At 40.7% G+C, this 56,553-nt stretch overlaps 2 protein-coding genes across 2 annotated transcripts in view; one reads left to right on the top strand and one right to left on the bottom strand.

Annotated features, from left to right (window-relative positions):
• Positions 1-3,302, bottom strand: part of tex11 (testis expressed 11) — an 11,086-nt gene extending 7,784 nt beyond the window's left edge. The window contains exons 1-9 of the mRNA XM_085372693.1: positions 3,275-3,302; positions 2,030-2,142; positions 1,649-1,733; positions 1,086-1,165; positions 922-1,002; positions 693-812; positions 385-465; positions 176-261; positions 42-99 (exon numbers count right to left, since the gene is read on the bottom strand). Of these exons, the coding sequence (XP_085228819.1) occupies positions 42-99; positions 176-261; positions 385-465; positions 693-812; positions 922-1,002; positions 1,086-1,165; positions 1,649-1,733; positions 2,030-2,142; positions 3,275-3,302 (732 nt within the window). The remainder of the gene's footprint in view (positions 1-41; positions 100-175; positions 262-384; positions 466-692; positions 813-921; positions 1,003-1,085; positions 1,166-1,648; positions 1,734-2,029; positions 2,143-3,274) is intronic.
• Positions 3,303-9,197: 5,895 nt separating this feature from the next.
• kdrl (kinase insert domain receptor like) lies at positions 9,198-55,994 on the top strand. The gene is made up of 30 exons (XM_085363222.1): positions 9,198-9,706; positions 17,185-17,275; positions 18,169-18,380; positions 23,848-23,969; positions 25,229-25,388; positions 25,491-25,633; positions 25,724-25,895; positions 26,029-26,149; positions 26,260-26,429; positions 27,934-28,090; positions 30,155-30,260; positions 32,368-32,476; positions 33,543-33,827; positions 33,917-34,063; positions 34,326-34,454; positions 35,480-35,586; positions 35,959-36,088; positions 37,182-37,286; positions 38,826-38,939; positions 39,106-39,194; positions 39,392-39,545; positions 40,288-40,385; positions 40,739-40,861; positions 41,110-41,221; positions 45,621-45,720; positions 48,102-48,207; positions 50,262-50,380; positions 52,319-52,397; positions 52,776-52,876; positions 55,412-55,994. The coding sequence occupies exons 1-30, from the start codon at positions 9,643-9,645 to the stop codon at positions 55,593-55,595; spliced, it is 3,909 nt and encodes a 1,302-aa protein (XP_085219348.1). The 5' UTR covers positions 9,198-9,642; the 3' UTR covers positions 55,596-55,994.
• Positions 55,995-56,553: the final 559 nt, after the last annotated feature.

The raw sequence follows: 56,553 nt of genomic DNA, 5'->3' as shown, positions 1-56,553 counted from the left end.
ACAGTCATGTTTGTATGAAAGTTTATATTGTACTGTCTTACCAAAACTTCAGATCCAGGGCCATATTTCATATTCATTTTCCCGATATCATAGCTTTGACTGAAACGGAAACATTTCTCTTCGATTGCAACCTTTATCAACATTTTTCTTGGGAAAATGAACATTAGAATATTACCTCAACCAAAAAGCAGTGTCTTCATACTTCCTCACATTGTAAGCATCTATTCCAAAGTTGTAGCACATTAGGGAGAGGTACGCAGTCTGTATTGAGAAAGTATAATCACAGTTAACATCCCCCACACATCCCATAACAATATGTAGTGTAAAAGTGAAAAATCAATATATAGTGTTGTTATAATAGCAACAGATGGCCTTTTTTCTTACATCCTTTGGTAGTCGCAGCAACATGTCTTTACAACGCTGAATGTAGGCCACAGCCTCTTTGTTATTGCCTTGAGTTATGGCCTGTAAAGGAGAACAGATCTGAACTTATAATTAAATGTCAGCAAACAATATAATACTCCCTATTAGCTGTCAGAAATTTACCCCTCTCATTGTTTCTCAGTTCACATTTTAGCTGTCTCACACTTCACACTGCAAGTCTGTCAGAATGGCACTTCCTAAGCTGCCAAATATCACAAGAACAAATATTCACATCGAAGGTGTCGAACATCACATGCGCCACAGCTCACCGATTCTGCTTGGTATGAGAGAATTCGAAGTAGATCCTTCTCCACATCCTCCTTGGATGAACTGATGTCAGCTGTGCCATTGCCTCTGGACATCAGTTGGCTGTAGAGGATTTCAAGGCTCTGGAGATATTAGATTCTGAGTCATTTCTAAAAACATGGTATTTGTGTTTGCTTCAAAACCTACACAGAATTAAGAGACTATCAGTATGAGTGTTATTTTCTTCTTCACCTTGACAGCAAGGCTTAAGTATTTATCTGCCATCTGGGGATTTTTGCAGTCCAGCCAGGTTCTCCCTGTTTTGCTGGCCATCTGTAAAGATTAGACACTGACAAACATGCCTTGTCCTCCTGAAACATTGGGCACTCACAGAGGCTGCCTTCAGTACTGCTTACCAGAATCTGCTTGCGAATGGTGCCCTCTGTTGGGTTCTCAGGCTCACAGCAGTACAACAGACTGCATGCAACATGACGCACTGTAAGCATAGTGAGAGTATTTGAATGTGAGGAGAGAAGATCCCAAAATACTACCACTGTAATAAAGCATAGAAAAATGCACAGTGGAACACAATCAGTCTTGGACTGGCCTCCTCAGAGTCCAGACCTCAATATTATTAAAGTCAAAATGGGATCAAAGTGGGATCATCTTGACAGAGAACTGAAAAAAGGCAGCCAACTTCCAAAGAAGAGCTTTGAATCTCCTTCAACAAGCCTGGAGAACTATTCCTGAAGACTACTTAAAGAAATTACAAAAACCTTTAAAATTTAGGATGGGTTGAACAATAAAGGTGCTCATACCAAATATTAACTTTGAAACTTGTTAGAATAGTACAGACTGAGTTTTTGTCTTATATATTTCCATGCACATTTGTATGTTTAAATGCATTTCTGTATATATTTCCTATTTTCCTAGCAAAATACGAAAAATAAGGGGTGGAACAATACAAATACAAATTTACCTTGGGCTTTTTGAATTGTACTTATTGTGACACCCACATTCTTAGTAACTCCCCAGTTCCACAGCTTGATGGCACACTCCTCCAGCTGTAAACACGACAACAAAAAAAATTATGCCAGCTTCTTGTATATGAGTATTAACAATATTACATTAAATTAAAGTCTTTAAACTTCATGCAACTATTGCAACAGTCATATAACTTGTAGTAGGTTAGATTAATTCAGCAACAAGAATATTAGCGGTGTAAAAAAAATTATTCAATAAGTATTTGTTAATTCTTCATTTTATTTTATTTTTTGGGGGGTTTTATAATTATACTATAACTTTACATCACTACTGACTTGTGGCGTATAGTTAAACAAGTTGGCATGTTTTTGTCTACCTGCGGATCTGGTATTTTGGGCATAGCCTCAAGTCCAGGGACTTCAGAGAAGAGCTTCTCTATCACTTCATCATAATCTGTTAGCTGCTTTTGCAGCAGGAGCTCAGTAAGACCTGTGTATTAAAAAAAAGTCAACAAAAACAGACGTTGACAGGACACAAACAGGGTAACAGTGGACATGTTGTCTTCTGAAGTGAAAAGTGACATCTGATTTTTCATGCAATAAGAATATCCGAATTTTCTACACTATAAAGAAAACCAGATACTGTTTGTGCAAGACAATAAAGTGTGGGACATGGAGAGCACCCCACTTTCTTATTCTTTTGTTTAAGTTAAAAATCTGTCTTAAAATCCAGTTTGACTACATTAATGTCCTTTCTCATTTCAAAAATAATTCAGATATTCTCTTGTGTCTTAATGTTAGGCTATTAGCACTGAAATATTAAGACAATTATTAATGATTGTTCATCTTTTAAGGTAGAATATAATCTAAAATGAAGTATGAGTCATACATCCCAAATTAGGTTAATTAGTTGCCATTTTAAAAAAGTATTCATTTACATATTAGCAAGTTAGGGGGCTAGCTTGTTATAATAATGTAAAATATAACGATAATTCACTGTGGCTGGTGACCAAGATAACACGAGCAGTTTAGTGGATAACATGAACCCCAGTTTTATGCCTCTAATCATCTGTATTATCAGGCTGCACAAAATGTATAAAAAGTCTATAACAAAGCAGTTTCTTTAAAAATTCTAAGACCCTGTTTGAAATACACATAAGGTCTTCAAGTACCCTTTTTACCCATTGAATAAAGAGAATGTACTCTCCATTAAAAACTGCTTTAAAAGTTTCAAATTGTTACCCAGGTGTAGATTTGTACTTACAAATGTAGATGGCAGCCTGCTGGCTAACGTTTTCTTGCTATAGTCCCAACAGCAGTAAGTTTTAATAATACAACTTTTGGGATTTTCAGACTTTGCCTGTTTAGTTCCCTTTATCTTTTAGAAAAATAACTATTACTTCCATGGCCTGAGTAACATTTAGCTAATATACCAGAGGCACAAAACTGTTATTAGCTATTGGGCGTCCAGATAATAGATGCAACTTAACAATTTGTGAATTAGCTAGGTTGGAAGCTAAACTAAGCAACTAAGCTCCAGCTCCAGTTGGTACCCAATATGGTTTCGAAAAAACACTTTAATAAATAAATAGGTGGGTCAAGAGAAAGAGTCAGTTACTCACTTTTCACAGTTGAGGTAAGTTCCTCCATGTCTAACTTTTTGTGGAATAAAAATATCTGTCAGGCTAGGTGCTAGCAGCTAGCTCCTCACTGAAATGTTGGCATTTGATTGACAGCGATCACAAAAGCCCGCGAAAAAGAGAGCGAGGTTAGCAAAACAACTGAAAATAGCTATTACTCCAATAGAGGGAATTATTCTGCCTACCTTAAGCTGTTCCTAATACTAGCTTGATAATAATTGCAGGTGTGACAAATATCAAATACTATTAAACAAAGGGATAAAGACAGCTTCTGTTGGTTACTGTTTTATCCCCATCTTCTATAGAAAGTTATTTGCTAGAGGGGCAAGGTCCTACAAGACCTACAGTTCATCTCAAAACTTTGCAATGGGGAGATTGGGACTAACTTCTTTTAGAGATTATTGTTTTGCAGCACAGATGAGTGCTATTGTACTTATGTAGCCCATCATAAAATACACATGGAAAAACAATAAAAAGAAAATACCTCCCATTCCCATACAGCCAATTGTATCAGATAACAAGGTTATATAAATATTAGGTGAAATTGACTCTTAAGGTATATAAAACTGTTATAAAAGAACATAAACTAGAGGAGACATTTATATTATCAAATCCTTGAGTTGTGATTTTATTGTGTGCATTCGGATTTCTATACAATATAATGAAAGAAGGAAAACTGCACAGTTTTGACATGTTTAAAGAGAAATATTTATTATAAAAGCAAGATTTCTATATATTTGCAGATGCAACACTATGTTGATATGAAGGTCAAAGAAATGTAACTGTTGAAAATGATTTGTCTTTTTTTCCCTTCATTTCCATTATCTACCTTGGTCTATGTATGTGTTGTGTAGTGTTTTATGTATATGGCTTATGTTTATGTAGTATTTCAATTTAAAAATAATTAAAACAGAAATAAGAATCAGCAAGGACTTTTGAGAGAAGGGTCATCTACTGGAGCACAAGATGATCCAGGCTATGCAGGGCTTTAGCTTTCTGGGAACATAAAATAAGGCAGTAAAGTCATATTAAATTTGATTTTTCAGTCATTTTAAGGTCAGCTCAACTCACTGCAAAGTTGAATTGCTAGCAGTGTACAAATCAAAGTTTGCTTACAGATAATGGAGTTCTGTCAAAAACTAAATGTTTTGACAGGGAGTGCTCTAAGTTTTAACTTTGCCAACACTAACTGGTATTGATCGCATGTTGGCACCAGTAGCTCTTAAATAAAGTCTATGGTTGATATTATACTTACTGTTATAAAGGAAGGAAAAAAGGGGGGAAAAAAGTATAAGCCCTTATTTCTTGGTAAATCTAAGAAGCCTTATAAGACTGGCTTAGCGCACTTGTTTACATTTATTGCCAAATGACATTTTCCAGTCATCACATGCTTGGCAAGTAGATTAAATTACCTGTACTTATAGTAACTAGTGTGGGAAATTAAGGGTTTATTATTTGTTTTAGATATAGACATCAGGATAACACAGAAAAAGAGAGCTTGCCAGGCAACAAATAAAAAAATAGTCAATTGGTATTTGGACTGTAAGTTGTAATGTTACCACAAAAGCACATCCATCTTTTTTATTAGTAATTCTAAATGCATGAACAGAGACCTGTTCTGTTTTTCAGTGTACAGGTGTCTCTACTTGTGGTTGTTAATACAGGTATCATAGTCAGAATATCATAGGTATCATAGACGGACATGCGACTGTAATATTATCTCGCCAACTCCTTCTGATATTATGGTTACAAAACAATTTATCTTATGTGTAAAACCAAAAATCTAGTTGTAAGTCACAGTACATAAAACTTTCCGGTTTCTTTCTGGCAACAGGTATCAGGAAAAGAGGGGGCATCAGAGCTAAGCAGAAAGAGGAGATCAGGTAAGGCTTTTTCAATTTTCAACTTGAATTATGATTCTTTTTCAAATCACACAAAACATTAATAATAGTATTAAAAAGACTCCCATTTTACTGCCATTTACAGGTGTAAAGAACAAAGTGCCCTCTGACAGATTCATCACTTTCCCAAATCAAACTTCCACCCTTATTCATACCTTTTTGATACTCAAAGGTACCAAGGTAGGCAAAAGCACTATGACATAATGAAACACTGACATCTCACTTAGATATTTTAGTCTCCTCATTGAAGTGAATGTTTTCTCTCTAAAAGTTGAAATATTCCTATTTTTATATGTATGCACGCAATTCAAATCAAAGAAAAAGATGAAAGCCTAAGTTTCCATATGTCTCTGTTAGGGGAGTATATTGTATTTAGCTCAAGAAGTTACTACAGGAATACCAAGAAATCACAACATGGCTGTAAAACCATCTGCAAAATATTGTATAGGACCGCTGTTATGCTGCCTGAACACTTCTGACCCATTGGAGTGTGAACAAGGGAACTGTGGGGGCATCCTGTAGTGTCTGGCAATGGGAAATTGGATCCTGCGTGTTGCAGGGTGGGGTCTGTGTGGATCAGGGTTATTACGGCATATCCCAGGGATTCTTGATTATTAGCTGGGGAGTTTGGAGGCCAGGTGAACATATTTAGCTGCTGGAGGGGGTTGCTTTCTTTTTCACGGGGCTATGTGTTTAATGCAAGATTGTTTAGGTGTGCAAAGGTTGTTAAGTATGAAACAAGAGGACCACAAGGAAGATTCATGCATGCACTGAAGAAGGATATGCAGAGGGTGACATAAGAGCATGGTAGGGATAAGTTGAGATTGAGGGAGATTGTCAGCTGTGGTGACTTCTTAAAGGGAGCAGAAAACAGAGGAATAATAATACTTTCTATTAAAAGGAAAGCAGGTACCCACTTTTTAAACCAGTAGCATGGAATACTTGGAAGGGCAAATGTTCAGAATAAATAAAATAGTGTTCATTTGGTGTGTGAAGTCAACAAAACCCACTTAATCCATAAATTCTATCAATATATTTATTAAACCATTTTTGCTTCCCATTAAGAGAAAAAAAAATATGGCTATAGATGTAGCCTTTCCCAGTCCTGTCCTTTTTTTTCCAATCAACACTAGATGGAGCTAAACTAGATGGAAACTGTGTTACTGATCCTAATACAGTAACACAGTTTCCAAAAATCCTCTGACTTCTGCAAACTTCTGTCCAGGACTTAAAAATTACAAATTTATGCAAGTATTAGTTTTGCTAACATAGTATAACACACTACCTGGCCACTTCATTAGGTTCTGCTTCGGATTACACAAATATCTAATGGGCCATTTATATGGCAGTAACTTAAAGCATTTACGTAACCTGTGTAAATGAGAATCAGGTAACTATGATTATTAAATCAAGTAACTACTCGTTAGAATCAAGGTATACAGACAAGCATCTCTGAATTCACAACATATCCAGCCTTGAAGAAGATGTAACAAACAACCATGCTTGGCACTACTTGTGTCTGCTAAGAACAGGAGCTTGAGGATACTATTCGCAGAGGCTCACCAAAATTAGAGAGAAGACTGGAAAAAGTTGCCTGGTCTGATGAGTCCTGATTTCAGCTGAGCGATTCAGATGGTAGGGCCAGAATTTCATATAAACATTAACGCATAGATCCATCCTGGCTTGTATCAAAAACTGATGATGATAGTGGTGGTATACTGGTGTGGGCCATCTCTTTATTACTATCCATCCTGCGATGGCTACTTCCAGCTGACAACACACAATTTTACAATGTTCCTATTATCACAAACTGGTGTCTTGAACATAACAATTAGTTCACTCAGATGGCCTTCACAGTCACCAGATCGTAATCCAATAGAGCATCTTTGAAATGTGGTGTATTGGGAGATTTCCGTCTTGGATGTGCAACTTACAAATCTGCTATCATGTCAATATGGACCAGGATCTCTGAGGAATATTTCCAGCATCTTGCTGAATCTATGCCATAAAGAATTAAAACTGTTCTGAATGTAGGAGGAGGGGGGAGGGAGTCCGGTACAGTACTAGAAAAGTGTAACTAAGCAAGTTTTCATCAACTTGTACTTCTAATTTTGCCTTCACACCCTCAGTCTGAAGTCTGGAAATGCTGGCACTACTTGCATTCATGTCAGAGTACAGTCACTTGACGGAGCATGCAGTCAGACGCTGTCTACTACTCTCCTCAGAAAGGACATTTCTTCTGGTTCATTTACCCAAGACGAACAAAAGGAAGACTGCATGCGGTGTGTGTACAACCAGTTAGTCCCCCACAGTCTGTTTGAGCACCAGCTTCCAAAATAAATCATTTTAAATCCACCCCTCTCAGCTTGTAACTTCCAGCAATTGTTCATCAGGAGACTTATCTGTTGCACTGATAGCCCAAAGGGAATGTCTCCCTTTTTAAAAGCTTAAATATGGAAACAAACTAAGAAAATTAGAGTTGCAATTTTATACACTTTACAAGTTATTGCTCTCTTACAATGCATGAGCTAATAGTTTATCATCTAATAATAAAATGTTCAATTCTTGCTTCCCAAATTTCCCAAAGTGAAATTCCCACAGTCATAATCTAAAAATTGGTAGAAATAAATCAGTGCAGCCTTCAATATGATGTTTCCTTTTCGAAAGAAATCACGAGAGAGAGCAATAACTTGTCTGTAGCTTCTCTTTCTTTGGCTGTTTGTGACTTAAAGTACTGATAGTGGGCAGGAAATTGCTGAATTCTTTAGTTGTGACAGTGTGGTCTCAAACTCCCAGTTAGCATAAGGATTACCAGCATTGGAATGGCCAAGTTTCCCATGCTCTCATGTGCCACATCACAGTTCTCCTGCTATAGGTCGGAAAATTGGTTTACATTACATTTCAATTTGCCTCGTGTATCACCTTTAGCACACAACACTACTTCCGATCCAGAGCCAAAATGGTAGCTGTGGATTCCTGTTGTGGGCGGAAAGGTGAGGGCAGGATGTTCTTATTTACAATGCCTGCTAGTATGACCTGCAACAGCAAAGTGATTGTTGTTGTGATAAAAAGAAAACAGTCTGCAGCATATCCACACACTGCAGGGTACGGCCGGACAAAAGAAGATTATTTACATTGATATAAAAAGAAGTGCATCCTGTTTCTGACGTTAAAAATAAATCCAACAAATGTTTATTCTGCAAACCTGGGCAGATAGATTCAAGCTGATATCACAGTGATTGTTTGCACTGCATTGTTTTGTTTTTCTCTCCAGTCAAGATAAATGCAATTACCTTTAACCTCAGGTACACAGGTTGATTTTTATCAGTGTTGCACACAAAGGTCAGTTAAGTAAATAAATACATAGCGTGCTAATTTATTTTATAATTAAAAATTGCAAAAATATGTAATGAATCAATGTTAACAAGAGCTTTAACTAAAGCAGACTGCTTTTAATCAACAACATTTGGGCACAACAGCCTTTCAGTTATGGCAGTTGGGATGTGGAAAATTCCTTAACACTAAGAGAGTACAGTGTGATAGTGGATAAAAAGTCAAAGATAAGAGACTTCGTGCACCAGAAGATTTTATTTCAGAAAGAAATTGAGACGGTTTATGCTTCTGAAGAGCATCTGCTCCCTACTAATAGGTGATTGAAGAACTCCCTTTATAGGTTTGTGAATTGAATTTGAAAACATACTCATTAAGACTCTAAGGTAGCTCAGTATCTCTAGTGTCTAAGGGAGCTTCTGCCAGGTATGAAAAACTGAGTGGAGTTTCCTAAATGATAAGATACGTGCAATGACTGCGTTTCTGTTCCATCTTTTTTTCCCCCTGCACAGTTATAGTGGGAATAACTCAGAACAATGACTTACTGTTCCCCCTCAGTAGCTAAAATGAAGAAGTCGTCCCCTCCTCCCCCATCCTCCCCCTCCTCAACAAAAGTGACGTCGCGTCCTCCGTCTGTGTGTGGCTCCATTAAACGTGTCACGTCTGGACGGCACTGTAAGTGTTGCACAGAGGCGATAGGGAGGAGATACAGTGGGTACAAGGCGCAGGAGCTCATTCATCTCGTTCTTGAGTCCAAACACAGCACCAGAGCTGAAGTACTTTTCACTTCAACTTTTTTATTTTTTACCGCCGATTTAATTTCCTTTATTTAACTTTTTTTTCTCCTTTTACTACTTTTGCACCTGCCCAGAGGATAGTGCGCCGGTGCCGGGAGTTGGACTGCCGAGCAGCGCAGGAGAGCTCCCCCGCGAATCGCGTGCAGGCATATGGGGAAATTACTGCTGCTTTGTCCTTGCGCACCTGAACCTTTTGGGGATTCATGAAAGGCGTTTTATAGGCCAATTAAGACTCGCAGTCAGCCGGAATTTAAAGAGACAAACAGGGACTCGATTGCATTTATTTTTATCACAAGGTTTGCACTTTGGGGAAGTTCGCAGCATGGCACCACCTGACTGCTTCAACCGGGTCGCAGTCATCTTGTGTTTTTTATCTCTAACATTAGGTGAGTCATTCATGTTTACATACACTATATATTTACGAGTGAAAGAACAGACTTTCTGATTGATTGTTAATTCCCTTCAGTGAATGAAAGACTGATTGCATAATATTTAAAAACACGAGATATGGTAAATGGCCTGCATTTGTATAGCGCTTTTCTAGTCCCTAAGGACCCCAAAGCGCTACACTACATTCAGTCATTCACCCATTCACACACTGGCGATGGCAAGCTACGTTGTAGCCACAGCTGCCCTGGGGCGCACTGACAGAGGCGAGGCTGCCGGACACTGGCGCCACCGGGCCCTCTGACCACCACCAGTAGGCAAACATGGGGTTAGTATCTTGCCCAAGGATATTTGGCATGCAGCTAGGAGGCAGCCTGGGATCGAACCACCGACCTTCTGATTACTGGCTGACCTGCTCTGCCACCTGAGCTGCCAATTTTTACAATAATTTTTTTTTAGCATTATTTTTCTTTTTCTTTTTTATAGTAATTTAAATTTCTCCGGTGTTTAATTGACCTGCAACCAAGAGCTGATTTTGTTGGCGGGTTATTCTTTGATCCCAGCTGCGGTGTAAAATGATTTCTGTGTATGGATATGACCGCAGATTATTTGCACATTTTCGAAGATCATGCGCCAACAGAAAAAAATCATCATTCTGCTATTGAGTTTGCAATTTTCACACAAGCCCCTAGAGGTCGTCTGTCATTGGGAGATTGTTAGTACGGTAAAATGCGTTGATTCATAACAGGCGATTAGTCGGGCTCTATATTTTAATATGACTGGATTTACTGAGATGAGTAAATGGTCTGTCAGAATGGTCTATTTTTGTGTGCTTTCTTAGATACTTTGAATATTTTGCATGTCAGTACTTTGTTATAAATTATGAAAGGAAAGGTTCCTGCAATTGGTATGTGTGCGTGGACAGGATTAAACATTGTGTCATGTTTTATCTGACAGTCCTGTCAACTCCATTGTCTCAGTCTCACGCCACAAAACCTGAGTAAATCTGGCATGTTCCTTCACCTTGTGCCAGGTCCAGTCCAGTGTGTAACAGAGATACAAACTGAGGCTTCCTCACCACTTCAAAACAAACAGCCCATCCAAACAAAGGAAATAGTGTTCACATTCAACCTCTTTTACTGAACACACACACACACTGTTTTTTTGAGTAGGTTTCCTTCACTGTCCACTCACAAAGCGTGGGAAAGACGCAAAGAGGAGGAAGCGGATGTAGGGACAAGAGAGGCAGCCTGGAATTGTTCTGGCTAGTAAAGGTCACGGAAATGTGACACGCTACCTGAGCAAAGATTTCTTCCCGGAGCTCCTTGTGCTCACGTTCAACTATGTCAAACTTCATCCACAAGACAATAGCAAGGAGGAAAGGGGCTATTGTTTCAGTACAGGAGCCACTGACTGGTAGAGACATTAGTTACTGATGGTCGTCAAGGTGTCTCTGTTTATTCAGAGATGTGTAAGATGTTTTTTTCTGGTGAATAGTTGTGAGAATGTCACGGTGTCATCGTTAACTAAGCAAAGTTATAAGTCACTGAGTGATGCGCAAGCATTCGACTGGGTTATTGTTACACAACAGCCACCTATATCCCAGTAATTTTAAAGATGGCTTAGAGTGAAAAGGGAAAAAAAACTGTATTTGCTGATTTCTTAATTTTTGACTTGCAGCTGCTTCTTATTCAAAATGAGCACAGGTTACATATGTTCGTTCTGACCTTTTGACACCAATTTAACTGAAGCGCAACAGCTCACACAAATGTCAGCAAGATAATCTTTTTTCAGTGGACCCTTCTGGATGTCACTTGAGATATGATGCCTGTAGGAATACTCATACAATGGAGTTTTCCTTTAAATGTAATGATATATATATAATTGAAATGATCACTTGTGTTGGACTGATTCTTTTATTCTGGGTTCTGAGTTACATTTAGTCAGATGACACCCCTGAGTTTAGGAAAGAAAATTGCCATGAAAGTTATAACTGACACATCAGTGACTAAGGAGATGGGTGAAATGGAAAGTGGAAGCTGTCCTTTTATTGTTGCTTATCATATACAACACTCTCTTTGTCAGTTCTTTCTTTTTCCTGCAGTGTAGACAGTCTTGTGATGAGAGGGGTTGATGTTGTGTCCAGAGTATTTTTTTGTTTCCTGCGTGGACACTTGAAGACTGGAAAATGGGAGTGATGACGTGTCAGCCAAGTGCAGTGGGGGCTCATTGCTCACTGGCAGTACATCTGGCTCCATGCAGGCAGCACAAGAAAAACACATCCTAAACACACAAACACACTAACCTGGAGTGGGAGATTTACCAGCAGAGCAGAAAACGTCATTCCCCTACACTGGGAAATTCAGCTTTACAAATTGAACTGTGTTGCTTTTCTGGATTATTCCAGCATCTGTTCCATGCTAGACCTATCCACCTCGAACCAGCAATATATTTTCTTTGAATCCTGCATGGGATTTCGATTTCAAGGAGCTTCTGTCTGCCTCTTAGTCTTAATCATACATTATAAAACAGGAATCCTCTGGGTTTACTATTTAGGAGTCTCATGCAGGAGAACCCTCTTTGTTGGCTCTACACAGCTTCATATAACCTAGAGTGGCCGCCCATCACGGCCAGATGTTCCTTTATTTTGTTTTTTTTTGTTGTTTTTTTTAGAGGAGTCTGGGGCATTTTGCCTCCAAACCTCTAAAGGCTTATACACGGCTAATAAAAAAGGCTTTCTCTGTAACTGTTGTCTTAACCTTGCAGTTGGCAAAGTGTAGGGTTTTTGTAGGACTCTGCATGTGAGAATGTTCCAGGACACAAGTAGCACAGCCAGAGCACTGTTAGCTGGTTCTTATTATGGCAGGTGGTCAAGTCTTGTCAAAGGTTTGATAAAGTTTGTCTTGAATATTTTGTCAGTCTAACTTGCAGTGAACTGTCACGGACACTTTTGCAGCAGGACAGCAGCGTGACCCCGAGAAGGTGCGATGTTTAGACCGCCCAAACTCAGATTTGAAGGATACAGATCAAGCTTAGCTTTTAAGTCTAGCTTCTTAACAGATGACAGTAGGATCGTATCCCCCTGGAAGGTAATTTCAGTATATTGTTGAGAGAAAATGCAAAAACGGGTTATAGTGAGTGGTGTATTGCATTTGTTTTACAATAGCTACCATACCACTATCCATGACAGACTATTCACTACTGTTTCACTCTGTTTGCCAGGGTCACAGTATGGCAAAGCTGACTCATGTACTCTAGCGGTAAATCCGTCCTCGCCCCCTTCCACTTTTTGTTTGGATATTGATCAGGTTTAGCCTTTTAGTCTGGCTTCATAGCAGATGACAGAGTAGTATCATATACCATTTAAAGTACTTTTAACATATAATTGAGAGAAAATATAAAAATAAGTTAGTGTGTAGTACGTTTGTTTACATAAACTACCAGTGCGCTATCGTGAAATCTCATCGCAGAGACTGTTCACTATTGTTTCAGTCCATCGTCAAGGTCACAGTACAGCAAAGCTGGCTCATTTACTTCGTAATTCTCACTTCTCCCCCCATCTAATTTTGTGACAGCAGAAGAGCAAAGGATAAAGTGGCAATGATACGCAAAGGAATCGTTGGGCCCTATTCCCAAAAATGATTTTCTCCCTCGACTCTCAAGACATTCGTGCCGTCTGATGATGGGAGGGGAAGTACAGGGAGGTGAAGTGTGCCCTCTGCAAAAGAGAAGGGAATTCCGCACATTATTCCTTGCGCTTTAGGGGCCGTGACTTGGAGTTTCCTTTTCGGTTCAGTGACAGTACAGTCATCTGATACAGTAATTTTTTTTTTTTAATTATTACACAACATCACCAATGAGCTACTGGCAGCATGCTGGTGGCATTTATATCACTTTTCTATTTAGCTTTATGTATTTTTTTTTAATTTATAGTTATGTAGTGTTTTAAGGTGTTTGTAGTCACTGAATTTTTTAGGAGTTGTGCTCAAAGTATCTTCTTAAACACAAAGAGTATATGCTTTCTCTCAGGTCAGGAACATAACTAACAAGTATTATTCAAGATCCTTTGACAAAATATGGCTAAGCAGAGCATACATAGGCCATTATTTTCCATTGCAATGCTGAAAATCTGAATCATTTAGTCTCAGTCTCAGCCATTGTTTGGCCGTTCTTCCAGACTAAATATTTAATTATTTTCTTGACCACAGACATTTCTATTGAAAAAATCCTGAAATCCATGCTGTTCAAAATTTTTGTCTGTATTTCCTGACCATTTGTCTTTTCCAAACACAGTGTCCTGTGCCATTTCCTCTAATCAATGCCAACCGAGGACAAAGACACAAAAATGTGATTCTGGTCTAATCTTAGCTAACATGGCTCTGTGTCAGCAACCAGCTTGATGCTGTGTGAGTCAATTGAGATCATGCAAGTGAAAAAAGCAGAAGTCAGTCGGCCTCTCGCACCCTCCCTGACTCCCTCTCTGTTTGTTCCATGCCTGTCCTCTTTGTAATGCCTTTTAATGAGAACCAGCTTTGGGGCTCTTTGAACCAACTCAATATGAACAATTTCTGGCATTTTTCAGGCGATCTCCTGAAGGAACGCAGGGCACAGCTGTTGCAGGGGGTTAGGGTTGTCAGGATGCCAGCTAAGGTCAGTTCTGGGCAGATGGGAGTTTTGAGGATGGGTGTGTAGACAAGACAATGTTTTTTTCCTCTCTTCTCTTGTCTTTTTTTAATGGGCTGCTGGGGGCCCCTGCTGGTTCACCCATCTGTAGTGCATTACTGAAGAGAAGGACATAAAAAATGTGCTAGTTTTAAAAGATAAGCGTTTTGCCCGTGCAATTCAAGGTCAAGATGATGATTCTGGGTATGCTGTGGGACTTAAGCATTTATGCATGGGATGTATTTGTAACCGAGTCAAAGATTCAAGAAGTTGAAAATGCCATAATTAGTCTCAGTGGACTCTTTTAATCTGGACGAAGTGTTTTCATTGGGGTAAAACGTCTCATTACTCATCCAAGTCTTCAGTCTCTGCCCTGATTTAGACTTTTGCGGTGAACCTTTGCGGTGAGCCTTCGACACAACCGACGCAAGTGGCCGATGTTGCTGGCACTTATGCTTGTGGAGGTGCATATGTGTTCATTATTATGTGGTTGTGTCCTGCCTTTTTATATGCATGCCAGCTGATAGAAACAAAATGTTGACTCTTTGTTGTGGTCATTTTTGGGAGGTGGCAAGCATATTTGTCCCCCAGGTTTTTCCACTTCTTTGGAAATTCCCTCATTGGAATTTCCAATAGGTTTAGCAAGCTCTTTCCAGGAATTTTCAGCGATTTTAAGTCCTCATCTTAAGCCAATGATTGTTCTTCTCTCACTGATCTTTTTTTTTTTTTTTTAATAACTGCAAAGGCACAGGAGGACTTAACGGTAATGATCAGACCAATCACAATATTTGTAGCCTGCATTGATTCAATGTGCAGTTACATTTCTTGGCAGGTTATGCATAACAACAGTGCAGTATATGCAGTATAGTTGCATAATGACCGAAACTGGCACCATTGCCTAACAATAGCCCAGAAGCTCAGTTTCGTTATTGTTCATTGTCATGACCTCTGGACAATGGACATGCCCATATGGAAAAGAAATAGTAAAAACTTATATGTGATTACTCATGAAAGTGGCCACTTTCATGAAAGTGGCCACTTTCTCATTACTTTCATATATTGTTTTAGTAAGTATCCAAAACATACAAGTTTCATTATATAATTTTTCAAGGGATCTTGTATCTGTTTTCACTCTTATATGCTTTTCATACAAGTTTCACACAAGACAGATACAAATTTTATAAGATTTATATATATCTTTTCCATATGGGTGAGCACGTTTCACAGAAAGTTGCATTATAAGCATTATAAGTCTGTGAAAGATGGCAGTGGTTGTTCTTCTGTCCTGGATCACCTCTGACAAATGTCCAGGTGCAATAATTGCATTTACTCAGGGAATTCCCTGACTACAGTGGGGATAGTACTACCTCTGTGTTGCAGATTCCTGACAGCCATGAACTTGTCACATAGTGGTGCTAATTTTGGACATTTTGAAACTGGAAGAAACCTATTGTCAGCTGAGACTGAAGAAGTCAGTTGACTTAGTAATGAAGCATTTCTCCCACTGAAAACGCTGCATCTAGATGAACTGAGTCAACTTCATGGGATTTTCTTACCTGAATTCATGAGCATGTGTCAAGGCAGTAATAAGTATGGCTGAAAAAACATGATACATAGTGGGTTTGTTTATATTTGTTTTATTTGTCTTTGATTGATTACATTGCGATTGATGGTATTCTTGTTTCTTGTTATGTATCAAGGCATAAAAAATGCAAAGTAGAATGCCCTTAAGAAATTTGTCTGGCAGCTATAAATAAAAGCCATACAATTATGAACTGCAGCTTATGTGGTTGTTTATTGAGGCCAGGGCTCTTGATTTGTGTTCACATGCAGCCAAAAGTGTGTGGTTTTACGACATGAAAGAGTGCAAGCCACAACCCTTCCCCTCTGCTTAACCTTGGACAATAAAACAATGATGTTATAACATTTTGTGAGGAAGTGAATATTGAGTCCCCCTGCCAACACTGGCAGCGTCAGCTCATTCTTGCCACAACAGCTGTTCTGAATAATACACAAATGCTAGGAGAACGTGTGTGAGTGATTGTTTTTCTGTATTTCTGTGTGTAAATGCAGGTTTCCAGGTGTGTGGGTAACACATAAAATAGGCCATTATCGCCCCTTAAGCCAGTATATGCATCAAACACATAAACCAACATTATCCTTAACAACAGATCAAGGGTAAACTTAATATACTTGTTTTGTGTCCACAGTGACAGGCTGTTTAGGGATCTTAGTGAAAAGAAAGAAACAACATCTGGGACTGGGACTCTTTCTGGACAGCAGGCAGAACTACACTGTTTCCTATGTTAACTGTTGTTAGAGAGACCTCTCAACAGATTCTGCTGGCTCCACACGAGATATGTCCACCTCTGAATCAAACATCTCCACCCTCTTGATATTATAAGCACAGCATTCAGAGTAAAAAGTCACTAGTAAATGAACAAAAAAAAGTATTTGGTTCCTGCTAAATCGGACTGTGTTGACCTTTTTGGCATCGAGGCACAGCTGCTCCATGTATCATCCTCTTCCTCCCTTTATTCTATCTTTGATCACCTAGGACCCCGATCCATTCAACAACCTGCTCTCCAGCTCCCAAAAGTCCCCACAGTGTGCTCTCAGTGGACAATCACTTACACAAGAGGCAGGAGTAGAACTGGACAAAGTGAACCCACGCGCACAGCACTAAAGGCACATTACACAGCAGTTGTGCAATGGGGACTTCCCGCTGTGCTTTTCATTTTGTTTAGCATAACAATGATGAAAACATACCATTGAAGAGTTGGTGTAAATGTCTGTGTGTGTGTGTGTTTTGCAGGACATTTGGAGAGCGCAAACTCGCCTAGGATTCATCCCTCCGACAATCCAATCGTTCTTCATAAAGGCAATTTGTTAAACCTCACCTGCAGGTATGCAGTTGAAAGCACCTACTTTTGTTGGTTTCACTTGAAATGTAATCAAACATTTATGATGGTGGTGTATAACTCTTCTTAACCACTTTGCATTACAATACAACTTCATTTACTTTACCTTTGCTCTTCTAATTGCTGGACTTCAGACTCTGCGCTCACTATATGGCAGAAATTTTAAGGGAGAATTAGCAGGACGTCCCTGGTTCTGTGGACTCTTACTAGCTACAAAGAAGCTGGGACAGTCCCTGACCGGAACCAGCGATAGTGGTCAACGTTTATCAGTCTTCTGCCACTTCCTTTATGGAATTTAGAACCCAAGTACATTCACATTTCTTAGGAATTTAGGGTATTGCATCATTTTTTAGGCCTTCAAAGAATGCTTAGGAACTCATGTTGGTTTAATGTAATGCTTCCTTACAAGGGCACATTGTAAGAAGCCTGATGCGTAGAGCACTGTCTTGTTTTTTGGATGTGGATGAGAACTAGAGGTTCTGCTTGACCCAAAATTCTGCAGGCAAAGGGAAAGGAATGTGAGAAATGCTAGATGTTCCTCTGGGATCTCTTTAATGAGCATTTTAAACTGAATTCTGCGTGGAAAGAATGTGTTAGTTAAGCACATCATTGAAGAGAAACATGTTCCCATGTGAAAGTTCAAACTTTTGGATGACTCAAGATGAACTTGAAATAAACTTAAAATGGAAATGAAGCCCAAAAGCCCCCAGGGATAAGCTACTAAATTTAGTAGCTTTTGTGGTTACTGCCAGATGTGACACCTTCTCTAAAAATAGATCCACTTTTAATAGAATTAATGGTTTGCTTTTTCTAATACCATTTGCCTCGCCCAAGATCTAATCTCATTTAACATTCTCTCTCATTTTCAATAATGTCAGAGGTCACGGTGTCTTCAGCTGGACACTTGCCAAGCGGTCGATCTCATCGCAGGGAGTGAAGGTGGAGAAGTGTGATTCAAGACCTCACCGTCAGTCTCACTGCAGCAGACTGATAGTCACACACCTGATTGCCAATGACACTGGGACTTACACCTGTAAATACACCAAGGATGGTTCAGACCAAATCAAATCCACCTATGTGTATGTAAAAGGTGAGAGCTAGAAACCGTTTTGGATGTATAATGCTCAAATTATGAGGTTCATAATTTAAGAAATTACCCAATGGTAGAAAAACTGAACTCTAAAACTGAAAATTGTTCTTACATTTTGAACCAAATGTTTTTTTTTCATTCAGAAATTTAAAATGCACGGAAGATTTGTGTTTAAAAAAAGATTTCAAAGGATAATTGTTATCCCCTGATGGCAGCTGCAGGATTTAATATTGAACTGATCTCACAGACGGTGATATTGACAGTATTGAACTGACAAAGAACAGTGTGGTATTTGCAAGACAAGACACAAGACACATCCTTTATAGAAGGAAGAAAGAGTGAGTTAGGCAGAAGGATGTAAAGGACCATGGTGTTCAGGGTGTACCCTACCTTTTTCACTATGTCAGCTCCAAAAGGCAGGATTTTTTTAATGACATGGGAAGAATGTGCAAAAAAGAAAGCAAGCAAGACCTGCTTACTAAAATCTGTAGTTGTATGCATTAGATATAAATATAGAGGCAGTTATTGCTACCTTTTTTTCAACTGGAATCCTGACTGAGGTGCCACAGGTCTCCATCTGAGAGAAAAAAAATAGAGAAAGGAAGTGGTTTCTGTGGTGCCGCTTATCCTCTCACCTCCAGAAGAGGTGAGAGGATAAGCTAATTGCTCGGGAAACCCTGGTCATTGACCATTTCCTGCTTCTGCTACTGTTTTCCTTGTAACAACGCTTCCCTAAACCTCACATGGCACTACATACACTTATATGACTGGATATTGTACTGGGAAGCAGAGAGTAAATTCCAATATCAGCCAATGTGACCAAAGTGGTTTTATATTTTGAAAAATGTTGGTATAAAGTTGCTTAATATTGGTCTACAACTATTATAAATATAAAGCTAGCTTTAATTCTTATTGTGCTTTTTAAATGACTTCCACAGTTTACCTTCTGTGTCCTATTTCAAAAATCTTCAGCTGTTTGTTAATTTTTGTAACTTTTTCACACCACTAATGTTCGACCTTCCTTCAATCACAGACTATTTATGTAGCCACAGCGTTCCCACAGACTGACTGTCTGTCATGAATCGCTGTGTGGCAGGCAAGCAGGAGTGGTGGACCCAAAATGCAGAACTCAGACACGGAAGTGAAACTTAAGGCGCAGCTTTATTGCTGGGAAAAACCTCGTACAAACTAAACTCACCAAAAGAAAACCAAAAGTCAGAACAGAGGAACCAAGGACTGAAACACTGGAAAGAAACACTAAACTGGAGCAGGAGACCAAACACTAGGAACATAGAAGCAGAACACACAGCTAGTTGAGGGTACGACGCGACACTGACACAGAGAAACACAGGGCTTAAATACACAGACGGCAGAAATCAAGGGATGAGAGACAGGAGGGGAACACACCTGGGAGAAATCACAGCTGACGAGACAGGGGAAACGTAAACTGAGCACACTCACATATGACACAAACCTTCACAATAAAACAGGAAACTCAGACACATGGAACCAGACAAGACATTGAACTAACCAGACAGATTCACAAACAGATGGGGTGACACCATAGACAGAGACAGACTCAAAGGCAGACCAAATATAACACACAGAACTCAAACAATAATAATCATCATCATCATAAACTAGAAAATGATAACTAAAAGCGCTGGGTCACCGACCCAGGACCATGACAGTACCCCCCCCCCTCAAGGGCTGGCTCCAGACAGCCCAGCAAAAACACAAAAACGGACCAAAACCAAAAAAGAAAAGCACCCGACCAGGGTGGGCGGAGGGGGCCCAGGACGGAGGGACAGAGTCCAAAAAGGCCCAGACGGTCAAGTTCAGGAGGCCGACCATGCGAATGGCAGCGGGGCCGGTCCCGATGCCGGCCACGCAGTAGGCAGTGGCGTGGAAACAGTTCTGGGGGCCGACCGTGCGGACGGCAACAGCGGCGTGGAAACAGTTCTGGGGGCCGACCGTGTGGACGGCAACAGCGGCGTGGAAACAAGTCCGGGGGCCGACCGTGCGGACGGCAACAGCGGCGTGGAAACAAGTCCGGAGGCCGGCCACGTGGAAGGCAGTGGCGGCGTTCAGGAGGGCGTCCACGGTGGCGGAGATGCCCAACAGGCGGCCAGGCAGATGACCGACGATGTGGAGGTGGTAGTAGGGGACCTGAAGGCTGCGTGGCCCCTGCAGCCCCAGGTGAAGCGGAGGCTGGACCAGACGAGGCGGAAGCTGAAGCGGAAGCTGGACCAGACGAGGCGGACGCTGATGCGGAGGCTGGACCAGACGAGGCGGACGCTGATGCGGAGGCTGGACCAGGCGAGGCCGAAGCAGAAGCAGAGGCTGAAGCCGGGCCAGGCGACGCTGCTGATGAGGAGGCTGGACCAGACGAGGATGAAGACACAGAGGCTGGACCAGACGAGGATGAAGACACAGAGGCTGGACCAGACGAGGGTGAAGACACGGAGGCTGGACCAGACGAGGGTGAAGACACGGAGGCCGGACCAGACGAGGGTGAAGACACGGAGGCCGGACCAGGTGAAGCGGATGAAGCCGAAGCATGCGCTGGACCAGGCGACGCTGAGGATGCTGAATCCGGACCAGGCGACGGCGTGGAGGATGCAGCAGAGGCCGGGCCAGGCAACGGCGTGGAGGATGCAGACGGAGGCGCTGCAGCAGGTGGCGGCATGGATGAAACTGCTGCTGCAAGCGTGGATGAGGCTGCTGGTGGAGCAGCTGGTGGCTGGACGGGCTCCTCGGGCCCCCCAGCTGACGAGGAAGGAGGCTGGACGGGCTCCTCGGGCCCCCCAGCAAAAACAGTCTCAGAACCAGTGGGCACTGGAGCCCCTGGCACACACAGAACAGAACCAGCAGGTGCGGAGACCTCTGGCAGGAACACAACAGAACCAGCAGGCACACGGGCCTCTGGCAGGAACGCAACAGAACCAGCAGGCACACGGGCCTCTGGCAGGAACGCAACAGAACCAGCAGGCGCGGGGACCTCTGGCAGGCACAGATCGGAACCAGCAGGCGCGGGGACCTCTGGCAGGCACAGAACAGAACCAGGCACACGGGCCTCTGGCAGGGACAGAACAGAACCAGGCACACGGGCCTCTGGCAGGGACAGAACAGAACCAGGCACACGGGCCTCTGGCAAACACATGGCAGACTGCAGCTGCACAGAGCATTGAGTCTGCTCAGGCAGCAACGGCCGGGTGCGGTCCTCAGCTGGCTTCTTAACCGCCAGGGGTCCAGAGTCTGCTGGGGGCTGAAACCCAGCCTCTGGGGAGGCCCTGGAGTGAATCTCAGTCTCAGAACTGGCCAGCTTTTGAGGACTGATAACAATATTGTTTGGTTTGTCTCTCTGATTAGGATTCAAGGTTGTGGAACAGTTCTGTAAGGGTTGGATAGACATAGCTTGCTGTACCGGAGGTGTAGGGGAAAATGATGGTTGTGAAGTTGGAAACCGAGCTGACGATAAGGCTGATGATTCCTCTACCAACTGAGCTATTGACTGGGCTAAGGATTGAAATAAGGTTTGTAGTAAGTCAGGCTGTGGATGTGACTGTGCTATGGGAAGCGAGGCTGAATGTGGTGGAGGTGGCGACTGAGCTTCGGGCCGGGCGGCTAACAGAGCTTCGGGCCGGGCGGCTAACTGAGCTTCGGGCCGGGCGGCTAACTGAGCTGACATAGCCCCAGAATAAACAGTTCCAGATGAAACAGTCTTAACTCCTGGGTCCGAAGGAGCATCAGAAGCACAGTCTTTTGAACCAAAGTGGAAACGATCGCTCTCAAAATGAATACTGTCATTTTCTGGAACAGGAGGAACAGAAGATCTAGAGTTCATGAAGCTGACGTTAGCGGCCTTGGGGGAAACGGTACGTTTATCCCTCGACACAGAAGGCGAATGTAGGGGGACTTTGTCACTCACCCTAGGCGGTTGGTCGAGAAGAGTCCCAGGCTCCTGCCGGAGCCGTGAGGGCTGGCGGCACGTTCGCCGCTTCCAAGTAGAAGAGGAAGCAGCACTGGCAGAATGTGACAAGGAATGACTCGGCTGTGGCTGCTCCTGCTGTGAAGTGGAAACGCTGGGTGAGTCGGGTGGCACTATAATGATCCCTAACATCTTGTAGAACGCTTGAGCTGGTGTAAGCTGGTTGCTCGCGGTCTCATAGTAATCCTCCCGGGACCGGCGGGAGCGTTTTCTGTGAGACCGGGGCATCCGGGGGGAAGAAGCAGGTGAGTGGACCGAAGGGTAAGCAGCTAGTGAGGAACGGCAGCACGGAGGCCCTCCAAGCGCTAGCCGGGTCCCGTTAAAGGCTGAGCTGCGCTTCCTCAGTGAGTCTGCTGGATCCATACTGGTCGCGTCGTTCTGTCATGAATCGCTGTGTGGCAGGCAAGCAGGAGTGGTGGACCCAAAATGCAGAACTCAGACACGGAAGTGAAACTTAAGGCGCAGCTTTATTGCTGGGAAAAACCTCGTACAAACTAAACTCACCAAAAGAAAACCAAAAGTCAGAACAGAGGAACCAAGGACTGAAACACTGGAAAGAAACACTAAACTGGAGCAGGAGACCAAACACTAGGAACATAGAAGCAGAACACACAGCTAGTTGAGGGTACGACACGACACTGACACAGAGAAACACAGGGCTTAAATACACAGACGGCAGAAATCAAGGGATGAGAGACAGGAGGGGAACACACCTGGGAGAAATCACAGCTGACGAGACAGGGGAAACGTAAACTGAGCACACTCACATATGACACAAACCTTCACAATAAAACAGGAAACTCAGACACATGGAACCAGACAAGACATTGAACTAACCAGACAGATTCACAAACAGATGGGGTGACACCATAGACAGAGACAGACTCAAAGGCAGACCAAATATAACACACAGAACTCAAACAATAATAATCATCATCATCATAAACTAGAAAATGATAACTAAAAGCGCTGGGTCACCGACCCAGGACCATGACACTGTCCTTATATGGCCAGAATTAACCAATCTGAGATTTGATCTCTTTTCTGGATCTCTGTTGAATACCCTGACATGCTCTTTTTCACTTGGTAAACCTCCTTTTCCTAGTGGGTCAAAGGTTCTGGAGCCTGTCTCAGCAGACGTAAGGGGTGGGGTACACCCTGGTTATGTTGCAAGTGAATCACAGTGACAGAGAGCCAGAGACTGGGAGAAAACACATGCACTTCTAAAACAAAATATGCACAAACCACACTGGAGGATCACAGCCAGCTGGCAGCTATGAACCCATTATCCTCCTGCTGTGATGCAACAATGCTAACCACTGCACTTTTAAATTAAGTTGGCTTATTTTACCAGAATCTGAATAATTTTACTAGAAAACATGGTTTCCCCAAAAAACAACTTGTGATGGGCCACATTTAATTTGAAATGGTGTTTCTGCCTGACTTGTGTTTAAGATGTTGAATTCTTTTTTTCAGATCCCGACCAGCCATTTGTGGAGCCTGTTAAAAATTATGTTCTTGGCATCTACAGGCACGAGACCAGCCTTGTTGTCCCGTGTCGGACATCCTCACCTGATATTGATGTAACACTGACAGGGGTAGGGTCTTAAGCACCATCATGCTTTTATAAATGCCTTCATAGTACTGCATATTATAGTAATACACAGTATTCTATAGACACTGCTTAACATGAACTTCCAGGAAACTCACACAGCACGTCTCCTGAGAGAAGATTACTATTAATACCACAGCAGGGTATCCTTACCTGTTTTGAAAAAAATGTCCTTCCACTCCTTGCATAGGGCATCACAGTGGTTCTCACACCCTCTGTGTGTTAAATCATTCCAGCACACAGAAGCAGACCGGGGACAGTGGCTTAGCTATGGGAAGCTCAGGGGCGGCAAAGCGAGTCATCCTGTCTGCTTCCTCTAAGAGCAGGAAGGTGTTCCAAGAGTGCTTTTCTCAGAATAGCTCATCAGGCTAAATTTAGTCTCTCTGCTCTTACAAACATCAGGAAACAGCAGAAAAGTTGTGTCCAGTCTTAGAAAACAACAGGTAACAGCATAAGACTGTTTGATCTTAGTAGGCAGCGGTTGAGTACTCCCTTGTTTTCCAGTGCACTTATCTATACAACTTAAGACCCTGTTAGTACTTGATGATGTGCCTTTGTGGCCTTTTTGTGCTTTTTTGTGACATTTTGTTTCATTGTTTGCGATTAATATATGACTGTGTCATAGTGCCAACTGTGCATAATCACTTCTGACTCTAATGCCACAGATAGTACTGGTGTGACCTTCCTGTTATTAATAAATGCATGACACTCCTCCTTCCTCTTCACCTTCCTTCCTTCTCTTCCATTGCCTCCAATCCCAGTCCTTCTTCTGACATGAGAACAAACAGCAGCAGGCAAGGACATCCTTTCCAAATGTTATTTCCCTAATTGCATAAATTAATGCAGCAGTCACATTCACAGTGCTTGTTACTGGGAATACTGGTTAAAACGGCAGGATACATGACTGACAGTTCACTGCACTGTTACCTGTGCTATTAAGGTGCAAAACATCACACAGACTTTGTACCCTGGAGCTCTCATTAACACTGCTTAATGTCATATCTGATTGCACTGGACATTTACGTTCTTCTACATTCATCTCCTTCTGGTAATGTCTAGAAAAGTTCACGGCTGTCATGCATGTGTTATAAAACAGCTTAACAGATGTGTCCCCAGCTGAGCCCGGTGGAGCATGAGTTACGTGTTAAATGAAGTCATGCAGCTTCCTCTTTAGTCAGTCTGGCTCAGTGACCTATATTTGGCATCACAAGTGTCATCAAATTAGTTTTGCCTTTTTCATTACAGGCGCCAAGTTTAACTGAGAAGGTTACAAAGGAAATGGTGTGGGATCCAATGGTTGGGTTCAGGATCCCCTACGGTGCCTATGATTCATACAACATGCTGGCATGTCATGCCAAAGTCAACAGTCAAGTGTTCAAGTCAGAATACCTTCCAAGTAGACTGAGTGAGTCTGTTGCTTTCCTGGTGACATGACTTTTAATTGTTTTTAACTTTCTGATTGTTTAAGGTTTCATAACATTTCATTATGTTTGTTCCAATTTTACAGCTGATGTCCTTAAAAATGTGAGGATTACTCCAGATAACAACCGTGTTAAAATCTTGGCTGGAGACACCCTCATCCTCAACTGTAGTGGGGAGACCACCTATAATGGAAGAATCAATTTCACCTGGCATTTTCCAAAGGACAAAGTAAGTTAATGGTTTATCATTGACTTTACAATATTATGGAACAGCCTGCATAAGTAGGACTGGAATTTATGGTGCTTTCTTTGTCTTCAGGAAAAACGGCATAGTATAATCAAGTCCCTACTCAAACCTTCTAAGGTCCTTATAATGAGTAACACTTTAGTGTTGCCAAACATTACCATGGAGGATAAGGGAATCTATCATTGCAAAGCTGAGCTGAATCCCAGAGTAAATGATACTGTCACGGCAAAAGTTGTTGTCTATGGTGAGAATGCTTTTAATGCTTTATTATTACAAGTGAAATTAAAAGAATTTTAGGCTGTGAATTATTGTAATATTGGGGCGATCCTGTAAAGTAATAATGATAACCTTATTTAATCTATACTCTTTGGTTGCAGAGCATCCATTTCTTAACATTTCCTCTAAGAATGGACAGCATAGAACAGTCACTGAAGGTGTAAGGAAGATTGTGTTTGAACCCAGGGTCATCGCTTTGCCACCACCAGACGTGATAGCATGGTAGGCAATGGTTTCGAGCCACTATAAATAAACCTTTTGTTATGAGTGTTGGGCACCTCTATTATTGCATATGCACAACAAACAAACTTTTATGTGCCTCTAATATTCAGGTACAAGGATGGGGTTCCTATCCAGAAGAATTCCACTTGCTACAGGATGTCTGATTTTAGCTTGGCCATCACTGATGTGCAGGAGAAGAATTCTGGCGTGTTCACCATAAGCCTGGGCAACAGAGCAAAGGGGCTGTACAGGAATCTCAGCTACGTTCTGGAAGTCACAGGTAAGCCATTACCACAAACCTGATAATCTTCACTGATCCTGACGAAATGAAGCAGCGCCTTGGCTGTGGACAGAGGCTGCCCCCAGCACGTCTGCTGCTGCTCTCAGTCTAGATCACTGGACGGCAGGTAGCAGCTCTAGTGTGAGAGGAACTTGGGAGCTTGTTGATTCCAGGGCTGGATTGACGTAGCAGGAGCAGCTGTTGTTGATTATTGGGGCTCTTTGAAAGGGGCTTGGTGGAGTGTGTAAAAGGCGAGTTCTATTCTGCACACGGGCTCCAGCTGCCCCAGACCCCTCCAATCCTTACACCCTGTGTGCATACAGTACGGCTCATATAACCAGCATGTTCTATACATTATGTATTTAGCTGGAGAAAAATCAGCTTGCAATTCATTGTTATGACAACTCTTTTAATATACTGATAAGTGTCAACACTAGGATATAAATATTTTAGCATGTTGAGTAGATACATGAATGGAGTCTGCTTGCTATAAAGAACAAAAAGGAGACTGTATATCCCTTACTTCACACTTAGCATGTGGCGGGAACACATGCTAAGTGTGAAGTAGCATTCTTTAAACATTTTTCAGGAATCCCAGTAGTGTGCCAAAAAGTGTAAAAATCAGGCCCCTCTAGCCTCTTATAAACTTTATTTATGATCCTTGACCGGTCCACTTCACAAAACTTTTATTTATTGGAATGAATTTTTTTTTACAAACACAACAAAGTGGAGAGAAAATCCTGGCACCAGTTAGAGAACTATTTTAAATCTTGTTCATATGTTGTTTACAGTCGTCAGAGTGCTCTGGATTACTACGTGATGTGCAGGTGTGCATGAGCTGGGGCACTGAATGCAACACAACTATTTCTGTTGTCCAAAATTCAGATAGTGCTGAGATAAGTACATCTCCCGAGGTGGGAGAAGCATTTTTGTCTGTTGTTCATTGCAGCACAAATGGTTGACTCAGTGACCCAGGCATGGACTGCGGTGAGATTGTTCTTTGACCTAGAGCCCTGGGCTAGGCAGGCATCCCCCCACTCTTCTCCCTACACAGTCTAAAGGAGAGCTAATGTCGACGGCCCGCCTTTCATAGCTGCACATCAAGACTGTCTTTCTTTTTGAGACATTTTGAGATTCCACAGCAGGCGGGGCCGGTACGGTCGATTCTTTTAGCTAACCCAGTGGGACAGAGAGTGGGGTGTGGACAGCCAGGGTGAACATAAGGTGCAAAACTAAGCTGAATGAATACGATTCAGAAAAAAAATAATGAAAGGAGAAATTCCTGATCCTATCATGGTGAATGCTGCTTCCCTAAAAAATATCTTGAATTCTTTTTTTATTTGCTCATAATTGATTTTTAAAAAAAATGTGTAATGTGGGAGCTTTTTTTGGCTTCTTAAAGGAGGCAATCATGACCTCTGGTCTAACATGTTGTCTTTCTCTTCCAATTTCTCTCCATGTTTGTGCGTGTATGTGGTTACTGTGTACTTGTGTGTGTATGTAGTGAAGCCAAGTATTTCAGAGGCGGAGCTTGCTACTGTGGACGTGCAACCTTACATGTCGGGCAAACAGCATCATCTAACCTGCACTGCTTTTGGCCTGCCGTTGCCAACCATCACTTGGCACTGGCAACCATTTCACTCAGAACCGAAGTTTAAAAAGTGAGTCACCCTCATGTTATGCTCAGTCTGTCACGGTTGAGCAATACCATAAGAAATTCAAAGCATTTGTTTTGTGTATTTTATGTTCAATATAGGTATTTGTTGTGCCTGAAAATGAATAAATAAATGAAATGAATGAATGAACAGTGTAAGTAACTAATTTCAAGCAGGCCACTTAACCTAAGTGTAGGCTCAAAAACAATTCCATGCTTTGAATTGTTTGAATTGAATTATAAAGTTACCAAGTCATGAGCTCTATCTGTATACCAGTTTCAGTTTTGGTTTTCCAGAAAGTTACCGCCTGATGTTTCTCTCTGCATAAAAAACTGTCGCATTTTCTCAGCCTGAATAACTGTTGCAATGATGCAATTGAGTCCACCTGCTGTGGATATAATCTCCATGTTTTGGAAACCATGCACAGGGTGTCTATGGAATCATACAAAGTCTTAAAAGGTTCACAATTAATGGTTAATCATATAATTTTTAGACACTTATGTTTTTGGAAATTTTAAGGACAAAATTGCTATTCCCACATCTGTTAAGCTGTTTCAAACTTGGGACAATGGGATACTAACATCAGTTATATCATTTTCTGGTCACATTAATAAACATATGACTAAATACTTTCTTGTTCATTCTGAACATCTGAAAGAGGATATTTCACCTTTTTCTGTCTCTCTTTTGTATGTTTAGTCTAAAATCTGTTTTTAAGTTGGTATTAAAAAGTCTTTAACTAGTTTGTACCTTTAGACGGAAACTCCACAATACTGAATCAAAATCACCAACAGCAACACGCAGTGAAGAGATACCTTCGCAGGATTCAGAGCCACCAGTCCGACCCGGAGATCCCTCTATAAAGCAGACCTACTTTGATTCAATTGATTCTGTCCCAGAACATGACCCATTAATCAAAGGAACAAAGCCGCGGAGAGCTGCCCTCTCATTAGTGGTCAGTGGTTCTGTAGGCTAAGAGGGAGACACGGGGGAGTTAAATCTCAGATTCCCCGAGTTATTGCAGCGCTGAAGAGAACTGAGAGTGCTGTATATGTGTGACTGTGCATGGATACCAGCCTGGCGGTGAACCCGTACACAAAATGAACGTTTGAACAGTCACTCAGATCGTGGTTTGGAGGGCCTGTGAATTGTAAGATCAGGAAAACAATAGGCCATTAGCTGCGTGTTATCAGTCTCCACATCCAGTGGCAAAGAAAACAATGCAGACTGAAAGCGACTAATTATGTTACATACTAGATGGTGTTAAACCACCAGTTTCCCATTGGTTTCTTCACTAAATTATCGCATAAAACCAGCTGCTGCTTACCAGATTCGTGATAAAATATTGCAGAGGTTTAGTAAGGTCAAAGCAACTCTTTCTGCTGGGCCAAAGATAATCAGGGCTGGCACCAGGAACTGTGGCTGGGCTGTGGCAGGCGGCTAATGAGACAGAGGAACAGCTATAGCCTGGTGGGAAGCCAATTGTGCAAAATGTTTGTTTTATAGTGCCCTGAGCCTGCAGAGTAGCTGTCACTGTAAATCCAACTTGCATCCCTTAATCTTTTGGGAGCAAAGGAAATGTCACTTTTGGGGAGGGTTTGAATTTGAGAGAAGCTTTTTAAGAAGGCAGAAATATAGGGTTGTCTTTATCACCAGGTTGAGAAGTTATCAGCTGTCCTTTGCTGACCACCAAGGTCTCAGGATCTGCCTTATCTCCTCTGGCCAGAACGTGGAGGGGTGTTCCTGTATGAGGTGACGCACAGCACAACCCTTCCTGTTGCTGCTGCTGTTTCCTTCAGTGCCTCTCCACTCATCAAACTAATTGTTCACCACCAGCGGGGCCTAAATCAAGGCTTTCTCTGGGTTTAAGAAGTAGGACACCCCATGCTAGAGGGTTCAGAGAACCCTCAGGAGAGGGCCTTCACAATGAGATAGCAGGGTATACATTATTATCGTGTGATCTGGACAGGGTGTGTTTTGATATTACACTAAAGTTCTCAAATACAAAAGACTGTTACATTGTTCGTTGTTCAGAATGATTGATTTTATTGCATTTTCTCCCTCCTGTAGTGATTTGGAGCCTGTCTTTGTCAGAGTGGATGAAAGGAAAAATGATTCCTACAACTGGATTAAAAACATAAACACGAATTCTCAACTAGTTAAAGGAAAAAACAAGGTATGTAGATTAAAGTTATATGTAGTATATGTTTTTAAACAATGGATGCACTTTATAATATGCATTTCCTCATGAATTGAGTCTAATAAATAGCTGTCGCCAGTATAAAGAACTGGAAGAGAGATGGTATGGAGAAATGTGCGATAAGAGATGGGATTTGTTCCTGGAATTAAGCTACCTGGGAATTAGGGACAAATAACTTGGTTTTATTACACATTTAATGAGCCGCATCTGAAAAGAAAGGATTTATATTTACAAGAAAAAAATAGCGGTAAAGACACTGCTTTACCTACACTGGCTTTCCTCTTGTACAAAAGCTTTTGCTCTTTGAGGCCCGCAGTTTGGAAATGGTGCAACCACAACTGACAGACATAGTTCCTTTCCCATTACTAAAGTGAAATACACCCCAGGTTTTCAGAGTCTTTGTAGTAGATGTAAGCACATGAAACAGCTACACTATGAAGGCAGGCTTAGGTTTAGCTTTAAGGCAGACATATTAATTTAGAGAGATTTTATTTCCTAAAAAATCAACGCTTAAGGCATCAATAGTTAGATAGTTTGAAGATAAGAATCCCTTAGTTTTCCTTAAAAGACATCAAAGACGTATTGCCATGCAAACCCCAAACATCCCACACAGACTTTGGTTCAAATCTCCCGTGGAAGCTTGATGCTAAAATTGTTCATGCCATACCTAACTGAGAACAGGCCTTCGCTGCCATGCCCCTTGTCTGTATAGGATTTGGTTCAAGAAATCCATTACAGCTGTTTTAGGGCAGGAGAAAGCATCATTGACCTTTCTGAATCGATTCTTTGTTTTGAGCTGAATTTGTAGTCCATAAATTGCTGGTGCGCTCATTAATTGTGAAACGGATGTCGATGCCATGTAAATGCGAATGACTAAGTGACTGTTTACCATTACTAACTGTGAAATACATGACAACAAGAACTATCCAGTCATTTGCACACCACGTAACTGTAAATTTGGCCTTCTTTACAGGTCATCGATTTTTATACGTGTCTGACATAGATATTGAGGCACCTCTTATTTACAAGTACCTGTGGCCAGTCGCCGGTGCTTTAAGAGGGTCAGGGCTAAGGTTCAACGATAACAAGCAGCAGTTTAAACGAAGAGGGATTTGGTGGAGGTAAATTCCTCTCTGTCACCTCATATAAATCGTTTTGGCCCGTGAATGAGAACACAGTCATGACTGGGCCTCCTCAGAAAGCCCAGCAAAAAAGGAGAGTCATAATATAAGGAAACACTAAGGGAAGACTTTGGCACAGAGGTCATAGTGTGTCTGGTCAGGTCACGTCTTCGGGACAGGCACAATCGTCTCAGTGAGTGCTTTCAATCTCATGTTACATAATGGTAAGTAATAGGTGTAACATAATATCATAAGGTCACTCAGTGTTTTGACAAATGTTCTATCAGCAAGGTTTGGACGTTATGATACTTAATTTTGATGCCTGTATGTTTGTAAAGTGAACAGTTTAAGTAAAGGCACGCTGATGTGGTTTTGTAGCTGCAGCTGGGTCTCTCACAGCCAACACAATAGTTCCTACCAGCCCAGGAAGTTTAGGCCAGCATACCCCAGACAATGTACCCACATCATTCACTCTCTTTGATGTAGCCGACTGACCCCAAAAACAGATGTCCCCATGAACACTAAACAGAACCCCATGCAGTCTGGCCTTCACCCAAGTGTCTCACTTATTATTTTGTCTATTTAAGCCATTAAAATATTGTGCTAACCTTAAAATCGAGCATGGCGTTGGAGGTGCTCTCCAGGAAATGGACATGGAGGCCCAGGTCTAGATCTATAGCACCAGTATGAAGGAGACTCTTTGGCCTTTATAACTCCAGCTGTATCCTTTCATTAATGTCAAGCACTGCAGACTATAAAGCACACCAGGCTGTGTCTAGACCTCCCACTTGTTTATTAAGAGCGACTCGGTGCTCTGATGGTGATTGAAACCGCTAGAATCGATCACACTGACAGCAGAAAGTGAATTATGATATCAAGCATTTGTGTCTGTTATTATTATATTTATTATGTTTTATCTGATTTTAAGAATTAATCACAATCGCTTTATTGATTCCAATCAGACTGTGAGTACCCTGGTGATCGGAGATGCACGAGTTTCAGGACAATTTTACTGTAAGGCTGAGAACGACATTGGCAGCGCCCACATTACAGTGCCTTTCTATGTTGATGGTAAGTAGGTCACCAGAATACAACAAGTAAAATGTAATAAAAACAAAACAAAACATTATAATCACACAGCTGCATGCAGAAACACATTAGTTCAATTACAAAGCACACTATACCATGAGCTCTATGCTTTACAAATGATCTGTGTGCACATCGCACGCTGTAATGAACTGCAAGAACAGGAAAGGAATTCACAGATTGCATTATGCAATAAAGAAACCAGAGGGGGGCATTAATTAAAAACATCTTCCACTGTAGTTGAACAGCTTCGGGGCGGAAGAGAGGCAAACAAGTCCTGAGGCATATGGAGTGCTGTACATGGCATGCATTTAAAAACATCATTGAATAACCGCATTCCTGCTCCTGCACCAGCAGGTCATTGCTCTTTCTTCATGAGCCTGTGTGTGCAATAAGGATTTACTTTTTATGTGCATGTGAGCAGTTCCAAATGTTCCCAAAATGAAAATCAACTGAGACAGGTATGTAATAACAGTGGGGACGAGGTGTCACCGTGCACAAGCAGAGCTCACTTTGCAATAAAGTGCATCACCTTTCCTAAAAAGTTGCATGAATCACATGTCCTGAAGGGTGGAGGACTTCTTTTGGAGTGGATGCCAAGTACCAAAAAATTATTCTCCCAGGGTGGGAGAATTCCCAAGAGGAATCCCACTCTCTTTCAAAGGTGAGGAAAGCAGAGAATGATGGAATGCTGCTAAAAAAAGAGGACAGGATTGTAAAAACAGCTGTCTTCTCTTACGGAACAGAGAATGCTTTCCAGCAAACTGAATAAACAAGCACATTCTGTATCCCCTGGGGCACATAGTCAGCCTCGCTCGAGTTGGATCACTGCAGAAGCACCATCAACATGCTTCTAATTAATAGTGATGAAACAGGAAATAACAGGGAATTTGACATTCTGGGTCTTCTGATAAGTACCTTTGTGTCAAAAACTGTTGTCCTAATTAGTTTCTCTGGCAATTTGGATAATTGCACGCATGTAAACGGATGTAGATGCCATGTAAATGTAAATGACTAAATATGTTGTTTTCCATGTTCCTTGTCACACTAGATCAACCTGAGAAAATAACCACTGAACCTCAGAAAGCGATTGAAGGGAACAACGTCAACCTGATCTGTCGGGCAACCCGTTATCTCTACACAGATCTACAGTGGTTGGATTCCAGGAATCAAACAGTCACTTCCAGCGTGTCTAGCCTCCAGTTCAGTCGCTACTCCATTTCCCTTTCTCTCTATTTGCACAATGTGTCTCAAAACAGCACTGCAGGTTACAAGTGCCGAGCCTACAAGCTCAACAAGAAGGCTGAACTCAAGGAGGCTGTACTTATTTTGGATGGTAAGTTAGAGCTATATATGATTCCACTTTTTCCTCTACGAAACAGTGATAGCGCCAATAATCCAAACTTTTTTTTTATTTTCCTACAGCCAGGAGAAGACCGTGGCTGAATCAAAATCTGACTAGCCAAGATGTGAACAATACCAGCACCCTGAGGCTGGTTTGTAACGCTTCAGCAGTTCCTCCTCCAAAAATCATGTGGCTGAAAAATGGTGTTCCACTAGAAGAAAATCCAGGTACCACTGAGAAAAGTATCTCATATGTTATGGCTTTCATAAAGAATCTTTTTGTTGTTGTTTTTACAGTTTTTGTGACCGGGTTGACATATTAGAAGAAGATGAATTAAGTGCAGTCTACTGACAAATTAAAGGTTTTATCCTGTTAAAATTGTGTAGTCATTAAACTTGCCTTTGCACTGCCACGAGTTTTCAAAAAACTTCCAAAGTTAAAATTCTGCACTTCTTTTCGGCTGTTTAACTAATAGTTTGTGCGTTTCAGGTATCACACTGGGCGAGGACGGTACCCTGATCATTGAGAGGGTCAAGAAAGATGATGAGGGTCTGTACGAGTGTATAGCCAGCAACACTGAGGGTGTCCTGAAAACAAGCGCTGTGGTTACTGTGTTTGGTGAGTCAGTCATGGAATATTAACAATTAAACATAAAGAAATTTCCAAACAATCTGACCTGCTATGTTTACAGCACTGGATTGTCAGCATAAAATGAAACTTGCAGATCAAAATAAGAGCATTGCTCATCAGGAGAGTCAAGCATTTTCTGCATGCCCTGTCAAAACATCTCTGAGACCCTCTTGGCCTCTTGTTTTCTTGTCATCACTACAAATAGCTCTGGTCAGACTTTAGTGAGAGAATTCTCCCCTGACAGAAAATCTGTGGCTGCGAGGAATGCCAAATGAATTCCTTCTTGAGTTTTATGATCATAGCTTTGGCTTGGAGCCATCATGTAGAGGACACAACCCTTGTAAAGTGTTAAGAGGGCCACTAATGAGTTGAAAATGATTGACTGCTACAACCACCAAGGCACTGGAAACACGTAGTAGATAATTGGAGTAGAAGGTCATTAGAAAATGTAAAAAAGTGGGCCATCATGCAAGTCATTCCATCCATATCTGTGCACTTTAGAATTAGCTTAATCGGCTGTTCATATATATATATATATATATATTTCAGCTACAAGCTACATGTGTGCACTGCCATGATTGTTTAGTCAAGGATGGCTTGAAATAAGAGCCGGAAAAATTTTGTGTAGATTTGAGAGACGTGAGTCTGTAGTGTGGACATGGATGGTTAGAAAAGCCGTGTTTAGATGAAAACACTACAGGAAAAAAGTGTGGTATGCATTCTCCAAGCAAACCACCAATGCTAAGCGTGTTTCCACTTCCTTTTTATATACAATCCCTGAAAGAGAAGTTGGGAAGAAACAAATAAACAAGAGTGAAAGAGGTTGAGATGATATAAAGGTTTTAGTCAAAAGCCGTAGTCTTTATTTGGTAATTTGTTACAGATTGTTTCTTTTTGGTCATAAATCACCAGACCCTGCCAATATAATATGACGCATGTGAGATCACAAGAAGGCCACAGTTTCACTTTTGCAAAGGAGGTCTGGTATTTGACAACAATTCTTCTCTTTCCAGGTGATGAGGCGAAGCCAAATATTGAGGTCATAATTTTGGTGTGTACTGGAGCTGCAGCAACGTTCCTCTGGATCATGCTTATTCTTTTCATTCGCAAGCTAAGGAAGGTAAAGGACTACATTATGCTTTTTCTTACAAGCAGAGTGAATCACTCCACAAAATCAGGGGAGTGGCATTGCACTTGTGGTATTTTACACTTCCTCCTTTGTGTTCTTGAAGGCAGCTATTTTGGAAATGACTGACTCATGTGTGTTGTAAATGCTTTTTAAGTGAATTATCCTTTTAGCTGGTATTGAAGATTTTTCTTTGTCATGATCGTTGGGAAATAGTAACCTTTTAGCTTAGATAAAAGAAATAATTAGAACATATTGTACTTGACTAAAGAAAAAAGACTAGAGGAAGAATTTGTATTATTTACTACTTATTTGCCGCTTAAAATAACCTAAAACATAATGTTAATGATAACATTAATTTTTCAGCAACCAGCACATTATAAGATGGGTCCATCGATCATCATTGATCCCGATGAGTATCCACTCGAGGAGCAGAATGATTTTCTTCAGTATGATGGCAGCAAGTGGGAGTTTCCTCGTGATCGCCTACAACTAGGTGAGTAATCCTTAGTGTCATCAGTGTTTTGAAAGAAGTTTCATCATTAAATATGCACCATCTGGACACTTCATTAGGTATAACTTGCTAGTGCTAGGTTGGACCCCTTTCCTGTCCATACATGCCTTTATTCTTTGGTTCATATTGACATTTTGGCATCACACAGTTGCTGCAGATTTGTCGGATACTCTAGTGGCACTGTTGTAATCAGCTCAGTGGGCCTGAGATCTGGTGACGGTGATCTGACTATTCCCATCTGATCTCCGACATCAACAAGGCATTTTCTCCCAGAGAACTGCTGCTCACTGGATATTTTCTATTTGTCAGACTATTCTCCATAAACCCTAAAGATAAAATCCCAATAAATCAGCAGTTTCTGAAATATCCATCTGAGACCAACAACCACGCCACATTGAGAATTGCTTAAATCCCCTTTCTTCCTCATTCTGTTGCAGAGTTATGAACTTCAGCCGGTCATCTTGACCATGTCTAGATGCCTAAATGCACTGAGTTGCTGCCATGTGATTGACTGATTAGATACTTGTATTAACAAGTAATTAAATTTGTACCTAACAAAGAGTCCAGTAAGTGTAGATACAGCAGATCATAACAAAGCAGCAAATTTATACATAGCCCGTCACCTCAGGATTTTTGAATATGTTGTTTTGCTTTCTGGAAGTTTTATGTATGCAGGTTTGGGGCCAAACTGGAAATCTTCCACAGTCTACTCATCAAAATGACATTTAAACAAAGACAGAGCATCAGTATTAAGTCTCAGTTAAACATCACTGTTTGTGTAACATCTTGCCTTTAAGATTTTAGATTGAATTTTAATGATGACAAAAATGTATATAAAGGTTATCAGTTAGTATTAAATCATAGACAGAGCTACATAAGGTACAATGAATAGGTGTAACCCCTCTCTGCAGCTGGTATGTAGGGTTATCAGTGAACCTGGCTATCATCCGGTCTCAAGTGAACCACAAATCCTCACAGAAAAACTGTCAGAGCTTCAGCAGGTTGCTTTAATTATAGAGCCTGACAGAAAGTTCTAATGCCTTTCCACTTATCAAAAACCTTCTTCCTTTGCCAGGCAAAACACTCGGCCATGGAGCTTTTGGAAAAGTGGTCGAGGCTTCTGCTTTTGGGATCGACAAGCTCTCAACCTGCAAGACTGTTGCAGTCAAAATGCTGAAAGGTAGGATGTCCAAAAACTTCACTGACCTTTTATGTTGTGCACATTCTTACATAATTTGGCCAATCTACCAATAGTGGTGCAATGGTCGTAGTACTTGCACAGGCCGGCAGTAAAGTCATCGTTTAATGTGCAGCAGATGAATGTTGAATATCTGCCACTTCTGCATAAGATTTATTTCACATGCATTACACAGACTCATAAACTACATCACCATACACAGAGTTAATGTTTGCATGGTGTTATAGCTCAAAGCAAAAAACATCCAATGCCGGTTTCTTGCAAAGTGCATGTATAGTAAAACCTCTCACGCTGACGGGAATTGGATTTGATCAGAAGTGTCCAAGTTATTCGTGTGAATTTTTTTTTTAAAGTATAAGAGACAAGCCCAACATGAGCAACAAAAATATGCTCATGTGTTTATTTGACACATTTTAGAGAGTCAAACATGTGGAAATCCTCCTGTGTTCAGTCTTTATTTGAAGCATTTACAATCTCATTCCGACATCTTTCCAAATGTTCACTGTAAATATTCAAAATGAAAACAGGAAGCTAAACAATTTTGGCTGTTATTGCAAAGCTATTTCATTCACCGCAGCGAATGCATGAATGGCACATGTAATTCCCTAAAATTCTTTCTTTTTGGCAATGCTATAGAAGCAATTTGCAGACCTATCAGTGAGTAGAGATTTGGGGAAGATGTGTTTGCAAGAAGGAAAAAATAGGACCACTGGGTAGATGTTTTGCTCTTTCTTATCATTAATCACTACTCTTCATAAATCACAGGTTCACTGAAAGGAACTAATGCTCTGGCTGTTGTTAGTCATAGGTCAAAGTTAATGGAAAGCAGCAGGTTTTCTCAGATTGGCCATGATTTAGTCAGAGAATCTGGCGGCTTTGGTTTTGTGGTTGGTCATTGGAAAAAAAAGCATGGTCTAAATCTCGATTCTCATAATTCAATGTAAACTCATATCACTGAATAAACTTCTCAAACTCAGGTGTGTAATGTGAACACTTCCCCTCTTATCTCTGTAATTATTTTGGTATTTATCTTTCAAGATGTCGTCCAACAAAAGCTGTTTGATATAACTGGGCCTAAAAAACCCTCCACATAGCTTTCTCTCTTGTTTCAATACTTAAATTGAATTAAATTAAATTGCTCCTGTAATCCCAGTTTTTTAGCCTTTTCCCCATAGTAAAAAACTGTGAACATAAACTTTCTGCTTGCAATGTATTGTGCAAAACAATGCAGTTAATAAAAATCTAAGTAATATTTCTGTATACCACATTAGATTTTAGAGTAGTCTTAGGTCTCAGAAATTAAAAAGTAAAATAGATTTCACTGTTAATATATAAATACAGATAATAAGTTGAATGCACTTAAAAAAAACTCTCCACTCTCTGTTTTAGTTAAAAAACATGTGTATGCTTACTTGTTTTTCACATGAATTTAGTCAAGCTGGAAGTTTCTAAAATTAAAAGGCTTACGAGACCATTTACTTTGGATGTTGAAGCACCAGCTGATGTTTACACTCGTTACAGGAGGCGCTACATCAAACGAGCGAAAGGCTCTGATGTCAGAGTTAAAGATCCTGATCCACATTGGCCATCACCTCAATGTGGTTAACCTGCTGGGAGCCTGCACGAAACCTGGCGGTGAGCATTATTACTGTGATTATAAAATATATAGAAGCATTGTCTTTTTAAAGGATACTAAAATACTGCCAGCTTCGTTAGGTTTAGGATTAAGTTGGCATCTGTTTTTGACCCTTGTTTTTATTCCCGTAAATAATAATCAGAGGAATGATTCCATCTTTAACAGGACCGTTGATGATGATAGTGGAGTTCTGCAAATATGGAAATTTGTCCAACTATTTGAGGGGCAAGAGAGACGACTTTCTCGTCTACAAAGTGAGTCTCCATCTGTACAGTATCGTCATTTTTGTACAGAGAGTAACTGTTTTTGCAACGCTCTTGGAATGTCTCCTATTTTGTAAAGATAAATTCATTGTACCTTAATGCAGTGTGATTATATTCCACAAAAATCTGATGCGTGTAAAACTTATAATTGAATTTCCTATTTATAATGAAACCTGTGTGTCGATCAGAGCCCGGATGGTAAAGTGGTTTCATCCGGATTGGGCTGCGAACTCAGCGAGCTGATGAAGCGCCGCTTGGAGAGCGTGGCCAGCACCGGAAGCTCCGCGAGCTCTGGTTTTATCGAAGATAAGAGCTACTGTGACTCAGAGGAAGAGGAAGAAGGTAAAAGCCAAGCACGTCTTGCTTCCCTTCAACCCCCGCACTCCTCTCTCCTCCCCACTTGTCCCTCCTGCTGTCCCCCTTCTTCTCCCCCTCCTCCTCTCACCTCTGCTCCACCCCTTCTGCCCAGGAATGAAAGCTCCCATCAGATTGTTTTTCAGTCTGAGTCTGATGGGACATTTCCTCCTCCTGTTCAGCAGTACAATCAGTGCAGCAGGAGCGACTGTCACCCCACTGAGTCTGGGGAGGCGTCTGTTTATTTCCTCTCCTGACCCCGACTATTGCACAGCTCTCTGCCTTGAGCTCAGCACGTCAGCCTTGTTGTTTCTAATGTGTTATTTTGGGTTTGATTAGCTGTTTACTCAGGTGGAAGTGGAAGAGCTCCTTGTGAGTTCCTCTTGCAGCATGCTGCGTCCATAACTACACGTTTCACCTGACATCTGAAAAATAGGAGGGCGTGTAATATTTTTTTCTATCACTCGTCTATAAAGAATGTTTCAAAGACAGAGTGTGGAGGAGACATGTATGTGTCAGGATGGATTCTTAAGATGGCGTGTTGTAGTCCAGGGCCTTTGCAGTTTCTCCCTTGAGAGACGTTAGTGCTTCATCTTATCTGATTTATTTGACAGGTGTGGAGGGCTGCTGATAACATTTCAAAACACTAAGCAGAGGAATAGGATTGTCTTAAAGTTAAAGGCCAGAATGAATAATCACTCTGACTGGGACTTGTTGTTTTCTTTCACAGAACCTGAGGATTTATATAAGAGAGTTCTGACACTGGAAGATTTAATTTGCTACAGTTTCCAAGTTGCAAAAGGCATGGAGTTCTTGGCTTCACGAAAGGTATTTTCTCCCTCACAACAGAAGTCAATGCATTTCATTGTTAACTTAACGGTTTTATTTTTAAGCGTGCCCACTGATGTTTAAAGGATGTACGTGTAGAACTCGTTTATTTTTCAGCTCATTCATAGTTTTGGAGAACAGGATGACACTGATTAGAGAATGAAGCCATTGTTATAAATAATCTACAGAAGGAGTCTGTATATAGAAAAAAGAATTTCCTATTGTAATATCACTGATGGCTTGACCATATGTTTCCCCAAATGCAGCGTAGCAGTGAATTCAAACTTGCAATGTGCAGAAAACGCAGTTTTGCAGTAAAAATCTCACTACGTTTTTTGCCGTTTTTTTAATAGTGCATTCATCGTGATCTGGCTGCACGTAATATCCTGCTTTCTGAGAATAATGTTGTGAAGATCTGTGATTTTGGACTCGCAAGGGATGTCTACAAGGACCCAGATTACGTGCGCAAAGGAGATGTAAGTTTATTAGGTTATTAGTATCATTATTAGACCACACCAAAACAGTGAACTACTGCTACTACTGAGAACTACTGAGAAACAAGAAGACTTGATACATTTAGGAGTTGTTTGAAATGTGTGTTTATACTCCCTAGTTTTCCCAGTGATGTAATAGTGTGGTGTAATCAGTGTTCACATTAATTTTGGAGATATCCACAGATGATAGAAGGTAGTATATAATCTCTTTTCTAAATACTTGTGCACAGGCTAGACTGCCGCTTAAGTGGATGGCACCTGAGGCCATTTTTGACAAGATCTACACAACTCAGAGTGATGTTTGGTCCTTCGGTGTTCTCATGTGGGAGATCTTCTCTCTGGGTAAGTGTCACGAGTCTCTTACACAGACATGATAGCTGTTTTACAGTACAAGAAAACCAAACCCAAAGCTTCTTTGTGGGAGAGACTGTTACAAATGATTATTTTTAAACTCAAAACGAAACTGTGAAGAGGAATTTGTATTTTGACGACTTGCAAATAACAGATCACAGTTGGTGGTTCTGAGTAACGCGTGAGTTGCATAAAACTTCTCTCTGGAAACATAAGTCACCATATATCCTTAAAGTCAACCTATTATATTAAACATGGCCAGAGTTTAAAATTATAAAGTCATATGTACATTTAACCCCTGTAAACCTAAATCTTGGGCTTCAGACTGCTCTAAATGCTCAGTTTCAGATAAAAGTTGATTTACAGGGATGTTGGCCTTGAAGAAAATAGAGCTTAAAAAAACATGTTGGAGATAGTGGATGAACTGAGTGACTGCACCTAGGCACCGGCATAGGATAAGTAAAGATTTTCTTGAACTCTGAATCCTGCAAAGTTACCCGAGTGCAGTCCAAAGGCAAAAGTATTTAGACAGAATTAGTACAAAAGGTCAACTTTAGGCAAAAAATCTACAAACAAGGTAAAATGGATTTGACTGGATGCCAGACAGGTTTTAAATAGGCCTGACAACGAGTGTCTTGATGGGTCAGATTTTAAGCAAGAGGTGCAACCTAACCTAAGGCCTAATTGATATGTACTCAAACTGTATTTTATTTAGTCAAAACCAAAAAGATATTTATTGGTCACTAGCAAAAACATTTCAAAGGCAAACACAACAAAGATAAATATCAGGAACAAGTTGAATTCAGCATTTAAACAGTATTGAAGTGTTGGCAGTATTTATAGCTGTATGTCATTGTTTGCAACATTTTATGAAACTTATAGCTAAAAAAATAGATTTAAAAGGCTATTAAAAGGCTGAGTTATTATTTGTATTTCACATTTACACTTTATGTATCTAATTTAGTCTCGTAATCCTCACATATTCAGGGCTGGCAGGCCAATAAAGCATTCGTCTCTGTCATAAGTCAAAACTGTATATGAGCAGTCCTGCACATACACATGGATGGATGGATGGATGGATGGATGGATGGACGTTTAGCATGATGTTCATCTTGATAATGGACTTGATTAGTGCCCCTAGCTTTTACAGCTTCACCAGATGTCCTGGGTAATAGCTGTCTTATTCCACTGTGTAATTGTGCCTTTGGGACAAAGGCGTCTGGACTTGCATTGCCAGCCTGGACTTGCATTACAGTTTTCCTGGCACTCATGCAAAAAACAATCAGGGCCTGTGAATATTATCACAGGCATGGGACATTAAAACAAGTGAGCGCCCCTTATTCAAGCAGTCTGTTTCAACCCAGCTGGCAACATAAACTCACAGTAACCAAGCAGCCAGATCAGTGTAAAAGTGTGCCCCTGCTGTGACCACTCCAGCCTTTAAGGCAGCGTTGTGCGTTGGTCCGTGATTGTATGAGAAACCTAGTGCTAGGTGTATATTTGTATCTTTTCAGTGGAAAGCATGCCGATGTCACAATGACACAGTTTTCTTCCCTTTATTTATTTTTGTCTTTCTTACTCTTCCTCTCTCACCACCTTATCGCCACACTTTCCAAGAAACACTCGCACATCTGGGTAGTGTTAGCTGAGCCTTACAAAAATAAATCAAGAAACAGGGACACAAAATGAGCAACAACAAAAGAAAGTCAGAGAAATAGATCTTTGCAATAGTGCAACTTGATGTCTGGGGGTTAAATTTGACAAATTGGAGCTCTACAGTATACTCTCTGTTATTTTATGAACCAAAAGTTTGTCAGTTCAGTTTTCTGAGTTCATGTATCCAGATTGTTAGTACAGTATTGATGCCAAACAATGTACTAGGTCTCTCATACTACAGGGTGGGCCATTTATACGGATACACTGTAATAAAATGGGAATGGTTGGTGATATTAAAGTCCTGTTTGTGGCACATTAGTATATGTGAGGGGGCAAACTCCTCAAGATGGGTGGTGACCATGGTGGCCATTTAGAAGTCGGCCATCTTGGATACAACTTTTGTTTTTTCAATAGGAAGAGGGCCATGCGACACATCAGACTTATTGGTAATGTCACAAGAAAAACAATGGTGTGCTTGGTGTATAAAAATCTACAGAATAAAGTTACGTTGAAACCAAGCACACCATTGTTTTTCTTGTGACATTACCAATAAGTTTGATATGTCACATGGCCCTCTTCCTATCCGGTTGTTCAGTGATGACACGACGAATCCTACTTCCAGGCCTAAAGTAGTCTGCGTTTAATATGGCTTTTGTGTTGTTAACATGTTTAATGTTATGTATTTTCTTCTATTTGATCTCAAAAAGCTCCTAAAACAGTCAGCGATCACTGTTGACCTCCCTCGGCTTTTATTACCGCTAATCATTTATTTAAGCTCAGTTTTTAAAACCTTAGGATGTAGCTACAGCCCAGCCCATGCAGCAGTATATGAATGACTAACCTCGTATTATGGATGGATTATCTCAGTTGTTCTCCTGGCTGAAGTTTGGTCCTTTTACAGCATCCTGCCATGTGATTACATTTGATCCTGACCACCGAGAACACTCACGTTAACTTTTATCGAGTGGAAAAAAAGTTAGCTTGTTTATATTATGCTAACATAGCTGTGTCGCTAGCGGTCACGTAGCACATCATTATATACCAGCTAGCCCAACTTCAGTCACCCTACAAACGTCACTGCTGTTTAGTTTTCTGTCTTCATTTATGTTGGAAGTGATAACAGAGCTGTACGTTTTAATTTGTTTCCAAAACCCCGCAGTCAGGACATGCTATATTGTATTTAGATAGAAGCTAGTGAGCTAACTCCCTGCTAACTTCTAACTCCGTTAAATGTCATAAATTCCGTTTTCATGGATGCCTGGATGTTAAACTCAATTGTTACACCTGGTAGAGCAGAACGCTGATCATTTTATTAAAGATGAAAGACTTTAGACAGTTTTTCAACTCTCAGTAATGCCATAGTGATCGTTTGATATATGGACCTGCAGCGGAGTTTAGGTCCAGACACGGCTAGTGACGTCAGACTGAACAACCAGATTGAAAAAACAAAGGTGGTATCCAAGATGGCCGACTTCTAAATGGCCACTATGGTCACCACCCATCTTGAGGTGTTTGCCCCCTCACATATACTAATGTGCCACAAAAAGGACTTTAATATCACCAACCATTCCCATGTTATTACGGGGTATCCATATAAATGGCCCACCCTATAGATTAGACCGATAAATGCTGATTAAAATTTTAAAGAATATAAAAATACCAAAGTATACTTTTTTCGTAATAAAACCAACTAAATATAACTTAGAAGGCAAGAGCAGTTTACAGTATGATATAATGAAATGGGTATTTTATTGCAAACTTTGCACATTAACGATACGTATTACACATGAATCAAATGTGAAATTCCTTCTATTTTACTTTGTAAATACTATAACAAAAATCCAGTCATGTACACTAAAAATATTTAGGTTAAAATTGTGCCATATGCATTAAAATTACATAGTGGATTAGTGCATCCATTTAAGTCCACGTTCAGGTTCTTGCTTTGTTTACACACAAACCCACACGTCAGGAAACACTGAATGGACATGAGCCGCATCTAGAAATATGATGACAGCTGGAGCTGACGTTGGGTATTTTACTTTCTGTGCAAAGCCGAATCTGTCGCTCTGTGTAAATCTGGGGAGCTGCAAAGATGATTTGTTGTATTATTCACTGGGATTGGAGCAAAGAAAAATATTACTTGATAATTCAGAAAACGGGCATTACTACCCTAAACCAGCAGACTGGGAATCTGATACCCATTAGTATTTCATGCTATGTTTTCATAGTAAACCAAGCATTAGAATTTTATACCCAACATTATAGTTCAAAGGTAAATAAAATGTCCCATTTGGTTGGTGAGTGATCCATTAGACAGTTTAACGAGTCTAAAAACATTACGGTTTGGCTGTATATCATTTTTAGCCAGAAGTCATTTATATTTCATTTAAATTGGTTTGAACACAGTTCTTATTACACTATCCAAATCTGAGAGAGATTTTTATGTGACAAAGCAAAGACCAGTAATTTATCTGTTTGGCTTGTGTTCACTTGAGTTATGTTAATATTGTGTCACTGCATATTATTTTTAATGTTTCAGTTAAAATAAGAAGTAGAATAAACTATTTTAGGTTTTCCTTTTCTTTAAATAATAAATGTAGATGTTTCATACTTTAATTAATCCAAAGGGATCATTTTCTCACATCTAAAATTCAGATGTAGTTATTTAATTGAACTGTGTTTGCGCCTTTATGTAAATAACAAATAACAAACCACGTTGTCTGTCTGTCAGGTGCCTCCCCATACCCGGGCGTCCAGATCGATGAAGACTTTTGCTGCAAACTCAAAGAGGGAACCAGGATGAGAGCGCCAGAATATGCTTCCTCTGAAATGTAAGAATTCAGGGTATCATCTTTCTTTAAAAACAAAAGAGGAGGTGTTTCTACCAAATGGGATGAAACGGTGAAGAAGGCAGTGTTCCTAAGAAATAACTTGAACTAAAGTGCTGAATATTGGTCTTATCCTGTAGGTCTGATTGGAAAAATCCAAGACTTATTTCATGAAACAAAAATACACCATATAGTTTGAAGGTGTGTTTATGTCTCAGGCAGTAACCTCCACATCACCGGCCATATGTTCTCCTTTCAAAGAAAATAAGCCCTGTCATATCAGTCTGCAGCTAAGAGGAGGTCTTGTTTCCTTCTCCCTCTTTGCACTGCACCAGCAGGTCAGGGGTGCTGGATAAAAATTCTGCTCTCGGAGTTGCAGGAGGAAATATTAGCTGGTGATTCACTACAGCGGCATGCTTGGAGCTGTGAAGCGTTTTCTGACTGACAGCGGTGCAGAGGAAATTTAGCACTTAATTCAAATGCCTACTTTGGAGGCCTGACGAGGAGGGTTTTTTTTATTCTTTTTCGAAAGGATTGGAGGATTCAGATAGACATAAATATGTGCAGGAGAACACAGAGCCCCCTCTTTGGTGTCAGTTCTGTCAGTTCGTAAAGCAGCAAGTGAAACTTTTTTTTGTGATACGCCTCGTGTAGTCGCTCTGCAACTGATCCGAACCCTGCAGAGCTCTGCAGCTCTCGCTGAACACGTGTGCATATGTTGTGTCTGGATTTCATTTAACACGCCTCACTTACTTAAAATTCACAAGTTGCATTTTTTTTGAAAGAATAATGCTGCACGTCCGCTTAGTAATGATATGCTATCAAAAGCTTCAGAATGTTGCCAAGTAAAGGTAACTGGATTAATCTATCAGCTCTGCCTGGCCATGATTGGAAACGATTCACTCAATCTAATCCAGACCGTAGATTTCAGTTAGGGCACATGATCTGTAGATGCAGACCTACTGGTGCCAAAAATCCCTCATATTTTCCATCTCAGTTCAGTTAGCTCATTGTCTAAAATAGTGTAGGGTTGCCAAATTACATATTTTGCATTTTTATGGCTGTGGGGCCTGCATGTAATTTAAAGTTAAGATAAAAAAAACCCCAGTTAATATCACTTTAAATAGGATGCACAGGAATTCATGCAGAGTCATTGGGGTGAATTATGGTGATCCCCGTGAGATTTTTACAGTTGATCTCTAATCCCAGGTTATGACACCTTGACCTTCGTCCCAAACTCAGAATATAAGAATGATTAAAACCACATGAGGTTTCAGGGAGCGCCATTTAATTTGTGTTCTCACAGCCCTGATTCATCAGGAATGTTGTCTCCCGCCTGCTAATAAGATCCCCCGTCCTGATGCATTGCGCAAGAATTTAAACAGAGTGGGAGCACAATAAATAGGATGCTCATTTCCCATCCTACTGCATTTGCCCAACCGGATGAAGTAGTTCACTTCTTCAGAATCTTTCCCCCTCAGAAACACCAGACTCCCTCAAGACCTCTAAACATGTGGGCCTATGCTATTTATTCTCATTACGGACCAGCCAGGAAATGTGGTTTAAATTGTGCAGTCATACAATGTGTCTACTTCCTCCTCAATGATATGCATGAGGGCTGTGATCATGCTCCCTACATCCTGTCACTGTTAAGAGGGCTAGCACCTGGTAGAGTGCACTCTGTATTAATCAAGGTGGGAATCCCAGTATCTCTGCTTCTTCGATGCGAGGATATTGGGTTGATATACCAACAGACCAACTGCTTTTCCAACTCCTAAGACCTGAGATTGACTAAATATAATGGCAAAATGTAATAACAATGGCTATGTTTACATAAAACGTAAGATCTCTGGAGGGAATGTGGTAGCTGCTGTAGCTGAAAGCAGAAAAGGGTCTGCCATTGATTGATCCCAATCAGTAGTGTGCTGTGAATATAATTTAAACAGGAGCTGAGGTGCTCTGTTTCAAAATTCCTTCACGAAATGTAGCTGGACATTGCAATGGAAAATCACATTAAAGCTCTGAGTTTTCCCACATGGGCAGAGAGGTTGACAGCTTTTCAGAGACCTGAGCGAGGCTGTGTGTTTTTCACACCCAAAACCAGAACAGAGACTGATACAGTCCCAGAGGCTCGAGATTTACTGACAATACAGAAGCGTATGTGTGGCAGTTGGTTTAGAGGTGGACCACATGTGGTTGCTCAGTGAAAAGAGGTTTGTTTATAAGTGGTGAAAGAGACAAAGAGCCACGACTCTGGAGGTCGATGTTTTTCTTCCTGAAGGTGCTACATTTTACAATACATCAACCCAAATATACCGAATGTTGTTCTTGGCTTTGACATTAAGTGTATCCATCCAGTATTTATCTTTGCTCTTTCCTCACAGATATCAGACCATGCTGGACTGCTGGCAGGGTGAGCCACAGCAGAGGCCGACCTTCACTGAGCTGGTGGAAAGGCTGGGAGACTTGCTTCAGGCTAGTGTGCAACAGGTATGATGGGCAAAACTTAACCAATTAAACACTGCAAATTATAGAGTTCACGTCTCACTGTTTAAACACCAGACTGTTCTGATCTGCCATCAGGCTTGGGCGTGAACTGAAACTGCGAGTTTATGAGGATATACCAGAGATTTATTGAAGTGTTTTTACTGAGAAGTGTGGATATATTTCAAATTTAAATCCCCACATCAGGGAGGATTTCTGACCATGTTGCGGTTTTATACAAGAACAGTTTTACCAATATTAGTTACCAGATTTACAGGATGAGTCACAAGCACTGCTTGTGATTAACAGGGGGGGAAAAAACAAAAGTTGAAGTGTTTTGCTCGCTGTAACTGAGAAGGGAAACAAAAGTCAGCACAAACACTTGGCTCTCCTTGAAATGGCACCATCGGTTGTGTAGAGGAACAACACTTCAAAACACGTGGGAAAAAAACAATGTAATTGTTAGTGTGACACATGATAACATTGTCTGGTGTCAAATGACACAGACTGTTACAAAGCTGAACAGCTCTTTGTTATGACTGGGTCAACAAAGACAAGAACAAGTCGTAATGTTTAGTTTTTTGGGCAAATATTTGACACCGAAATGAGATGAAACACACCTGAGAGTCCAGAAAACCTTTTTACTTGCAGATATTTTGACTTGACAGAACAGTGGCTATGCTTGCATTAACATTGCCTTCACTCTGTTAAAGCACAAAGGGGAAATTAGCATGAGGCTAACGGTCTGTGGCTGATCTACTGACAATGCATAATTTACCAACAAAGACAAAGCCAATTTGTTTGGATAATAACCAGCTTATTACCAAGAGAACACGAAACATTATTTACCAATAGAGCCTGAACTGTATTATTAAAGTTATTGTTACTATCCATTGTGCAAAAATATGAAAAAGCAATTTTTTCCACATTTCTATGTGATGTTGCAGCTTTTTAATTAAAATCAGCGCTGTGCACACAAGTATACTGGCAGGTATGTAAGAGATGTGACACATAGAGAAATCAAGTTTTCATTGTGACTTAAAAACCTGAAACACTGCAAAACTGCTCATCCCACTGTAAAAAGTAATTTTACTCAGTTGACACCACACTGCTTTAAATCCCAACAGTAGCTTCATAATGCCAAAAGAAGGCTTTGCACTGCCACAGACCATTAGTAAATCAGGCCAAAAGTGTCCCATTAGAGCGTGATTGGCGCTGAAACTGAAGCAGCTAAGTGAAATTTTACACCTGAGTTCCCGTGCTGCTAAAAAGGCTTGGAAGACTAAATTACACTCACTCTTAATAAAGTCGCTTTCTATGGCTTGCATGCCTGCATGTGTCAAAAAGACTAAAACCAGAGTGGATCCATGCAGACTCTGATGAAGGCAGTCTGCTCGCCTGCCGTGTACGTTAAGTGCACCTGAAGGCTGTTTGTCTTCTTAACCTTACAGCCTACGTTTAAAATTGACGTTTAAAACAAAAGGCCTCATTTTTTGATGGAAGAGTAGCAGCGACTGAAGCTGATGAATGTATATTTAAGAAAGACGATTGCTTATCAGCTGTCAATGTGGATAGAAAACTGGTTAAAACCTGAACAAAACCGGACCACTTACAGTCATCAGGAACCACAAGGCATCTTTCTTTCACAGAAGTAAACAGGCCTTTTTCCATAATGTACATTACTGCAGACAGATAGCTACACAGAGGAATTACATTTCACGTCTTTGGAGGACTGTAGATTGTCCAGTTAAGTAATAAGAGACACAAATGAGGCCACATATCACATCACATCAAATGAAAACTGTTGCATTACAAATGAGTCTGTGAACGTTACTTTCATGAGAAACAGAACAGAAAGAACAGACTTTCATTACTAAAGCTTGTGTAACAAGAAGCTCGGTCATGAACTCTCCTGCTACTTGTTCCAGCTTCATGAATATGGTTATGGATTTTGGAGCCATGAGCCTGGTTTCTTTGGCAGCTCACCACAACCTATGGAAGTTTGTGTTTGTGCAGAGCGCATAGCATCAATCATAAACCTTCTTGTTTCGTTGATTTAGGAGGGTAAGCACTACATACCCATCAACACAGCCTTGCTGGCAAAGGTGGGAGACCAGACTGTTCCAGTATCGTCAGAGGAGACACGGCCAACCTCCCACCGCGACTCAGGGAGCAACTGGTAAGAAGATGGAGTATTTTTCATGGACTAGTTTTCATAAATCACACTAAAATACTCACGGACACATGTGCTTTCCTCCCTGCTATGGTACTGACAATACACAAGCACTGGCACTGGTGCTGTAAAGAGTTTAATTGACCCCTACAGGTCTGCAGACTGCAAATTTGCAGGAGTTGCCATGAAATTTTGTGCAGATTTAAATCTACTTTAATCTTGCACATGAAAAATAACATATACTTCACCCTCCACCCAACACTACACCTGCACCAATATTATTATAATATATCATAAAACAAAAAACTAACACTAAAAATAAGCAAATATAAACAAAATAAGCAAATGCAATCAAGAAGCTGAGCATAATCTAAATTTTAAATGAAAACTTAATAAATCCTAAACTATTAATGTCCTAGTACAGAAATTGGTGGACTAATCCTTTTACTTTTGAGATTTCTTTTTATTTTCTTTCTATTTTTATATGAATTTTTAACTTGAAGATGCCCCGCTGTTTCTATTCTCTGAATTATTGAGGTTTAGTAGCAATGCAAATAGATAAATACTCACTCACTCAAGATGGAAAAGCCACCTGCATCACGATGGAGTTTGTTGGCCAAATGGCGGTGGGGTTTTTATATATCAGAATGTGTTCAGTAAACTACAAATTTCTGAAAACGTTTTAAGAGATATTAAATGTAAAAAAAAAATACTGCATTCTTTTTTAAGTGGCTAGCAGCGGGCGACTCCACTGGTTCCATTAAAAAAAAAAAAGTCAACTTGCACAGAAGCTTTATTGTGTTTGAATATTGAACACAGTAAACATTTCTTGATGAATTTATGCACTTGACCACTAGTTTCAGTTAGTGTGCAATGTCCCTTAATTTTAATAGTCCAATCCAAACACAGTGATTTGAGCTGAAGCTCTAAAACTGGAAACCAAATCACAGTGGCTTTGTCCCTCTTTCATTTCCAGTCTGTGATAGACATTCAGGGTCTAGAAATGTTGTTGTTCCCCAGAATTCCCGTCTGTCACCCCTGTGAGTTTTAATGTCTTCCATTGAAATTTAGAAGAAACATTAATTCCTCCTTCAGGATTACATGTGATAACTTTCCCTCTCTTATCTACTAATGCAGAACTGTCATCAAGTCAAACTTTATATTTGTCCAATATTCGGTTTTATGAATTACAGCCCCACAGGGCTGCTAGATTGGCTGCAGTCTCTTTTAGTCTTCTTGGCTCAAGTCTGTTGCACTCCCCAGTGAACTTGTTAAGTCATTCAAAGGAAATCCATCACCTTGTCCTACGTACATGTAAACCAATCCTCAGACTGTACAGGCAAACAGCGCAGAGTCTGTTTTGCGAAGGAAATACCTCAATCGTTTTTTTAACTGAAAAATATCTAAAACAATTATTGTTCCCATAACGTTCAGACTAAACTCAACCAGGAGAACGTTTAGGTCCAACCTGAGGACAATGAGAGACCCGATTGGCATGTGATAAGAAATACACAGACGTCAGCTCGATGGTCTGCGAGCCTTCAGTGTTGTGGCTCCTGCGAGGTATTTCCTCAGAAACTATAAAGCGAGGCTTCAGGATTTATGTCCACTTAAAATAATATTTGTTGAGCTGTTGGATTTTCTCAAGTCCCCCAAGTGTGTTTTTGGAAGAGGTGCTGAAACACAGTAATGACAGCTACCCTTTAAGTTAAATTAAGCTGCTGTTTTAGCCTCTGAGCATTGAAATGCAAAGCAAACAAGGTGTGTTTTCAAAGTACAATGTCATAGATGCACCACATTGTTGACGCAAGTGATTAAGTTCCTCTGGTTTTGTTGCTGAACTTGGCCTTTCAGCTCCAGTGTAATCAAAGGACTCTCTGAACTGAATGTTTAAAGGTGGGTTGGAGTCTTAACCCAAGATTTGTTTTTGTTTTTTGCTTCCAGGAATATTAAGATCCGTCCCGCCAGCGTAAAAACCTTTGATGAGGTTATGATGGAGGACGGAACAAGTGAGAACCACGAGGTAAATTATTAGGCATGAAATTAAACCTGAAACACACAAAATATGCACATCATTCAGTACAACTTATCCTTTATTTGATTTCAGCTCCACATTTGACTGTTACATACAGTGACAGCTAAACCTTAATGATATGTTTCAGATTTTTGACTCATAAATCCTCCTCTTACCTACTTTAGCTACATTTGGTTAGTTATAACAGAGCCAGGTTTCCTGCAGCAGTTAGATGCTATTGCTTTTATTTGCTAAAGTTAGCTGGAATTTGTTATAAGTTATAATAATTAAAATGTAAATGCATTAAATTGAGTCACATGTTTTAATTTCTATGTACAGCATTGGTTTTAAGTATTCAATCTCTGCTTGTCGATCAATCTTCATTAGGGTCATTCAGACAGCGGGATGGGCCTTTTGTCTGACAACATGAAGACACTAATGCGCTTTGAGTCGTTGGCAGGCCGACCTCTGAGCATCATGGCTCTGGCGTACGTATGCTGCACCCCTCCTCATGCCCCCGTCAGTGACAGATCAGCACACACAAACACACTGTGAGAGACTCAGAGTACCTGCTTGGAAACCTCCCCGCTGTGCAGGAATGTAGACGCTATAACTGTCTTCGGCCTAAGTTTCTTCAGCCTAAAAAAATAAGTAATTGGCCAGTTTTCCCTTTTGTCTGGAGAACCCATGCGTGAGGAATAGGAGCACAAAGGAAAAGTGGTGGGGAAAAAAGCTTGAAGGTGACAATCTGAAGGACTGACCACAAAAGCAGGCCGACGTTTGGCTGTTTTTAAGAGCGAGTACTAAAATCTCTTTGTTTCCAAAGAGTCCTGAATGAGATACCTCCCAGCCTGATTTAAGTTGTGACTCATGGCTGTCTGCTACAATCCAACACCAGGCAACAAATACAAATAATCTCAAAGGAGTGACGTAGACAAACTGCAAAATCCAGCTGATCGTTTGATGATTTAAAGATGTTGTTCTTCTAAACTGCTGTAAAGACCCGGAGACAATATGTTCTCACTTTAGAGTTTATTCTAGGAAAAACATCTGATATTGCCGAGATTTTCTCATGCAGCTTTCTGCCGGCATCTTAAGGTTTACATGTGAAGCTTGGTGACAGGGCTAATTTACAGGGTCACACCTCTGAGCTCAGTAATTACACTTTAAACCTTTTCCTATTATTCTGCTGCTCCCTGCACAGTAGCGACTATTAATACTCCTTCAAAGTCCTGTGGCTTACACTCAAGGGGTTTAAAAGAGCAACAGTGGTAAAGTAAACTGTTCTAGAGCAAATCTTTCCAATCTCTCTTAAGCTCAAGCAAAAAGCAGGCTAAAGTTGTGAAAGCAACATAAAAGCACTTATAAATTATTAAGAGAGACTGTGTAAAAAAAACTGAGACACTCTTAGCAGAGTTAATGACACTCTGAAGCCCTGTAACCTGTAACTGATTTAGAGCTTGCCAGACTTCGACAAACACCCACTCAGAGTCTCCTCTAGATTTCAAAACCTGAAGTCGAGGAGTCATTGCAGGCCTGCTTGTCCCATCAGGGCCTCGGCATGGTAGGAAAAATGAGTCCAGGCATCCAGAGAATGACTTTTATTTTAAGGGGAGGACTTCCTTGCTGGGCAACCACTCAATCACTGCCACCTTTGAACTCAGGAGGGTTTTACATGGCTCTCCCCCGCTGTAGTGCTTTGTATGACGGTCCACCTGACACTCACCCAGGCCTCACCATTCCTCCAGCCTCACTTCCCTCTGCTTATGATTGGTGCTGATTATGCAGAGAATGTTGCCTCAGCACAATGTGGTATATTATTAAGAGACACCCCAGCTCATATTCAAGCAACTTTGATTTAAACATGTGAACAGCTGGGAAACAGTCTGCTGATGGCTTTAGCACAGCTTAAAGTGACTTTTATTTCCTTTGGTCCAACTGGACCTCCTCCCTGCCCTTGGCACTGCCTAAACAACAACTCTGTACTATTGTTTTCTTTACTTTTGATGTCTAATTTAACAGGTAGTTTATTCATCAGCATAAAATTCCAGTACAGGGTTGTCACTTCCCCCCACTGGGCACTGACCCTTTAGCCCTGAGAGAGGAGGTCCGGGAACCCCTAGCAACACCAAGACAATAAGAGGCAATTACTCATATTGTAGTCAAGCAGAAAAGCTCAAGATGATTGATTGCATCATACGTTTGGTTGATGGTAGCTTCACAGGGGGGATTTTTTTTTAAAATCTTAATCAAGGAATATCACAAGAGCCTCCTACTGTGAGAGCAATCAAATGAAGTTGTCATGAGGGAAGGCAACCTTGATATTAAGCACAGAGCATTTAAGTGCATAGGCTATTGTGTAGCAATCCCCACGCATGGAAACAAATTACACACCATTTAAACTTGTCTTTAATTTTTAAAAAAATGTAATCTTCTTGCTACTTCCCACTTTTCCAAATTTGCCTGATGAGGTGTCCCATTATTCACTGATATGACTATGTTTTCTGTAAAAGGTCATAAATGTTTGTCACCATTTTCCAAAGCCAAAACCAACCGTAGTAATAGGAAATGTACGGAAAATCTGATTTCTTAAATAGTTGATTAAAACTCATATCGTGGTTAAAAATGCGGTTTTAAGGAGCGGTCCTCGCCAACAGCGAAGAGAAGATGCTGTTAAGAATACATGCAAGCAAGAAAAGCTTTATTCTTATAGCACATTTTAGTACAGTGCACTGCACAAAGTAAAAGCTACCATGGAGATGTAAGGCACAAAACTGTATAGATAGATGTACACGAGTAAACAAATACAAACAAGTGAAAAAAACATCCGGTTTTTTGGGGCAAACGTTTCCGGCCACGTTCATTTTTTTTCATTCATGTATGAACACAGATAAGAAGAACCACGCCCAATCGTAGAGGTTTAAATTTAATCAGTAACTTTGAGTTGAAAAACATATTTAGAGGTGTAAGCTTATGACAATAAGTATGTGTAACTAACGAGGTATATCTCTGTGTGGCTTCAGGATGAAGGCAGCGAGTAAGAGTAAAGAGTCCATGCTGTGTGACGCAGAGAAGGAGAAATACCAGCCCATCGTCCCCCCTCTGGACTTCAGTCTGGACGACTCGTCTCTAGACGCCAGCCTCGAGTGTCACAGCCCGCCGCCTGACTATAACACCGTGGTGCGCTACTCCACCCCTCCTGTGTAACCTCCCGTTTTGTCCCTGGAGAATCTGAGAGTGACAACCTCAAGGCCTCTGGCTTTGCCCTCCTCTGTTTTGACTCTTATCTCCGGATCGTTTCTCTAGCAACACTTGAGTGTGAAATACGAAAGGACGCTCATGAATCAGCTTGACCGTGATTTTTTTTTCTTCCTACTTCAAGGAAGGCTGTTAACTGGTGACTTCTCTCCAGTTTGAAGGCAACATTAAAGCTGCTGGTCCGGTCCACGTTCACTGTAATATGGCAAACAGCTAAAAACAGGCTCAGGTATTTCTTTGATCTACTGTGAAACAAACCGCAATGATTTCACTTTGAACAAGCTACAGCGTTTAGAGATGAAAAAGCCTTAAAAGAAAAGAGAGAGGATTCCTTAGACCTTTCAAATTCAGACCAAAAACCTTTTTAAAAAAAAAAAATATATATATATATATATATATATATATATATATATATATATATATATATATATATATATATATATATATATATATAGGTTAACTTTATTGGAAAAAATAAAAACTGTAATTTGTGAAACTGTTTTTGTAATCCGGCTCCGTTGTCTCATACGAATTTCGTTTTTGCTCAAAACAAAAAGCAGAGAGTGGAGCGCATTAATTATGAACAGTCTCTTTTGAGGTCATGGCTCCTGTGATCTCATCAAATATTCAGCTCAACTAACTCAGGTTGACCAAGAGTGATAGAGAAGAAGGGTACTCTGGATCTCTCTTGGGTTTCAGAAAATCACAGGTTAATGGGGGAAACAGGGTAGAGCTGAGAGTAAGAACAGACAGCTTCAGATTTGACAGTCAGACTATGGAGCCATTAAAGTTACCTTCTTTTCCACCCAGGTATTAAAGAAATGATTTTTCATTTGAAGTTAGTCCAGCTAAAAACAAAAAAAAGCGTATTTTTCTTCTGTACAGACATAGTTAGAAACATCATAGA

The sequence above is a fragment of the Diplotaxodon limnothrissa genome, linkage group LG2 (genome assembly GCF_057381915.1).
Source record: "Diplotaxodon limnothrissa isolate DT_005_m linkage group LG2, D_limnothrissa_male_GT1.1, whole genome shotgun sequence".
Taxonomy (NCBI): domain Eukaryota; kingdom Metazoa; phylum Chordata; class Actinopteri; order Cichliformes; family Cichlidae; genus Diplotaxodon; species Diplotaxodon limnothrissa.
This window is presented reverse-complemented; position numbering and strand designations above follow the sequence as displayed.

Coding starts and splice junctions, on each gene's coding strand:
- kdrl (XM_085363222.1), top strand. CDS start 9,643: ATGGCACCACCTGACTGCTTCAACCGGGTCGCAGTCATCTTGTGTTTT. Junction 25,389..25,490: donor ATACCTTCCAAGTAGACTGA/GTGAGTCTGTTG, acceptor CCAATTTTACAG/CTGATGTCCTTAAAAATGTG. Junction 48,208..50,261: donor TTCAGGCTAGTGTGCAACAG/GTATGATGGGCA, acceptor TCGTTGATTTAG/GAGGGTAAGCACTACATACC.